Below are 72,089 nucleotides of genomic sequence, written 5' to 3'. Positions count from 1 at the left end.
AGCTTGGAGTGCTAAATACAAGCACCTTATTGGATTTAGCACTCCAGGCTACTATCAGCCAAAGGCTGCTGACAAAACAAAGCGCTGTAATTGCTAATCCCTTCAAAAACTGGTAGACAATGCACAGCCGCCAATAACACATAGAGTGAGATTAATGTGGACTGACAGCCATCATTCACACTTCCATAATCCCGGATCCCAAAGCGACTTTACTGGGGATAATGGAGGGCTGGGTGGACTTTCACACATAGAGGAGCATGGCTAGAATTGGATTCCCGATCGCAAAGTACAACATTATTAAGCATTGGAGACAAGGGACCCCACGACCATACGCAAATGGTCCCGAAAAATGAACTACTGCTCTAGCGCGGAAAAGACGATTGATAACTGATAAGTGGAGAGACTGTGATCCCAAACATGCAAAGAGCCGAACCCCTGGATCTCAAGACCGCAAAAACAATAGCGACACGTACTGACCACACCTTAACAACTTGTTTTTCCATATTACCTCTCTGTAACTCGGACACGGTCTATGTTGGTTCATTAGAAATATCCAGTGTGTTGGGTGCCATGGTTTGTGATTGTATTGTAATTCCAAAAATCAGTCGCGGCCGGCATGACAGGCGGGTGGGGGGAGAGGGGTTGGAAATGGTGTTGTGCCAGGGGAATGGGGGAGGCGGGAGGGGTTTGCTTAATTAAAAAATATAATAAAACGTAACTTACCGTCCTCACCTCAGCTTCTGGGGTCCGACTCCCGCCATCTACCGTCCTGCTGCCTTTTCAAATTTCTGCAGGCAGCTCTCATCGCCGCGACGTCATCAGCCAGGAAAGCCAGTCTCCCTCCCTCCCCTCCGCCAATCACAAAGCGTGAGGCGAAGCGGAGCGCGCCCCACCAGGGCCATTTTCTCTATGTAGCCATTATAGAAATGGGGTTACCCTAATACGGTACAGGACCTGGGTATAATGCAATACAAAAAACAGTGGTCCTAGACCTACTTTAAAAAAGCATTAGTCAATACTCTTTGGGTTCCAAAAAATTAACAATTTTTCATGAGCGTTTATCTCGTGCAGCCGCACCCGCTCAAAGTAATGGATACATTATTCAGTTACTATATATAAACAGTAAAAATGCAATACCCAATGTTTTACTCAACCATGCATTTAATTCTTCATGCCAATGGTATACAGTACTAATGTAGTCGTTTTCAATAATCAAAGCAGTTCAATCATTAATCATTCATTGTAGAAGGTTGCTCCAGATGGAACGTGCGTGGAGAAAGGTGCTCAAGTGAAGAAGGGATGTGAAAAGACTTCAAAGTAGTGGCATTAGAGATAGAGGTTGATATTTTCTAAACAAAAAGAAACGGTTGTAATTCACCGTTCCATCAGGACTGGCCACATGTATGGTAAATACACAATTTTACATTTCAATTCACACAGAGATAATTTCTTGTGGTGCACGTTTTTAAACAGCGTGTGTGGTCTAGGCCAGGTACTAGGGGCGTCGACGTTTCGATCCGTCTTGTGGCCGCGAGCGATTCCCAAGTGAATTGGCTTCGAGCCAATTCACTTCGGAATCGCTCGCGGCCGGACATAAGATATGAACTTGGCCTTGAATGCCCGGGATACGGTTTGAATAGTGCGAGAGACTGTTTACCTTTGAAACTATTGCTAGGCCACTACACTGACGCACAATCATTGAGTGATTGCTGGGCCCAATAATTGACGGACCCTGACACACCAGGACCCGGGTTTCATTGACCCTGACGGATCAATATAAGAGTTGGTTGCCCCATTTTCGTCCTGAGGAAGATCCGCACGGCCGAGGTTCTAAATTACCCTCGCGGCCACAAGACGGATCGAAACGTCGACGCCCCTAGTACCTGGCCTGGACCACACACGCTGTTTAAAAACGTGCACCACAAGAAATTATCTCTGTGTGAATTGAAATGTAAAATTGTGTATTTACCATACATGTGGCCAGTCCTGATGGAACGGTGAATTACAACCGTTTCTTTTTGTTTAGAAAATATCAACCTCTATCTCTAATGCCACTACTTTGAAGTCTTTTCACATCCCTTCTTCACTTGAGCACCTTTCTCCACGCACGTTCCATCTGGAGCAACCTTCTACAATGAATGATTAACGATTGAACTGCTTTGATTATTGAAAACGACTACATTAGTACTGTATACCATTGGCATGAAGAATTAAATGCATGGTTGAGTAAAACATTGGGTATTGCATTTTTACTGTTTATATATAGTAACTGAATAATGTATCCATTACTTTGAGCGGGTGCGGCTGCACGAGATAAACGCTCATGAAAAATTGTTAATTTTTTGGAACCCAAAGAGTATTGACTAATGCTTTTTTAAAGTAGGTCTAGGACCACTGTTTTTTGTATTTTCTCTATGTAGGCTGATGCGTGCAGCAGCATGCAGCAGCCTGCATAGAGAAAATGGGAGAGTGGGCGGCCCTGCTCGAGGGCAGGGGGGAGTGGCTTGCTCACTGTTGGGCATACTGACTGTTTGGTCGGCACCCAGGCCAACCAAACAGTCAGTATCCACAACAGTGGGCAAGCCACTCCCCCCCCTGCCCTCGAGCAGGACCGCCCACCCCCAACCAGGCACTTCTGCTTTCTCGCCGTGCGAGAAGGCAGAAACATAAAATGGTAGTTATTACCATTTATGTTTCTGCCTTCTCGCACCGCCCACTCCCCAATGGGGGAGCCGCCACTGTCCGTACAAGACTATCATATGCATTTAGACACCTATATAGACACTCACACACCGCCAATCATCCATTGAGGTACTGACACACCTAGTCAGTCATGCAAATAATTAAACACAGTCCAATTTACTCACGTATACAGTTAAACACACTCAAGTTCACTTACTCATAACAATACTAACAAATTCTGACGCTCTTATACAATTACTAATACAAGCACACACTCATCCATACAGCCACTCCCGCAATCACACACTCTCACATATAGATAGTTATATACTCTTAAACACATATACACTGCGTTTCACATATGTAGTTACTGACACATGTATAACTGAGATATACATTCAATCACTAACACACCCATACATACACTCACCCAACCATACAGCCCATCACAGTTGCATTCTTAAAACCATGCACCCATAGAATCACCCACTCACACATCTATGCACAGAGTCACACACACCCTACCCACAAAAACACTCAGGCACCCATACTAATACTCAGACAACCAATCAATAACCCATATAGACACTCATATAGCTATTCACAAAACCATGCAGCCACTTATACACCAACACACAGACACATACAGACATTCACACAGTTTAGTCACTAGTCTGCAGTAAGATACATTTAATGACTCACCTATAGAGTCAGTTGCGCACCTAGAAAATCATCCATTCACACACTTGTACACCCACTCATTCCTCACCAGGCCTTTCCCTATATATATTAAACATATTAAAACTGTACAGAAACACATACTCACTGGAGGATGTCATCAGTGATGTCATCTGTGATGTCATTTGAGATGTCATCAGTGATGTCATCACTGATGTCACTGACCATGTCATGAGTGATGTAATATGTGACGTCATCAGCAGTGCATTGCGGGGGCGCGAGTTATAGTTAGCTGAACTAACTATAACAGGGGAATTTCTAGGGTTTTGTAAGTGCGAAATGTCCAGCTAACTATAACGCCCCTGAAACCTATGGTTTTTTCAGTGAATTTCTAAGGTTTTTTAAATGCTAATTCCTAGCTATAACGCCCCTGAAACCTTTGGTTTTTTCAGTGAATATATATATATATATATTCACTGAAAAAACCATAGGTTTCAGGGGTGTTATAGTTAGCTGGACTTTTCACTTGTACAAAACCATTGAAATTCCCCCGTTATAGTTAGTTCAGCTAACTATAACTCGGGCGCCCGCAATGCACTGCTGATGACGTCACATATTACATCACTCATGACATGGTCAGTGACATCACTCATGACATCACTGATGACATCTCAAATGACATCACTGATGACATCACTGATGACATCATCCAGTGAATGTGTGTTTTTCTGAAAATTAAATATGTTTTATATATGTATATCTCAAGGTCGATGGAAGAATAAATGGGTATATAAGTGTCTAAATGGATGATTTGTTTTTGAAAAATTGATTGTGTAACTGACTGATTAAGTGTATCATAGTGAATACATGGCTTAGTGAGTAATGTTTAAATATGTAAATATCTGTATCAGTCTCTCACTTTGTGTATAAGTGGCTGCATGGGTTGGTGAGTAGCTACATGGGTGTCTATATAGGTTATTAGTTGGTTTTTTGAGTATCAGTCTGAGTGTCTGCATGGTTCGGTGGGGGGTATTACGTAGTGCATAGGTGCATGAATGAGTGACTCACTGTTTGTATGTGTTGAACACAGCATGTGTGCAGGACTGTATGGGTGGATGAGTGTGTGTATGGGTGTGTTAGTGAGTGAATGACTGTCTCAATAGTGTCTTTATGAGTAACTACATATGTTTTAAACTAGTATATGTGACTATTGGTGTATATATGTGAGTATATGTGAGAGTGAGAGATTGAAAGAGTTCCTGTATGAATAAGTATGTGTTTCTATAAGTGATTGTTTAAAAGACTAAGTATGTGTAAGTTTCCGTAGAAGTAAGTATGGTGGTGTGTGTATAACTGTATATGCAAGTAAATGTATGTTTGATTCTTTATTAGCATGAGTGACTATGTGTGTGAGTAACTCTATGGATGAGTGGCTTTGTGTAACAGGATGTATAGGTGTATGAGTACATATGATGAGTGAGTACATGTATGAGTGACTGTATAGGACTGTTGGTGAATGAGTGGATGTGTATGTGGATCTTAGAATTACTGAAGAGGTTGTTGTAACTGGTATTGGTATGTCCATTGTTTTGAAAATTTTAGTCTCTATTTTTGAATGTGTGTATCAAAGGTTATATTAGGGTGAGAGGAGGTCTGCCACTCTATCACAAGGATGATGTCATCAGTGATGTCCTTTGAGATGTCATCAGTGATGTCATGAGTGATGTCACTGACCATGTCATGAGTGATGTAATATGTGACGTCATCAGCAGTGCATTGCGGGCGCCCGAGTTATAGTTAGCTGAACTAACTATAACGGGGGAATTTCAATGGTTTTGTACAAGTGAAAAGTCCAGTTAACTATAACACCCCTGAAACCTATGGTTTTTTCAGTGAATTTCTGAGGTTTTTTAAATGCTAATTCCTAACTATAACGTGCCTGAAACCTATGGTTTTTTCTGTGAATTTCAAAGGTTTTTTAAATGCTAATTTCTAACTATGCCTACAGAGATAGGACATGTGAAGAAAGAAGAAAAAATGCACAGAAAGAAACAAAAGAAGTGCAGAAAGAAGCAACAGAAGTCCTCAAATACGAAGATAAGTGCAGGAAGAAGGATAACGTGCAGAAAGAACAAAAAGAAGAGCAGAAAGAAGCCTTGTTGCAAAATCATCCTGTACCCTCAACTTTTTCAGACGGATACTGGTGGTAACTGAGCCTGACTAACCAGTCCTAGAGCCAGTGCTATGTTAAAAGACACTTAGAATACAGTGAAAACACCTACATACACTAGGGAACATTATGCGTTGGGGTCCCCCTGTGATTAGCATGACCTCCTCTGTAAGCCCCTAGTATATAAGAGGGCATGGGGATTAAAACTACCTCTTAAAACAGGCCACAGGGCGTTTTTGCACACGTTAACTCAGGCCCCGTCCCCTCCCTTCACCACTGTGTAAACACGCCCTGTGTCCATTTTTAGTTGGGAGATTAAGTTCATTTGAATCCTGAGGGTCCCTGGGGTCCAACTAGCCCACTAGGTACCTCCAGTAAGTGCCACAGAGCTGCGTTGCAGAGAGGTGTAAAAAGTGGCACGGCCTGGACCACCTCTCTGCAATGCAGCTCAGTGGCGCTTACTGGAAGCACTTGGTGGGCTAGTTAGCCCCCAGGGGCCCTCAGTATTGAAGGGAAATTATATCCCCAATTTAAAACGTGCCATAGTGCGTGTTTGCACACGTCACCTCAGGCCCCGTCCCCTCCCTTCACCACTGTGTAAACGCGCCCTGTGGCTGTTCTAAGTTGAGAGATTAAGTCCCCTTGAATCCTAAGGGTTCCTAGGGTCAAACTAGACCACTAGGTACCTCCAGTAAGCGCCACAGAGCTGCGTTACAGAGAGGTGTAAAAAGGGGCTTGGCCTCAGAACACCTGGCTGCAGCGCAGCTCCCTGGCGCATACTGGAGATACCTGTTGGGGGCGCGTTTGCAGAGTGCTGCACGGAGGGGGCATGGCCTCCGGCACGATGCCAGTCTTTTATTTATTTTAGTTTTTTAAGAAGGGGGGCTGTTTGGTTCCCCTTCTTATTCTAATTTATTGGCCCTGATGACCCCATCCCCCAGGGCCAGTCTCCTAATTATATTTTTTTGACCCCAATCCCCAGGGCCGGCCACTGTTTTTTATTATTTTTAAAAAATATATATTTATAGACACACCTAGGACATGCTGGACAAACCGTACGTACCTATCACCATGACGATTTGCATGATATTCATTAAAAGGCGACTATGCATGCAATGAATCCACGTGGAATGTATTTACACCACTAGTGAAGCTCTGACATGTCTGATGCCCTACCGTGCCTAATCCCGGTAGACACCCTTGTCGTTTATTTATACAAACTTGGGTAGCTATTGACGGGCACATTTAATACACATGCACACCAAGCCATTCAAAGGGGATTCGACAAAAATTCGACCAAAACTATGCAAGAAACCCCCCTCACGGTTAATAAAACACACATCCACTGCCGGATGTGTAATACTTTTTATTTTACTCTCTAGAAAGGGGACGAACATCACTTGAGAGTCACAGCGCGCTCCTGACAGAGCCCAATGCTGTGTTACACCCACCATTGCCTGCCGTGTGCCTCACACCTCTGTGTTGTATTCCACTAGCTAGTGCATATGCTATGACACTCTCTAGCCCATGTGCACTGTAACACCACCCCGTGAATATGTCATGCCACACTTGTCTTCGCACGGGTTATATTGCCCCATCTAACGTGCCTTTCTCGATGCCTATGTTATAACGCACAGTGCTATGCCATACATATTACAATCTGGGATCCATATCTTTGTCACAGTGCATATGCAACCTTACACTCCCCAGCACATATTTTATATTACAACTTTAGAGACTAGTTAGGTTACACAACACTGCCCTGTGCATATTACACTCCAAGGCGCATATCGCATAGCACGCGCTAGTGCCTGTGCTATCTCGCGCTCTCCAATGAATCTGTCATTGCGCACAATGTATTGCATATTATATTTCACGCCCGGTTCATCTTATATCACACTTTTTGGTGCATAGTTTATACCATACACTATATCTAGTTTTCATTTTCAATCGTGCTCTCAGGACTATGTTCTATATAACACTGTGTTCACCTACCCTTTTCACGGGCATTAAATTTTGCGATAGGGGGTGGAGGGTCAGGGGGTGTTTCTGCCAAGTGAGCCCGGAGTCACAGTCACAAACGTCCTCTTCTTCCTGAATAAAAGTGAGATTATGCTGCATACTTATTCATATTTTAAGTAGTTCACACAGACACAATGTTTTAAAAACAATAAAGTTCCTAATACCCGCCTTCTCTGAACAGTTAGCTTGCTGCCCCATCCCCTTCCTCCCTATCCTCTGTTGTGTGAATCCATGGACTAGCCTCCTCCCTCCTGCCATGCATGGTCTGATGTGCTGCCACTGCCCTCAGTATGATGTACCAGTCCACTCCTCCTGCCCTCCATTGCCCAATTCTATGCCCCATCATTGACCTCCTGCTTAAACTCTGTGCTTAGCTTGCTGCCCCTATTCTCCTTCCCCCTGCCCTCCGATGTCTTTGTGCATGCCCCTGCTCCATCCTTTTTGCCCACCATGTCCCATGGACCTGCCACTCCTATCTACTCTGAGTGTTCTGTTGAGCTGCCACTCCCCTCCCACCTGCCTAGCATTGTCAGATGACTGTAACCTGTCCCTGTCACCTCCACCCTGCCTGTCCACATGCCATGCCCCTATCCTCTTCCTCCTGTCCTACATGGTCCATTGTACTGCCACACCCTTCTGCCCTCCCTGGTCTGTTGTGCTGCAGCTGCTCCTCCTGCCTGCCCCGTGTGGTCTGTTGTGAGGTCCCTTCCCCTGAACTTTCTTGTCTGTGCACAGGTCCTGACCCTCCCTTCTATCCTCCATCGTCCTTTGTGCATGCCCCTCCACCCTCCTTCTTGCCCATCATAGCCATTGTGCTGCCACTAACCCTCCCACTTGCCATGCATGGTCTTCTGTGCTGCCATGGCCCCTCCCACCTTCCCTGTGTGGTCAGTTAGCTGCCCCTGACCCCCTCCCACCTTCCCTCCATGGTCTGTGTGTATGCCATCACAGTCTCACTGTTGCTCTTCATGGTGTGTCTTGCTTCTAGTGCCCATCCTGCCTGACCTCCATGGCTATCCTGCTGCTCCTGCCCTGCCCCCTAGCCCCCAGCCCTACTCCCTCCCTCCTGGCTTGTCTGTTCCATTGTAATGCCCCTGATCCGTCCCTCCTGCCCTTTATGGTCTGTTATGCTGCAGCTTTCTCTCCTGTCTGTCCATTATGGTCAGCTAGCTACCATTGCCTCTTGCCCCTCTGTTCTCTGTTGTCCATGTGCATGGTCCTGTCCCCTCCCTCTTGCTTTCTATGGATTGTTGTGCTGCACTCCCGTGTGGTGTATTGTGCTGCTGCAAACCCTGATGCCTGCCCTGCAGGGTCAGTTTGGTGCACCTCTCCATGTCCCTCCTGTCCTCTGTTATCCAAGTCCATGTCCCTATCCCATTTCCTTCCATGATCCAATGTACCATACTTGCGAACATTTTGAACTTGGTAAGAGGGAGATTTTGAAAAAAAACTGGGGTATTGATTTTCCCCTTTGAGTTACATTGAAAAAGAGGATATTGTAGACAGGACACAGATCAAATAAAGCCCATTTGAGCTTAAAAACATTGGACGTTTCCTGGCTGAATCGGGTCTGTTGGCATGTATGGTTGTACTACCATTGCCTCTTCCTTCTGCCCACAATGGTCTATTACATTGCCACAGGCTTGAAGGAGGGTAGATTTTGTATCACAGGGGGCCCCTGGCCCGTTCTGTCCACACCTGAAGTATGAGACCCTTGTCCTTGCCCTGCCAGCTGCATTTGTAGGCCGTATTAAATTGACCAGCGGGTCCTGTGTTGCTATATAATTATCCTGAGACATCCTTACCACTCAGCCAGTATAAAACCCCTGTGTAGGCCCTTCTGTTCAATATGTAGGCCTCTTTGTTAAATTGACCATAGCTCTGCAATTTTAGTGTATAGCAGTCTGAAGGCAGGTCTGCGAGGCCTTCTGCTCCAAACCAGTAGCCCCCACCCTACCCGAGTGCTCCGTGCTCGGTATCAAAGTTCAACATCCCCCTGAAGCTGTCGACATACAGTAGGCTGCATCCTGGACTGGTACTTGCTTCCTGGGCAGGTTTCCCGCTTTTAAGGAAGTGGCAACCGCAGAGCGTCAAGTTAGGAGAACTGAGGAGATTTTATACATGAATTTATTGAATTCCCGTACAATACCCATTATTTTCTGCTTGCTCTATGGAACTTACGATAAGCGATTGGCCTGAGAGACTGACCTTTTCACCCAGTCCATTGTCAGCATTAAGTGGGTAAATGACGAAATGTCTGGTAAAATCTGCAGACGAAGCTTTTGGGTAGCATACGTAGGTAGATGTAGCGTGCAAAGGAGCCCACAAAATGATATAAAAAGGGAGCACCCACAGATATCGACGGACTACCTCGCCGTCTGTATGTAGGTTAACAGGCAGTGCAGGTTTTCCCCAAGAGCTCGGAGCTCTTGTCTTCCTTTGCTTAAAATGTCTTGCTCTGCTTTGCTTGAAGTATCTTATTCTATTTTACCTATATGAAATGTCATGTTATGTTTAACCATTGTTCTCTTTACTTTTGCATTTAAAAGATTTTGTATTGTAATTGCAGGAATGCTTGCTCTAAGAGTAAACGTGAGTGTTCCTAGGTAACATTTTCCTTGGTGTAACTTGTTTCTCATGATGCATTTATAGATGTGTTTTCTCTCTCTCTCTGTCAGTACATTAATTGAGATACAGAGAATATCATGACAGCTGTATGATTATCTGGATTCTGTATTTTGTACTTTATGTCTCTATTCTGCGGTTTCTTTGAAGTTGCATCTTCTCATTAAACTGCCATTGTATTCTGCCTCCAATTCCATGTCTCATATGTCTGTTTTCTTCATTTTTGGAGCAAGCGTTCCTAGGCACCCCGGCTCAAATTAAGGTGCCCCTTTTGTCCCTGACTCACTCTCCTGCTCAGTTCTGTGGTGGCTCCCGGGGATCTGGGGACCGCCCCTAGCTTCCTTGACCCGTAATAGATCTTGCCTCCAACAGCCTCTCTTGCAAGTCCTGTATTGTTGGTTTGTTGCCCCTGCCCCCCTTTCCACTGCCCTCCATAGTCTGTTGTGCTTCCACGGCCCTTCCTGCCTGCTCAGTGTGGTTAAATTGTTGCCTTTGCACCCTCCTACCTGCCTTCAATTTTCAGAGTCCGTGCCCCTGGCCTCTGCCTCTCAACAGTATCCTAATGAACAACTAGATTGCTAACATTCTATATTTATTACAAAAGTGTGGAGCGCCTGAAATCATCTTGATGTAATCAAAACTGTAATACCTAGAGCATTTCCTTTAGAAATTACATATATGAGAGGGTCTTATTGGCATCAAAATTATGGTTAGTGCTCTAAAAGGCTAAAATAAGGACATATTTTCTGAGTTTTCAAATAGCGACAAAGCACTTTTAAATTATTTGTTATCTTTATGTTTTTTTATCCAGTTGACCACTTGATTAAATGTTGCACTTAGGGGAGATGATGTGGTGTTACTTCCAGAACTGCAGACTTTGCAACTGGGGAACCAGGTTGAAGTTTCTGCTTCAGCTCGACATTCTGTGATTCTGGTCAAATCACTTAGTCTCCCCATGTCTACAACCAAAATGAATGTGTTCTTGTGTGATGTAACCAATGCTCATGTAAAGCACTCCAATACCTGACAAGTCTGCACTATATAACACTGCAAAAACACAAAATAATAAGTGTTTTGCACACTTCTGTCATTGGGCTATATTTGGGCTACATCTGGGTGATTTTGGGCTACATTTGGGCTCTTTTGTCTCCGGTGGCCATCTTGGGAGATTTATTTGTTATGAAGTTTCCTAATTTCCTCATGTACTGCAGTCTCCTCAGTAGGAAATGCTTTCAGTTTTTTACTTTGATTCCATCATGAAGGTATTCAGATATGTCACACATTTGCCATAAATTCTGAATGTTAGCACTCTAGTTGCTCATTAGATCATTGTAGTAAAACTACTGCACCATGGAAGTCTGCTCCTGGTATTAAAAGTGCATGTTTCAGTCTGCATGTCAGAATTTTTTTAATGAAATAGAAGAGGATTTGAGAAGTCACTCAAAATGTGCCCTCATTTTCTTTCTTCAGCATTAATCATAATTTCTATGGCAAAATGAACCTCCTCATTGTGTTCCTTTTTAAATTAAATGTTTTAAGTGTTACCAGTTTATTCCAATCAAGATGGCTTCAGGTGTGCCATACTTTTGTCATAATGAAGACAGTAAGCGCTCTAGTTGTTTTTAAGAACATTCTGGGACATTCTGTCATTGGGCTATACTTGGGCTACATCTGGGTGATATTTGGGCTACATTTGGGCTCTTTTGTCTCTGGTGGCCATCTTGGGAGACTTATTTGTTATGAAGTTTCCTAATTTCCTCATTTACTGCAGTCTCCTCAGTAGGAAATACTTTCAGTTTTTTACTTTGATTCCATCAAGAAGGCATTCAGATGTGTCACACATTTGCCATAAATTCAGAATGTTAGCACTCTTTTTGCTCATTAGATCACTGTAGTAAAGCTACTGCTCACCAGGGAAAACTGCTGCTGGTATTGAAAGTGCATGTTTCAGTCTGCATGTCAGAATTTTTTAATGAAATAGAAGAGGATTTGAGAAGTCACTCAAAATGTGCCCTAATTTTTCTTTCTGCAGCACTAATCATACTTTTTATTGAAAAATGAACCCCCTCATTTTGTTCATTTTTAAATTAAATGTTTTAAGAGTTACCACTTTAATCCAAGCAAGATGGCTTCAGGTGTGCCATACGTTTATCATAAGTAGGACTGTTAGCGCTCTAGTAGTTCTTTGGAACACTCTGGGAAGCTGCAGTAGAACACAAAGGAATCAACTGACAGTCTCTGCCCTTGTTGGATGTACATGTTTTACTGAGAATGTCAGACTTCATTCTCACATGACTGAGAAAGATAATGTGAATTTACAGAAAATAAGCTCTCAGTTTAGCCTATAGATCACCTTCCAAACCTCTGTGGAAAAAGCATGAGAAAATATTTTTCTCTCAATCATGATATCCCAGCAGAAGGCTTTTTCACATGGTGAAATCACCTTAGAACATACCACAATTCCAAAAATGAGTATGGTACCATCAACAAATGATTTATAATGTAACTAAAGTCTTAAAACCTTCTATTAACTGCAATGCTTTTTAATGAGGTGCTATCATGTATATTGGTCCCAAGATGGCTGCCAACACTTCTTGGATGAAGTGCTGACAGCCAATCAGATCTCAGGATGAGATGTGTGGTTAGGCTCCGCCCACATATATATATGCTTTTAAATGCTGTTTTCTCAGGATCTACTGAACAGATTTACACCAAACCTACAAAAGGCACTTCCTTGACCTGAGGACTACCTCTCTGCCAAATTTCAAGTAATTCTGTTCAGCCGTTCGGGCTGTAGCTGTGTCTAAAGGTCCTATGGAAAAATGCATGGGAAAAACGCGTTTTGGGACCCCCCTTTTATCTCAGCCCCCGCTTGACGAATCCCCCTGAGACTTTCAGGGTAGGAGCGGAGCGTAGCGCCCCACCTATTTTGAAAAATTCGCGAGGATTCGTCAACCGGCGCCAAAGTTATTCAAAATAGAATGTTGCGGATTTCCTATGGAAACGTGGTCCTAACTATAACTACCTACTGGCGACCGCCAGTAGGTAATATATATATATATTCACTTAAAAAACCATAGGTTTCACACATGTTATAGTTAGCTGGGCATTTCCCTTGTAAAAAACCAATGAAATTCCCCCGTTATAGTTAGTGCAGGCAACTATAACTCACGCGACCGCAATCCTCTGCTGATGACGTCAGATATTACATCACTGTATTTAGACACTTATTTACCCATGTCTTCTTCCATTCATCTTTAGCTATACATATATTACATTTTTTTTTTCAGAAAGACACATATGTCATCAGTGATGTAATATCTGACGTCATCAGCAGAGGATTGCGGTCGCGTGAGTTATAGTTGCCTGCACTAACTAGAACGGGGGAATTTCATTGGTTTTTTACGAGGAAAATGCCCAGCTAACTATAACATGTGTGAAACCTATGTTTTTTTAGGTGAATTTGCAAGGTTTTTTAAATGCTAATTCCTAACTATAACGTGTGTGAAACCTATGGTTTTTTCAGTGAATTTGTACGGTTTTTTAAATGCTAAGTTATGTATTTATTAATATATTTTTTTAAACAAAACTTTTTCACGGCGCACGCACGGTGCGCTTACCGCACCGTGCGCGCGCGGTGGGCACGCGGTGCGCTTTGCGCACCGCGCGCCCACTTTACGCAGTTCGTGCAGTGCACACACGGAGCGCTTCGCGCACCGTGCGCCCACTTTACGCAGTTCGTGCCGTGCGCGCACGGAGCGCTTCGTCCCCAAGGGCCAAATACATTTTTTTTTTTCGATAAATCGCGGAGTGCGCGCACGCTGCGCGAACTTCGCAGATTTGTTTCCGTTTGGGTGGTACGCGCAGGGTGCGCGCAGGGTGCGCGCACTCGGCGATTTTTAAAAAAAAAAGAAAAAAACATTTTTGGCCCTTGGGGGTCCTTCTGGGACCCCCTGACCACGGCTAGGGGGTCAGGAACTGTCCACCCTGCCCCCTTTTCACGTTCTCCACATTTGTTTTTCACCCCCTCAGAGTGCGAGAGACAAAATGGCGGCCGACACTTCCTGGTTTCGACCGATTCGATTGTTTACTAAGATCTAACAACCAATCAGAATTGCGCTCGCGCACGGCAAGGTGCGCGCACCCAGCGCGCACGCTGCGCGCGTACAGATATATATATTGATTTAAATGCTATTTTCTCTGGAAATACCAAACAGATTTACACCAAACCTGCAAAAGGCACTTTATGGACCTTATGGCTACCTCTCTGCCAAATTTCACGTAATTCTGTTCAGCCGTTCGGGCTGTAGCTGCGACTAAAGTCCCTATGGAAAAATCCATGGGGAAAACGCGTTTTGGGACCCCCCCTTTTTCTCGGCCCCCGCTTGACGAATCACCCCGAGACTTTCAGGGTAGGAGCTGAGCGGAGCGCCCCATTAGTTTTGAAATTTTCGCAAGGATTCGTCAATCGCCGCCAAAGTTATTCAAAATAGAATTTTGAGATTTCCTATGGAAACTCGGTCCTAACTATAACTATCTACTGGCGACCGCCAGTAGATAATATATATATATATATATATTACGATTGTTCCTCCGCTGACTCTCCCCAGACGGCTCTCCCGAAGGATGGACACAGACCCGAAATTCATGCAAAGTATTCCTTTATTCCATTGTCGCCATAACGCGTTTCGGCTCACCAGAGCCTTGATCACATGACAGTGGCCTAATGGAGGTAACTCTCTTTTAAAGTGCAAATGCAGGTGAACACATGACCACGTGACAGGCATGACGTTTAGATTTTGAATGGACATAGACAAAAGCTTGACCTTGTATGCATTGTGTCTAACTTATATAATATCAAAGTAATATTTAAACATTTAAACATTTGATGCAATTTTACTGTCAAAGGTGCATTTTAATGCCCTTTTGTTTGCTTTCGTTTTCACTAGGTCATATTAATCCAGTTAAGTACATCTAGGTAAAATCCCGTCATTTTGTTCCTAATGTCCATTATTTGCCCATGCTTGTCTCAGTATAAAAACATGATATGGATATATCTGTTTTTTTGATAATACGCTAATACATAATTCGTGGTACATGAATTAAAAACAAAAACAATAAAAACATATGATAATTGTTTCTGTAAAAGTGCAATGTGTAAAGTGCAATATGTGTGCAAATGTAGCCTAATAAATAAATAAACCAGATTTCAGTAATTTATGGGTCCAAAATGGATTTCAGGAGTTCTTATAGATAATAGTTTATCATTTGGACTTCATTGTGCTATTTTAAGAACTGATTTGTCATCTTTACATGAGGCGGGATTCAGAGCATGCCTCAAGTTGTTACAATCTCGTTTATGATAAAGATATAAAAAATGTGTGCTTGTGAGATACCTAGACCTGTATTCTAGTAATAATTACATTTGTTGTTAACAATACAGTCGTTTTGAATTATGGTCATATCTTTTATGCAAATCCTCTGTCTTGTATTGCTGATGGATAGAAACCTTGATCAACTGCCAGGTATATCAATACTCATTCAAGGTGAACCGACCGAACCTGAAAAGTGCATACGTGTCAGTGCAATTTAGTGTGTGCAAAATATGCCAACAAATAGATAAAAAGGTGATTTAACCTTAAAATTATATCTATCGACCTATCTACATAATCTCTCACCTAGATAGGTGCCACTAAAAACAATTATGTTATAACCATAGTAAATACAATAAAACTTTAATTTACGAGATGTCAATAAAAATACCTAATAAAATAGTAAAATATCGTATTTTTTTAAAAGACATGAGAGGATTTGTTGATAAAAGGTAAAATGACCAATGATAAAAACTCTAAAAACGAAACCGAATTGTGGTAGGTATTCAAGAGATAGGGCTGCGTCTGATTGACTTCTGCTGTCTGCAAGTGTGTTGTTTTAGATCAGACATGTATATAAGTCCTCCGTGGCATTAAGACCTGCCGGATGCTTAGTGTCCAGTTGTAGGATGTACCGTGTTTCAAGTTTTATTAATTTATTTTCACGGTCACCCCCTCTCCTGCTTGGTGGAATTGAATCTATGACAAAATATTTGAGGAAATGGTTGTCAGATTTATGTTGTTCCCTGAAATGCCGTGCAACGGGGTACGTATTATCCTGATTTGTGATAGCTCTTAGATGCTGGAGGATACATTTAAAGACAGGTAATTTTGTGCTGCCTATGTACTGTAAATTGCATGGGCATGAGAGGACATAAACAGCGTACTCTGTCTTGCATGTTAAGAATTTAGAGATAGTGTAGTTGTGATCGCTGAAAGGGGTTTTGTATGTGCTGGTATTAACTCCCTGAATGCATGCCTTGCACGTTTTACATCTAAAGAATCCTTTGACCAATTGTATCCAGCTACTGTTGTTGATCACTTCCGGACTTGTGTGGACTAGTTTGTCCCTCATTGAGGGCGCTTTACTGTAAGTAATGGACACCCTCTGCGAGAGCAGGGGTCCTATTACTGGGTCACTGAGTGCCAATGGCCAATTTCGCTGAATAATTTTATTTAAACTTTTGTGTTGTTGACTATATTGGATAATCAGTCGGAAATCTTCTTTTGAATTTGTACTGTCTGTATTGTTTTGGGTCATATTGTCAGGGCTGGATATCCTAGATTTATCAGAAGATTTCTCATAAAAATTTTTATCAATTTTTTTATCCTTGATGGCTTCCTCCCTGCTCCAGGCCATAGATTTTTTAATCGCATTGTCAATAACACTGTTTTTGTACCCACGTTGCAAGAAGCGGTTCTTACTTTCATCCTGTGCCACCTTGAGGTCCTGATCATTACTACATATGCGCCTTATGCGTAGTATTTCCCCATAGGGGATGCTGTTGATAAGGTGCTTGGGATGCGCACTGGATGCATGAAGGGTGGAGTTACCCGCTGTCTTTTTCCTATATAGTCGGGTTTCAATTTTGTTTTTACTAATGTAGACTTGGGTATCTAGAAGTTCAATCTGAGATGGACTGACTGTGGCGGTGAAGTGCAAATTCATGTTGTTAACATTGACATTCTGAATAAACTCATTTGCTTGTTGTAATGTACCGTGCCAAACTATAAACAAATCATCAATGTATCTGAGCCAAATTTTAACATTGTTCATGACAATATCACTAAATTCCTTTTTGAGGACCAGCTCTTCCCATCTGCCCATGTGCAGACATGCGTAGCTTGGTGAAAAGCTGGCCCCCATAGCTACCCCTCTGGTTTGCTGGTATAGCTGGCTATTAAACATAAAAGTGATATTGCGCAGACAAAACTCGATCATTTCCACAAGCATTTTGCTGTGTTCTAGATGTTGTGTGGATTTCTGTGCAAGATTATGTTGTATTGCTGTTAACCCATCCGTATGTTCAATGCTGGTGTATAAAGAGGTTACATCCAAAGCCATCAGTAAGTAATCCTCTTGCCATTCAAAGTTCAAAATTTTTCTAAGGAAGTCGCTAGTGTCCTTTACATAGGAAGGTAGACTCTGTACATGCTCTTGTAAGTAATAGTCTATATATCTTGTTGTGTTTTCCATATATATATATATATATGTGTGATCAAGGCCTCCGTGTTGAGGCCAAAACGCGTCATGTTGGTATGTGTTGCACTTACCGATTAAAATTTCTTCACGCACTGAATTACTTGGGTCCTGATTCGTCCTTCCAGAAGATGTGGCAGCAGAGGCGAAGTACCTTTCATATATATGTGTGTGTGTACACATATTTATTCACTGGAAAAAAAACGGCTATATAACTTCATAGTTAGGATAATTTCCCAGTGACAACAGTAATGCTTTGAACAAAAAAAAACACAGAAATTCACCAGTTATAGTTAGCAGCACTAACTAAATTGTGTGCCCCTGCCATGCACTGCTTATGATATCGCACAAGACATCACTTATGACATGTTCTTTGGCATCATTTATGACATCACTGAAGTCACCTCAAATTACATTATTGATGACATCAATTTAAAGCACCATCAGCTGGAAATCTGCTGTATGGTAATTTAACAGCAAGTTTTAAAATAACAAGAGGAAGCAGACAGGGCTGCCCACTTTAATCAATATTATTTAACCTGTACATTGAGCACTTAGCCGGTAAGAGTAGAGAGGTGAGGGGAAAAAACCCTTTAAATGTGGCTTCTGAGAAAAGAAAATCTCTTTGTATGCTGATGATGTGATGATTTGTCCAGCGGATCTAGCCCCCACTTTAACCAGATATCTGACTTTGGGAAAGTTTATGCTTATGAGGCAAATCTGTTAAAGACAGAAATTATGTTGTGGAATATGGAAGAGGAAATTAGCCTGATAAAAAGAGAACTAAAGTATCTGGGCATCAGAATTAGTGGTTCTTTGCTAAAAGATGCAGAACTAAATTCCAATAGGGAAATTGTGGAAACGAATAGGCTATTATTGAGATGGTCAGATCTACCATTAACCTTACATGAGAGATATCTCTCCTCCCAAAATTCACTTTTCTTTTTAATGCCATTTCCTTGCATTTTAATAGTGCCTGGCTACAAAAATGACATGGAAGAATTATTTACTTTATATGGGCATCAATAATTGCATGGAAAACATTGTGCACTAAATATGATAAGGGTGATATCACACAGACAGATTTTCAACTCTATGCCTGGGCTTTCCAACTTAAAAACTTTACTCTATTATTGACTGACTTGAGTGGCTCTGGGGGTAACCAATTAAGTAAAGTAATGTTAAATGGGGCGAAGGGATGAGATAACAATTTTATATTAAAATTAGCTGACATGAGGTATTTCAAGAAGGTGAGGCTAAAAGTTCTTCAGACAGTTGCCCTACTGTGGGCACACATTAGGAAAGCAACACAGCTTTTGTACTATAGTTGGTATGCCCCTGTGTGGGACTCTCTGGGAATGCATGAGTGCTTGGCAGACAGGCTAGCAGTTGGAGTAAGAGAAGCTGGCATTGTAGACTGAGGCAAGCTCCCTTAGGCCGGGAAACTTTGTTCGTGTGAGGAGTTTAAAAAAAAACAAAGGGAGTCATTTCAAAATTTTAATTTTATCAGTTGCACAGCTAGGCTTGGGTTCTGGGAGAAGACAACAGTGGTACAAATGAGTTGGAGGAACATTTGATCTAGGGGCCTCAGAAAAAGAAGGAAGTGGCAGTGTGGTATGGGCTAATTTTGTGTTTCTTGGACAGAGATTTTGGCTTGCCTGTTACATTGTGAGTAGAACTATTGCCAAAGTCAGCTACAGCAAGTATATTTTCATACGCTGTATAGCACGGTAAAACCCACCTATCAAAGAAGAAACCATTTGTTCTCCTTCAATAGAACATTTTGGTAACCTAAAAGACTATCCAAGCTGTGAGGGTCAGAAGAGTCTTCTTGCAAGAAGTGTGGCCGGTGTGATGCTAATGACTTTCACATGTTTGTGGTCAGTCCTAGTATTGAGGAGTTCTGGGGAGAGTTTGGTAAGTTTTTGAGTGGCATCTTCCAAACCCACATGGAGGTAAGCCCCAAATGAATTATCTTTGGGTGGTCGCTTGAATTGGGAGTTTGCCAGACTAATTGCAGCAAACTGTTGTTGTGCCTACTTCTACTGGGGAGAAGAGAATTTTACAAACAGTGGACATCCTCCGTGTGTCCTACTAAATCTGAATGGTTGAATTCAATCATATGTGTTTGCAAGATAGACTGGAGTCACCCCCATGTAAAAAGAACATAAGTATGGGCCCAAGGGCAAACCTGAGTGGCCCAGGAGATTTTCTGGCTCTACATTTGCTCCAATGACTACAGCCAACTGGTTCTCTGGATGTTGTTTCCAGTATTTTTTAGCCTATACAAGTGAGAATCCTAGTACTGCTGAAGGGTGGATCACATTGGCAGATAGAGATCTAGGCAGTCAGCTGGAAGTGATTAAGACAAAAGAGGACAAATAAAATATTTGAGGCATAAGCGGCCATGAGAGGGCACAAGTTATAGTTAGTGCTTCTAGCTATAATTAGTGAATTTCTGTGATTTTGTTTTGTTCAAAACATTAACATTGTCACAGAGTAATTCACCTAACTAGATGATACTTTAACCTCTGCACAGCTGGCATCTGTAGAGGTTGAGAAGATGAAAAATCTAAAAATGACCCAGACTGAAAGTCTGTCACTGAAATCCCAAACATTGTTTACACTGCATTGTTGGCAGAACAAAAGGAAAGAAGAGATCAATGCATAGGAACTGGACAACCACCTAAGTCATTCTCAGAATTGGGACCGACCGGTTCGTGGTCGGCAGTTCCTCTCGACCGATTATGATGTGACTGATCACTTTTCAGTCAGATTCCCATTGACTCCTATGGGAACCCGTGTTCCGCCTGACAACAGAGGCTCCTATGGGGAAATGGGGGGGGGTGTGGAAAACTCTGCACCCTGTCAAAGGCACTCCATGGTGCCTGCCACACAGTGCAGGGTTTTACAGGGAGGTCATTAGGTACTCTTCAGCTCCAAACCGGAGGTTGCAGGATGAAGGGGGCCCTGCTAGGGGCCCCAAAATTCACTTTCCGACAGCCTTTTCCTGTCGGAAAGGTTGACTGGGAAAGGCAGTTAGAAACTGACATCGTAATCGCTCGGTCAGAAATGCAGTCCGTAGAGCTGTATGATGTGGGTCCGACAGATACAAATTCTCCGAGAGCCAGTTGGAACCGATTCGGAAAGACCGTTCTGTTTACAAACTGACCCGTACAATCATCATAATCGGTTGGTTGGATTGTAAACCGACCTATTTGGACAGAAGTTCCGATACAGGACCTAATTCCGATGCGGTTAGGAAGACCTACTAACGGCATTTGCTCCGTCCAAATCAGATCGAGAACGTGACTTTCCGATTGAGGGCCCGATTCCAATGCAGTTAGGGAAGCATTCCCACCAAATCGTTTTGGGAATGGTTTTTGACTGACCCGGATCAGGAGAGTCTGACTGACCGATTACAATGCATCTGGATGCTTACAGATACGATTGGGTCAGACTCCCATTGACTTAAATGGGAGCCTATGTTCTGACCGAATGCATAGGCTCCCATTGAAGAGAAGGGTGGCTGGGGAAATCGGGCACGCCCTGGTGCCTGCCACACTGTGCATGGCTGGTAAGGGGGGACCCATGGGTATCCCCACGGTCCCGATTGGGAAGGCTTCAGGTGCATGGGGGCCCACTACGGGCCCCCAAAGTCTGATTCTGACTGCCGATTCGAGTCAGACGGTACGATTCAGAAAGGCTGTCCAAATCCAGCATCGTGATCTGTCGCTCAGAAACGTGGCCCGTAGAGATGTATGAGCCTGCTCCGTATGGCTCGGGCATTCCAAATGCCATCAGGTTCAGATTAGGATATTCCTAATGCTTAATTCGCATCGTAATCGGTCAGTCAAAAATCTTTCTGATTCGGTCAGAAAGACACGTTTGCGATCTGATTCGGACAGGGCAAATGCCATTAGGAGGCCTTCCTAACCGCATAGTAATCAGGCCCTTAGATGGGATAAAATTGAAACTAGATCAGAGGTAGAGGTAGTTATGGTAGGATAGGATAGAGTTTTTTTAAGAGCTCAAATGCCGAGGCGTCTTGGCGCTGAGAGGGGAGATAGAGGGCCTGCAACAGCTATACCGGACCTTAGATCGTGGGGAACAGCCACATTTTTAGCAATTTCCTGAAGAGCTGCCTATTCGATAGTAGTCTCATGGTGATAGGCAGTTGGTTCCACAACATGATAGGTTCCTACCTCCCCAACTGACTCTGCGAATTTTACCGGTACAAATGAGACCCGTGTTTATGGATCTGAGGTTTCTCATGAGAGTATACCAAGAGAAAAATTTCCGGACATCAGCTGCCCCTCTGCCATATAATGCCTTGTGGATCAGGCATAGGGCTTTAAAATCCATCCGTTGCTGAATCGGAAGTTTTATAAAAATATAGATAATCATATTTCTAAATTTATTTGGAATAAAAAATCTGCTGTATAAGTTACAATAAACTAAAACTAGCTAAGAATAATGGGGTTTTGGTTTACCAGATTTCCTTAATTATCATAAAGCTTTGATTTTAAAACAAAATTCATCATGGTTCCATCATTCAGACTTTCCTAATCCACATTCAGGCTTCTTGTTGAACAAAGTCTGACTATCCATTTCCTTTACCTGCTTTAATTACTATGGCTAACACCACTGCATTGCTAAAAAGATCGGTAATACTGAAGTATACACAATTAATATTACAAGATTTGGATCTGAATTTCCCAACCTCTATTTCACTAACCTTCAATTTCTCATTATGGTATAACCTTGTGAAAAAACTTGCTTGACACCCTATAATTTGGCAATCTTGGTTTCAAGGCTGGTATTTTTCATTTGAAAGACATTTATCATAATAACACTTTTTTTGACCTTTGATGAATTACAGGAAAAATTTACATTGCAAACATCAGGCATTTTTAAATATGAACTCTTATGTATTTCAGTCCAGGATTCATTCCCAAATAATTTTCCTCTAAAGAATGTTTCAGATTTAGAACTATACATTCATACAATTGCTTTATCATCACATGCAGTATCATTCTTTTACAAAAAAAGGATTCATTCAAAAGGGGTCAGTTTTAAAATTCTCTCATCGTTTTGGAATATAGAATTATATTTATAAATATCTCAAGACACTTAGAAAAAGAATTTGGATGAATAGTATCTCTGGGTGGTTACCTGTCTCTTTATATCAAAATATTTCCATTATGGTATTTAACTATTTATTGACACCTTTAAGGTTATTTAATGCAAAATTTCAGATTATTCTGATTGTTGGAATTGTAGTCGGTATGGCGGTTCATTGTGTCATATGATTTATAAGTGTGCTATTGTTGTTACATTTTGAATGAGGTTTGGAGGGTCATTTAAATAATATTTCACATCACAGATACCCTGTCATATGTCATAGTCATTTGTAAATCATCTTTACCTAAAACAAGGCTGTCTGTTATATATTGCAAACTTTTTGATGTTTTAATTTCTACAGCTTTAAAAACAATAACTACCAATTGGACAAATATGTCTTCGCTATCTATACATACTCAGCGGTCCTGGATAACACTTACCAGAAGATGAGCTAAATTGACTTTCTTGGGTGTCAGTCACAATTCTCCAAATTATCTACTGTTTTGGAACCATATTGATAATTATATGGATATTCATGTCTGATTAATTCTTAGGATAATACATAATAGTTTGATGTTTAAATCGAATTATTTCTATTTAGTAGATCTTTTAATGTTGTTCACTCTATTCCTTTTCTATTCCTTTTTTACTTTTATTATCTTTATTGCATTTGAATATGTTTAGGTACTTTATTGGCTTTACTTTTATATTACCTTACCACTGGTTTTGTTATTGTTTTTTTTTTGTACAGTTGTACATACCTTTTTCTGTGTTCTTGTTTGTTTGGTCATTTGATTCAACCTTAAATTCAATAAAATATTTTGAACCGAGAAACTAGAGCTGTAAAGAAGAGGGGGCGTGGCTTCGGTGCCACTCAAGATGGCTGCCTAACAGAGGAGGTCTACCGTGCTTTGGACGGGTCACAGTCTTTTGGCATCGGCTGGCTCCATCCTGCGGACCAAAATTGCAACAGTTCAGGGGACAGCCATAAACATGAAGAGGAGCTGCTATTTGAAATGAAACATGGTGCACTTACCTACATTCTCTCGGCATCGCAGCACCTCAGCAAGTAAGACATTTTGTATGCCGCACACTAAGAAATAAAGAATTTTGAGACATACTTATGATGTTGGAAATTTGTTGAGGGCTCCTGCAGTATTTTATATTGTGGCTTAGTGATAGTTTCATTACTGGCTTCTTGGTGCTTTACTGTTGGAGATTGTGTATTTCTGGAGTTCTATGGTTTTCTGAGGGGGCACTTCCTTAGTGCAGAATAAGTCAGAAGAACACTTGTGACATCATTGACTTGTTGTATGATTCCTATTTATGGGTAAATTAAGAAAACCACAATTTGTCTTTACTCCTAAAAGGACATTATTTGCCAGGTCCTGTGTCTCACTGATCAACAGAAGTCCAGTCACTTGCTGCTAAGGAAATGGCTAATTGGGCCCCTACTCGTAGTTTCTCGCTCCAGTATATTGTTAATGAGACCACACCAACCTCTTCTGCATCCAAAAGGTTGAAACAAGATCCTCCCTCACCTAACAAGTGTCTTCCCTATTTCCTTAGAGTTGTTGCTGGAGGAAATTTGGGCTCTGTGTCCTTTCATGGAGGAAACTAATAACAGAATGCAGCATCTAGCTCATTAAATTAACTCTTTGGAAAAGGAGGTACGCAAGCTTCAGCAACATACAGAGGATGTGGGAAACTGCAATAGGAAACACAATTTACGCATTTATGGCCTTCCTGAAACTTCAGAAGGAGATAATTCCATCTCATGTTTTACCAAAACTTTTTTTCCTGCCAAAACTGCTGGACATGCCCTCTACAATGTCACTCAATATTCAGAGAGGCCATAGGCTTGGGCCTTGTCCTCCGCTCTCTACGTCTCCCATTAAACCTAGAGGTGTTATCATCCTCTTTTTGAAGTTTACTGACTAGTTGTTGGTTCTTTCTTCGGCTAAGGCTAAACGTCAATTTTCTTGGGTGGGTCAAACAGTGTTGATCTCTCAAGATGTTTCTAATGCCACTGCAGCCAGAAGAAAGGGATTTCTTAATCGTCCAGCTACCCTTTTTTCCGTTGGCGCTAGATTTGGTCTTTTCCACCCCTGCATTTTTAAAGTGACTTTCCAAATTAATACTGTGATGTTTGAAGATCCAGCAGAACCTACGTTTATACAATCCCATACTTTTAATAATATGGACTCTGCTGTCCCTTCTAATGGTTGATCTATTTGTCTTTTCTCATTATTGCTTTCATTGTTGGGTTCTTCAAGGGATTTGAATTGAAATTTTTGACTCCTTAATGTATGTCGAATTGTAATTCTTTGGATGTTTTATTGTATATGACATGTCTTCCATTGTTCTTTTTTATCTCCCTGCAGATTCGTCAGATGTAGTTCAATCTGTTCGGCCCGCCTTTCTAAGTGTTTTGTTTTGGTTCTGTTGTGGCTTGGCCTCCCCTTCCCTTGGGCGTGTCATCGTTTCATGTGTCGTCACCACCCATTTTCATCTTCATTCTTGCTTTTTCAGGTATGTTATCTGAGTCGTCTTTTATGGATATGTACTGTCTCTTCTTTTGGCTTTTTTGTCTTTCTTTTTACCTTCCCTTTTTGCCTTTCCCCCTTTTTTCCTCATTCTAGTTGTACTATTCCTCTTTTTTTTTCCTACTCTCTTGAAACTCTTGCCATTCCTGTTGTTTCTCTCTATTTCTTTCTCTTCTGGATCATAAATCTGAAGTAATTAATACATATTTTTCTTATTTATAATTCCATTTGGGCAAATCTAATCCTGGTCTGGTTCTTTTGCAAGAGACACACCGCAAATTATTGGAAGCACTAAAATGTAAGCATAATTTAGTGGGCAATGAATTTGTTTCCCCATCACTGAATAAAAAGAATGGTGTTGTTATTTTGTGTAGGGAATCACTTAACTTTACTTTCATTTCACAGGAGATGGATGATGCAGGTAGATGGATTATTGTTACCTGTCTTATTGATAATATACCTCTTACAGTGTTGAATGTTTATGCACCTATGCTTCCTGATTTACATTTTTGGCCTTCTGATGCTAGAATATGTGCACAATATCATGATTCTTATTTTATTTTGGGGGTGATTGTAACCAAGTTATGGGCCCTTTGTTAGATAGATGCGCTTTGTCCCAGTTTTTAGCCCACAAAATGCACAAACTGTTTCATTCAACCATTGCGCATGGTGCATTGGTAGATTCTTGGAGGCTCTTTAATCTTACTGAATGAGACCATTCCTTTTACTCACACTCTCAAGATACACATTCACGTTTAGACCACATTTTTCTCTCTAAGTCTCTTTCACAACATTTCATATAATCAGATATCTCCCCAATAGTACTCTCTGACCATGCTATGGTTATTACTGACTTGGATTTGACTCCTCCTTATCCTCCTTCGCATAGATGGAAATTAAATAATTCGCTTTTAAGAGATGTTCAGTTCACTCATAACTTTGTATCCTTTGCTTCTGAATTCTTTTTGTTTAATGATAACACCTCCATTTCTCCTTATTTCGTTATGGAATACGTTTAAAGCATCTGCACAAGATTTTACTTTAAGGTATGTTTCTGGAACTAAAAGAGATCATGCTAAAGAACATGCAATTTTACTTTCTTCAATTGAATCCTTGGAACAAAAGTTTTTTTCTTCTAAATTGCACTCTGCTCTTCATGAGTTAATTCAGGCAAAGCTAAAGTTTAATATCACTTCTATGAATGAAGCGGAATGTATTCTTCTCAGGCAGAATGCTCAGTATTATGGTGGGAGAAACAAGGCTGGTAGATTGTTGGCAAATATTTAAAAGTTAGAAAGGAATGACGTGTTATAAATTTAATTAGTAACTCTCATGGAGATGTTAATACAAAGCATGAGCTATCTTAGAGGAGTTTGTTATATTCTATAAATCCCTGTATACTCCAGAATGACCGGCTTGGTCTTCCACTATTGTGGATTATTTGGATCAAATTTTCCATGATATTTCCCCAGATTTGGACTTTCAATCTCTTGAAAAAGTTCTTACCTTGGAAGAATTCTCAGGTGTGTTACAGAAGTTGAATTTGGGGAAAGCACCAGGCCCTGACGGTTTCACAGTAGAATTTTATCTCCACTTCTATAATATTCTTCTTCTATATCTATTTTGCCTTTTAACTGGTTTTGTAGATTTCTCTTCCAAAGTCTAGAACCTTTCAGGAAGCTATTGTGTGTTTAATTCATAAGGATGGCAAAAGCCTCCAGTATTGTAAGAACTATAGACCCATTTCATTGTTAAATGTGGATTATAAGATCTTTGCTAAGCTGCTTGCTCTCTGTTTATAGATGGATGTAGCCACATAGGCACAAAATGCTCAAGAGACTGGATGTTTCACTCCATTAAAACTGTGGAACGTTTATGTTTGAAAGAATTGGAACTAATAAAAGACCTGGAAGAAGCTTTCTTAAACAACTCAGCAGTGCAAAACGCCCAAACACTTCTGGCTAAAGTTGAAAAAGAAAACGATATTTTTTTTAAAAACACAGAGGATATCAAGAGATTAAAACTTCACAAAGATATCAGCAATTTTTCTGAAAAGAAAACTTATCCATATCTTGACAAGGAATACTATAAACACACCCCCTAACCTAGGTATACTCTGCACTTACGGTGGTAGAAGTAGGAGACAGTTCACAACATTCTCTGATGCCCCTTCGTATTCAGACAACTCGAGTGATTCTGAACCTTCCACAAGTAGCAGTGGGAACCAAGACAGACAGTATTACCAACCGGGGCCTTTTTTAGAAAGGGGCCACAGACGACCTACAGGAAGAACAAGATCGACACAATGGTACAACCGCCCACCCCCTGCTCAACAATATCAAGGAGAAATCACAACACGGAGGAGGGTATATCGATGGTAGAAGAAGAGAATAATTTAATCTACAATTTGTCAAATTATATCTTATCAGAAGAAAAAGTAACAGTACTCCAGAAAGGTCTATCCTTTATACCGACAGTCAAACCAGATATTGGCCAGAAAAAATTGGAGATACTACAACTTTTCAGAAAAATTAGACTGAAAGTATTTTTTACTGACAAACAAGAGATCACAACAACGAATTATTCTGGCTTGAAGAATCCTTCAACATTTTTGCCTACAGCTGAGTCAATGCCAATTGAATTATTAACTTTTGAAAAGAACGTAATGAGAGATTTAAACATCTTGGACCAAAAGAAAATCTATAACAAATGGAATCTGACAAAAAAGGAGAAAACTGCTTTAGATAAACTAATGCTTAATGAAGAGATTATAATAAAGCCCGCATACAAGGGCAGTGCCATTGTCATTTTACAACGTGATAAATATGACTCCGAAGTTCTACGACAGTTGTCTCAGGAAAAACACTATAAACGCTCAGATGAAGACATCACGTATCTGATTAAAAACAAACTTATTAACCTGATTCATATTGGGGAAACTGAAGGATGGCTAGCCAAAAAAGAAGCGCGATATCTGATTAACGACAACCCTAGGACACCACTCATATATGTCCTACTAAAAGTCCACAAGTATATCCAGAATCCTCCTGGAAGACCAATTATTTCAGGAGTGAATTCCATCCTAGAAAGACCAGCCAAATATGTGGATACTTTTCTAAAACCTTTGGTAGTAGATACGACTAGTTATATTAAGGATACTATGCAGGAGATCAGTCTTCTGGAGGGCCAATTGTTTGATGAAAAAGAAGAATATCTAGTCACACTAGATATTGTCAGTTTGTATACCAACATCCCGCAAGAAGCAGGGCTGGAAGCTATCAAATTCTTCCTGGACAAACGTGTACGCCCCCATAACGTACCAACGATTTTTTTGAGACAGATGGCTGAAATATGCCTCAAATATAACTTTTTCAGATTCAATGGATCCCGATTTGTACAAACAAAAGGAGCCGCGATGGGCTGTCCATTCACACCAGAAATGGCGATTATGTTCATGGCAGTTTTTGAGGACAGATGGATTTATAGCAACAATCCATATGACGGCCACATGAAAATGTGGTATTGTTATATTGACGATGTCTTTATGCTATGGAGAGGCTCAAGACAATCACTTTTGGATTTTGTTGACTGGATCAACCAAAGAAATAATGATATCCAGTTCACGGTAAATTACAATAAAACCGAGATAAATTACCTGGATCTGATAATTAGACATGAGGATGGAGTTTTGTATACAACTCTGTATAAGAAAGATACAGATAGAAACACCATACTTCATTTCTCCTGTTTCCACCAACGAAATCTCCGGGAAAACCTGCCCTTTAGTCAGTTTTTAAGAACAAGACAAAATTGTACAAAAAAAAGGAGGACTATTTTGCGAATGCAAAAACACTTATTGAAAATCTTGTGGACCGCAACTATCCAAGAAAACTCCTTAAGAGGGCAATGAAGAGAGCTTGGTACACTCCAAGGGAAACACTTTTGGTACCTAAAGAAAGAAATGACTATGTACCTCTCGTATGCGTAACAACATTCTCGGGATGCACCAACGATGTGAAAAAAATAGTGCGGAAAAATTGGATTACTGTAAAAGCATTGGAACCCCTGAAAACCCTTCCTATTTTTGCTTTGAAGAAAAATAGAAGTATAAGGGACAAACTGGTTCCTGCTGATACCTCAAAGAGAACAAAGACCCCGTCAATTCGAACTCTATTAGCACTACCTCCCATCAAAGGACACAGAAGATGTGGTAATTGCGCTTCCTGTGAAAGCACACTGGAAGGCTCAATATTCACATATGGAAACAAGTTTGTAAAACATGAAGCCTTCACCAACTGTAATACGCATAATGTAATATATTGCGTGGTCTGTCCCTGACAGAAAGCATACATTGGGAAAACAACTCAAGCTATAAAAAAGAGAATTACACAACATCGCTCAAGAATTTGTTGCCAAATATCCAGTGCACCAATAGTGTCTCACTGTTTGGAATACCAACATGACCCCAATTATATCAAATGGACAATATTAAAACATGTGACTGGCAATAACATTGACAGTTTATTGTCCAGATTTGAAGCTAAAACCATCATGTATTTGAACACCCTTGATAATGGCCTCAACCAAATGAGTGAGATAAACCATTGGGTGTGAACCAATTTGTTCCTCTTTCCTCCTTTCCCCTAGAAATCACAGTGAGTCTTTTATTCTTAAATTATACCCTATAGTTCTTGAAGCTTTGCTGGGTATTTTTCCAGCTACTATAGGTTTGCGCATTAATGCCATGCAAAATGTCCAAGTTCTTCATGACTGCCCTTAGGTGAGTTTGTGCACTTTTCGAGTATGTGTTATATCCACTATTTTTTTTTTTTAAACCTGCACCTCGGATGAAGTTTCACACGAGTGTGCTTCCTCTTTAAGAGGCACCTGTCCTGACGTTGTGAACCGGAAACAAGATTTATGATCAGATACAATTGTTAATCCTGCAGAGGTTACGTCCCTCGCTTTGAGCTCCAGGAACGAGATATTTAATCTTGCCTACACGGATTTACTGACCGCGTTTGTGGAGCACCTTAACGGCTGACTCGGAGATAGGAACCGAGCACCAACAGTAGGCGCGGCGACAACAACCGAAGAGTGTGACTTCCCTAGGATTAATGAGCAAGGGTTCACTTAAACAAAATACAGGTATTCCATACCTCTCCGTAACCTTTAATACCACTGTTGTTTTTACCACCACGTTATTACGAGTGGATGCTTTGTGCACCATACAGATAAGAGTTGGGCACCTCTATCGGCATGTAACTAATCTCTCTTTAGGAGCACTGTACTCGATGTGCACACCTCACGCTCGGGCAGTCATTAAGCATGGTGGTAAATATAGAATATGGCCATACAAATTAAAACTCTAATGAATTGACAGCCTCTACGTGTTGTTCTATACACTTGAGTGGCAATGTATATATATTATTTTTTCTATTTGTTTTAGTTTTGTGAACACGCCACAAAGAAGCCTCACGCCCTCGTTGAAAGTACGCAAAAAGATTATTTGTTTTTACGAAAAGTACAAAAAGGAAAATAGGTATGTAATGCTCCAACCAATGATAAGACAATAAGTTCTAGATTTTATATATTAAATACAGCGGCTGACTAGTCCCTGGTTTTTAACTACACAGGTACCACAAGTCCTCTTGATAAAGTTTCCCCCTGATGAAGACCTATTTCATAAGAAGCGCCAAAGAGAAGGTCGAAATGCGTTGGTTATATCAGATGGGAGATTCGCTCTATTAACCTAGTTTCAACTGCGGTCTGAGATTTGGACACTTTAGAGCCTATTGAGTACGGCTCCATACTAGGATTTAGATAGTAGTGAGACCCCCCTCTTCTAGGCGCAAGCTATTGGTGTACTTTGAGGATCTAAATTATAACATTCCCTGTAACTTTTATTGTGAAAAGAGCAGGACTATTACATGTTTGGAGAAATGTATATCTTCTGCTACATGTGTGTATCAAAATGAGATATGTTTGTTAAATATTTTTTGATGTTTTTTTTCTGTAAATATGGTCTAAATGTACGAATGTTTTGTCATTTACATGTTTAACTCAGCTAAAACGTTTATATTCTGTTGGCTCTGCATAGGGGCAATATTTTTTTGGGGAAAACAAAATAATTAAAAAACACTTCATATATTTAAATACAACCCAGGGATAAATAAAAAATCTGACTGGAGTTTAAAAAAGAATATATATGAATTTATGGTGTCAGAGGTTTCTTTGTTTTTGAATATAGTTTATGATTCTCACCTCTGTACTCCTTAACAGAATCACTCCCCTGTTTTTTTACTTGCTCTCCGTTTAGAGTCCTTCCTTCCGTATCTTATTGGTGAGGAACAATCAGGATTTATTAAGAGTAGACTTATTTCTGATAATACTTGTTTATTATTTAATGTTCTTAGTAAAGCCTCCTTATTCAGATCCTCTTGTGCGGCTATAACAATTGATGTGGAGAAGGCCTTTGATAGGATTAGTTGGAAATGTATGCTAAAATCTCTATCTTGGCATTGATTTGGACATAAAAGTATTGCTTTAGTATCCCTTCTGTATCATTCCCCTAAAGCTTTTGTTCTAGTTAATTGTAGGGTTTATTCGTATTTCTCTCTTCACAGAGGAGTAAGACAGGCATGTCTGCTCTTCCCCCTATTATTTATGTTGCCACTGGAACCCTTTCTCTCCTGCCTTCATCTTAACTTGTCAATTAACAGTTTTTCCTATGGGGATCATCTTTTGAAGTTTGCAGCTTATGCAGATGACATTCTATTGTTTATATCCTCTCCAGAGACTTCTTTGCCCTCTCTTTTGATCGAGATATCTCATTTCTTCGAAGTATCTGGCTATAAAGTAAATACAGAGAAAACTGAAATTCTTCCTCTTAATAGATATACATTCAGTCACACTTATCATATAACTGGTGTTCAATGGTCGACTTCTGAAAAAATAAAGTATTTAGGGGTATGGATCGCAAACTCTCTTGTTGATACGATTAGAGTTAATTTCAAAGTTCTCAATTCAAAGATTGAAAACCTTCTTTCTTCCTGGAATCCCTTTTTTCTTTCTTGGTGAGGACGCCTAGATGCGATTAAGGTGATGGTCTCCCCTATCTTTTAATAGCTTCTCTCTATGTTATCATTCATTATCCCTAGATCCTATTTAAAAAAATGTAATTTGTTACTTATTTCCTTTTTGTGGCATCACATGAGAGTGCATGTGGCACTATCTACTTTACAAAAACCCAAAGCTGTGTGGGGGTGAATTTTCCAAATTTTTATGGATATCACAGAGCTTATACCTTACAGCAAGCTGCTCTTTGGACTTTAGGCATTCATTCACCACTCTCTCCTCTGTGATTAGAGCTTGAGTGGGCTTTTGTGATGCCCTTCTCTTTTAAGGAAATTTCAACCTTTTTCTCTACAACTTCAATCCTTCAATCTCCTGTTTTAAAACATTCAATTTCACTAATTCAGTCTACCTTTCTCCAGACCCATTTGACTTGTTCTATATTTCTTGAGTTGCCGCTATGGTATAATTCCTTAATTCAGATTCATAATAGACCTCTTTTTTGGTGCACATAGAAATCCATCAGCTTTTTTCTAATAATGTTCCTATTTCCTTTCTCCAATTCTGTGACACTTATCATTGTCCTAAGTCCTTTTATTCTCATTTTCTGTTATTGATGAATGCGGTTCTTGATAAATATTTTGCTCTTATGGATGCTTCTTCTGAAGTAGTTCCTCTTTCCTCAAGATTGACTGAGTTTATCAAAACTGCTCCTAAAGCAGCGGCAATCTACAAATGACTTTTGTTGCCAGATCCTTCTCAGGCCAAGTCCAGGGTCAAACTTTTATGGGAAACTGATTTAGGAGTAACCTGGCCAGTTGCATTTTGGAATAAGATTTGGGCCCATACATATAAAATGTCTAGATCAGCTAATGTTACTCAATCCTTCTTTTTTATTTGACACAGATCATGTTACAAACCTATACAATGTTCTAAGTTTTCCTCAGGTATGTCGGAGAAGTGTTGGTCCTGTAATTTCCCTTAGGCTGATCTAATGAATATGTTATTTAGATGTCCCAATACACTTTCCTTTTGGTATAGAATATGGTTACAATTTCAAAGGATATTTCATATATACCTCAGTTTTAAGATTATTTATTTATTTATTGGTACATTGTCCCAGTCTATCCATTCCTCATTTCCTAGTGATAAAATACTGAATATCCTATTAGCAATTGCATTCCAAAAGAGTCTCTATAATTGGAAATCCTCAGCTAAATTATAATTTAAAGTATAGTGGAACTCTGTCTGTTCCCATCATAAACTGTATACTGTGTATATGATACAATGTTCCTTCTCTCATGATGTTCAAAAGTTATGGTCACCTCTTGCTGCATTTCTTACGTAAAAATATGTTAATGTGTCTTGTAGAGATCCTACATTGTCTGAAAATGTTGATCTCTGTGTCTAGTCCATCGTGCACTTCATGACACAGAAGCGCCAGCCATTCAATTCCATTCTACCTTCCCCAGTACCCTCTCTGTACCGTCTGCCATGACATGGCCAGGGTTTAACATTTTACGTTTTCTACCTATGAAATGTTTTATCTGTTTGTGCAATGGGTGCTGTATGTGTGCACCAACCCCATGGACCTAATCTCCAGTGGGTGGGTACACAGCTGGGCATGAGGACTTGCTATATGCAGCTGTTGCTTAAAGTGGAGAAAGTCATGAGCTGGATGGCACAGGCACAACATGCATTTGCTCATCGGTTTCGTTGGCGATTAGCTGTGCAGCTTGACGGGGGTCATAATGTTGTGACCAGCGGACATTAGGTGACAGCAGTTGTGAAGATAGTAGATATTAGAACATGTGAATGGTGCATAATACATGTTGGAGATATTGGAGTGATGTGCACATGGAGCAAGGTCACGTGCCTTTCCTATGTACTCACGATAGGTATACTTTTTGGCAGTGCATGATGCATACAGACACGCTTAGTTTTGTGTTATGGTATTAACATGTTGACATATGCTGGTGCACTTTTATTTGGTTTGTGGTTCGGGCGGACATTAGTTTGGCATGTTTGGATGTGGAGAATGGGGAGCTGTGCCAGTCATAGTTGTGTGCCCCTGTCATACCATAGATGACTCCTACTTCTGGTCCTGGTGAAGGTGCGCACACGTGTTATTAGACAACAAAGGGGACAGCTGCGGACGTTACTTTTTTGTGCAGGAAATATCGATGAACAGTCAGCAGGGTTAAAACGTTACTTTGGCTCTGTTTTGCTGAAAGTTTTGAGGTAGGCCTGGTTGATCTGGGCATTCCCGCTGTATGTGCAAATTGTGACAGTTGCAAGGGTCAATAGATGATGCTTAGTGTGCGTCTTCCCTGGGTAGATGATGGTGGTCCCTGGAACTGGCGGATCAATTAGCTAGCAGTGATGAATGGAGCAGAGGGTATGTTGCTTGATGGAGTTGAATCCGAGTCGCGACTATAATATTATGACTTTTTTGTACATGACACTCGACATCTCATTTTTAGATGCCCTAAAGTGAGTTCCTTCATCACCGACGCATGGACTCAAACTACAGGTGAGTTTCTTCAGCATCATTGCCTTTTTAATTCCTCTGATGGTACATGAAGACTGACCTTATAGTTCACCATAGTGGCCAAATCAAAAGTTAACTCCCGCAGGTCTGCATTGTTTTCAGTGGAGCTCCTCTTATTCTTGAGCGGTGTGTCTTCATGTCGAGAGCTGCAGAGCCTCCAGAACTGTCTCCAAGATGACATGCACTACAAGAGGAAAAGGTCCAGGTCCAGGGTGAGGATATATTTCTTTAATTCAGACTTTAATTGTTGCTGCTGTATAAATGAATGAATGAATGGATGGATGCATGCATGCATGAATGAATGAATACTAACTTTTGACGCACACAATTTTAACCTAAGGGTTGTCTTGGCACTCGTGCATGAAGAAAAGGGGGGAAAAACTATTACTAGTGAAAAGACCTAAGACTGTGGTTGAGGAATGACCCAGATTTTCCGATACTTGTGAATCTAAATATGACTGGAGGTATCCGGTAAATGAGAGAGCAAGGAGTTCCAGTGCTTGTTTGAAGGGATAAGTTAGAACGTCTCCCATGTGTGTTCTTGTGACATCCAGACGTTTGGAGCTAACAGACTGCAGATTATTAGGAGGGCAATGTTACTTGCAGTAATAATGGTCGCATTTTCAGGCCTACATCTATCCCCCTTCTATTTGATTGTGTGTATGATGGATTTTTTGTGAACAGCACGCCTTTTGAAACATCAGTAAGTTCATATGCAAGTTTCTTTTTTCTCTTTAATGTTTACCGTGACGACCTTCTTGGCGCACATTCATTTAGAAACAGCCCCCTGACGATCACTGTCTGAAGACAAATAAAAATCCGAAATAGCTTTGCCTTTGTCTTGACACAAATGTGATAGAAAAAAAGTTCAATATATTTATTTCACTCAAATGAAACGTTTGCAATCACATCAGAAAATTGTCACTTTGATGTCTGACTCAATATGAAGCGAGGGAGGCAACCGCCCGCAGTGGCTGCTTCCAATTGGGGCGATGGCGTCACAAGATATCAGACGCCTCGAGGTTTGAAACGTTTGTTGTATGACACATCAATTGGTAACGATGACAGAGACGTGGATAATAGACGCGCCACTTCACACTGCGACAGCACGGGATTCTAACCAATTTATCGGTAAGAGATGACTTGGCTTCGAATGTGGTCAATCAAGAGAGAATGAGGAATCATAAAAGTGATCGACACGTAATTGCTGAAAGGCGTTATACATACTTGGAAACAGAATACAACCGCACTGTCGTCCTCCTGTGATAAAAGTCGGCCAGTAAAACGAACACCAGCTGCAGGCAAATGGCGCACTTGCTCCTCACTGTGTGATGCACGCGCGCTGTTTAAGGCAGAGCTTGTAAAGCTGTTTTGAACTGTCAATGACTGCAGAGTCGAAATGGCTAAGAGAGCTTCTTGTTCTGTGACATGACTGTTACAAAAAATGCAGCGGGTGCCCTTCATTTTCTACATTCATTTAATTGATACTTGATGGTGCGCGCGGGGGGGGGGGGGGGGGGGGGGGGAGGGCGCAGGTTTAGAATTACATGGCCCACTCCTGGACGTTGAAAGATCTAACGAATACAGCGAAATTTGGAAGGCGAGTATAAATATACCAGGGTCCTTTGGGCTTGCAATCATCAAGAAAAAGCAAGTTCAACTTTCCAGTTTATTATAATCCATGCAGGCTCAGCGAAGACCGTTACTTTCAATTAAGGTAAACGATAATATAACCAATGCATTACAGGTATATTTAAAATAGAAGCCAATTCTAAGAAAAAATGCCGGGCCCCGGGGGAAGCAGAGTCGCAGACTAGTCTTCCCCCGGGGTCATTCGCGCAGGGGTAGGACCAGGCAGGGTCAAGGGGTGGAGTTAGGGGGTGGGTATATGAGCGCAGGGGAGGAAGGCGACTTCCTCTTCCTGCGCTCGGCACCATCGGGAGGTTTTAGCGAAGGAATTGTGTGGGGCGTAGTGTAGGGCTAGGGCCTGGTCCGGTTTCGGCGTGTTCAGCCGTTTGAGTGTGTCGGGCAGGGGCGGCCGAGTATGGCGTACGACGGCAGCGACGGTGTGGCGGCCGCTGAGGAGGTGAGGCGGGCGTTGTTGGTTCTGGGGCGGGCCGGGCGGGAGGATCTCCTCCGGCCCGGTGTGCTGGGGGAGGCGTGGGTGGGCTTTGAGAGGGCCCCGCGGGCAGCTTCAGCGGGGGTGGCGGCGGCGGTACTGGCATGTCAGGAGGAGCCGCCGCCGCCACCACCGCTGCCTCACTCGGGTCTGCGCGGGAGGGGGCGGGGCACTCGTCATTCGTGTCGGGCGCGCGGAGGCCGGCGCAGGAGCCTGCCTTCTCGTCTTCGTTTCCCCCCGTTGGATTTCCATGCTCATGAGGCTGAAGGGGGCGTGTCTTCTGCTCTGGCTGCGGAGGAGCAGCTCTCGGGGGCACTGTTGGAGGCCGGCCGGGCCGGTGGGTTGACTGGTGCGGCGGGCCTGAGGGTTGTGGGGCCTGGGGATGGACTACTGGCGACGGGGGAGGGCGGGGGGGCTGAGGCTGGGGTCGTTTTGGGAGGGGGAGGTTCGGGGGCTACAGGGGGGGCAGAGTGCGCGGTGTTTGGCGCGGAGGGGGCGGGGGTGCCTGCGGCGGCGGCGGTGGATGTGCCCCTTGATTTGTCTCGGGGTCTCGGGCCTCTACCCCATGTGTTGCAGGGTTTGGCGCGGGGCGGCAGGGAGGGGGGGCTATCTCTGGTCCGTCCGGGGGGGTTTTGCAACCGGTGATGCCCACGCAGTTTGGCTTTGGGCCGCCGGAGGGGGGGTTTCTTGGCTCCCGCCCTCCCCTCCCCTCTGCTCCCGGGTTGGGGCGCTTGGACGTGGGAGGACAGGCTCCAGGAGCAGCGCATTTTGGCGCAAGTGGCCGACGCGAGGTGGGCGGATCCGGGCGTGCGCCGGGTGGGGGCGGTGTGGGAGGAAGAGGTCGAGGGGCCCCCGTTGCCCACGTCGGAGGAAGAGAGGTGGGCGGAGCAGGAGGAGTTGGTGAGGGCAGAGAAGGCAAGGTTGCGGGTGGGGGGGAATGTCAGGGGATCAAGGGGGCAGGCAGGGACGGCCGGGACGGCTTTGAGGCCCGATGGTGCCGGGGCCCACTCAGGTTCGAGCGGCCTGGGGAGTCGGGGGGGATCCAAGCCGGCGGCTGTCGGCAGAATCCGGGGGAGCACGGCGGGGTGCAAGACGGCCCCATGCCGCCGTCCAGAAGCAGTAGGGCGGTCCGCGGCGGCCATCCCCCCGGCGCGGGAGCGGGCAACGGCGGCAGGGGTGAAGGGGTCATGGGTGTCTGGCTCTGTGAGTGGCAAGGGTGTAAAGAGAGCGGTGAAAGAGGTGCTGTGGGTGCCTGAAAGTGTGGAGGCGGAGGTGGAGTTGGATTATGAGGCGGACAGTGATGAGCTTGAGGACGGGGAGGTGAGGGATGACTGTGACAGGACGGGTGCTGGCAAGGACAACGGAGAGGTTGGTGTGTTACAGGTGCCCCAGAGACCGGCGGACGAAGTGACGGCAGAGACACGACGGGCGGCCCCCTCCGGAGGACGGCCCAGCGAGCGCCATCCGACATTGACAGGTGAGCAGGCTTAGTGGTCTGTGTGGGATGGGGGCACCAAAGGTGGGAGGAAGAAGGCTTGTAGGTCGGTAGGGGTGGGAGAGGGTTCCGTGAGGGACGTTGGGGAGGCTCCGAAGGGCGGGCTCACGATCGGGGACAAATCGATCGGGGGCAAGGCGGTGACTTTGGCGGGGGTGCAGATGGAGAAGGACGAGGGCAAGGGGGACACGTCAGGGTGTAAGCTCCCGAAAAAGCTGCCCTACATGGGCCTGGCTATGCCTTTGGGGTCGCATCTGTCCGAAAAGATTAAGGGTAAGATCTGGAAACACGAGTACGTCGACGTGTTAAAATTACTGCATAGGGAGGTGCAGGCCAAGGAGGGCTAAAAGGAGGAGGAGTGGGAGCTGACTAGGCGGCCGAGGGTACCGGTGAACATGGAGAATTGGACCTCGGCCTTTCTCATTTATGCGAGCATATATTGCGAGAAGCATCCCGAAAGGGCAATCGCATTATTGAAGTATTATTGAAGTATATGGAGCGCCATCCGACATTGACAGGTGAGCAGGCTTAGTGGTCTGTGTGGGATGGGGGCCCCAAAGGTGGGAGGAAGAAGGCTTGTAGGTTGGTAGGGGTGGGAGAGGGTTCCGTGAGGGACGTTGGGGAGGCTCCGAAGGGCGGGCTCACGATCGGGGACAAATCGATCGGGGGCAAGGCGGTGACTTCGGCGGGGGTGCAGATGGAGAAGGACGAGGGCAAGGGGGACACGTCAGGGTGTAAGCTCCCGAAAAAGCTGCCCTACATGGGCCTGGCTATGCCTTTGGGGTCGCATCTGTCCGAAAAGATTAAGGGTAAGATCTGGAAACACGAGTACGTCGACGTGTTAAAATTACTGCATAGGGAGGTGCAGGCCAAGGAGGGCTAAAAGGAGGAGTGGGAGCTGACTAGGCGGCCGAGGGTACCGGTGAACATGGAGAATTGGACCTCGGCCTTTCTCATTTATGCGAGCATATATTGCGAGAAGCATCCCGAAAGGGCAATCGCATTATTGAAGTATATGGACATAATTAGGAAAGCTCAAATGCAGTTTGGGGGTTTCGCCTGGCTGAGTTATGATGAGGAATTCAGGGCGAGGGTCAGCGCAAACCCCGAGAAGCACTGGGGTGAGGTGGACCAAGAATTATGGATGCAATGGATGGATGGCGTCCACGCATTCATCCGCATCGACACACACGGCGAGTGGTTTACCGGTCACGTACCGGTCTTTTCAATCGCGTCCCGCCCATAGTGGGGCGGGGGGGACCACAGCAAGTAGAGGGGGTGCCGGACAGGCTAGCAAGCCCGGCACTTACACTACCGGGGCCTGTTGGAGCTACAATCGGGGATATTGTTCCAGGTACCCATGCAAGTTTAAGCATGAGTGTTCTAAGTGCGGGGGGAAGCACGCCCTTACGCAATGTTTTACACTCACCACTCCATCTGAACAATGGCGGAATGCCAAGGGTAGGGGGCAGGCTGGACAGAAGGACCCCTACACCAGTTAAGGTGGAGGCGATGGCCCCATGGCTCTCCCTTTACCCAGACAGGGAGGCAGCCTTGAAGATTCAGTGGGGCTTTACAGAAGGTTTTCAGGTCGGTTATCAAGGTCCCAGATCACGGAGATGGGCCGACAATCTCAAATCGGCGAAGGAATTGCCGGGGGTGGTGGCGGCCAAACTCTTGAAGGAGGTGGAGGAGGGGAGGATTGCGGGCCCCTTCTATGACTGGCCAATGGAGGATTTGATTATTTCTCCATTAGGGGTGGTGCCAAAAAAGGAGGAGGGTGAGTTTCGCATGATTCATCACCTTTCATGGCCCGAGGGACAGTCTGTGAACGATTTCATCGTGGAGGAGGATTCCCGGGTGCTTTATGCGTCGGTGGATGATGCGATCCGCCTTGTGCGGGTGTGTGGGCAGGGGGCAGAATTGGCGAAATGCGATGTGAAGTGGGCTTTCCGCTTGCTGCCTATACACCCTGCGGATTTTGTGCTCCTCGGGATGCAGTTCGGGGGGGCCATCTTCATGGACAAAGTCCTGCCCATGGGGTGTGCGATTTCATGCGCATTGTTCGAAATGTTTAGCACTTTCCTGCAGTGGGCATTTACGCAGCTGAATGGGCATCGGGATGTCACGCACTATCTGGACAATTTCCTGTTCCTCGGGAGGGCGAGTTCGGGGGACTGTGGCAGGGCTCTGTCGGGTTTCCAGGAGTTGGCGAGGCAATTTGGGGTCCCTTTGGCACCTGAAAAGACAAGCGGGCCGTGTTGCGTTTTGACATTCTTGGGCATTGAGCTGGATTCCATTCAATGGACAGCGAGGCTCCCGGCTGCAAAGGTAGTGGAAATTCAGGAGTGCCTCCAATGGGCGATTGGTGAGAAAAGGATCACGTTGCGGGCGGTGCAGCGGCTGTTGGGGTTCTTGAACTTTGCGTGCAGGGTGGTCGGGGCCGGACGGACGTTCTGCAGACGGCTCGGCATGGCCATGTCGGGGGCAGTGCTTCCACACCACAGGGTCAGGATCTCCATGGGAGTGAGGGCTGATCTGCGGACATGGTTGTTGTTCTTGATGGATTTCAATGGGGTCTCTTTGGACTTTGTGGAGGAAAACACGGTTTGGCAAATCCAAATTTACTCTGATGCGGCTGGGGCGGATGGTTTTGGCATTTTCTGGGATGGGAGGTGGTGCACAGAGGCCTGGCCGGATTACTGGAGGAGGCAGGGGAGGAGCATTGCATTTTTGGAATTCTTTCCTTTGTTGGTGGCTCTGGAAGTGTGGGGTCCTGAGTTTCAAAACAGAGCGGTGTTGTTCCATGTAGACAACATGGCGGTGGTCGAGTTGGTCAACCGGCAGAGGGCAAGGGACCTGAGGGTGTTGCGTTTGTTGAGAAGTTTCATGCTGAAGTGTTTGCGTGTGATTTTTCGATCCAAGCATGTTCCGGGGGCGAATAATGACATTGCGGATGCTTTGTCTCGTTCGCAGTGACAGCGATTCCGGCGATTGGCACCTGGAGCGGATCTGTGCAAGATGGGGCTGCCGGATGGCATTTGGGCCCTGGGGGAGTGAGGGTGGTAGGCCTAGTGGAGAATTCTGTTGCTGCTATCACCAGGCGGACCTACAGACTGGCGTGGGCGGAGTTTGGAGCTTTTATGGGCTGGAGCAGGGATTCTGCCTCTGGGGAACAGGCGACAGTGGAGCAAGGAGTGTTACAGTTTGTGCTGCACTGCGTGGACAAGGGGTTGTCGGCTGCAACCATTCCAGGAAAGTTGGCGGGGTGTCCTTTTATTGCTGTTTGTTTTTTGGTTTTGACCCTACCAAAAGTGTGATTGTTAGTAGGGTGTTGTGGGGTTGGGGCAGGGAGAGAGCGGGGGGGACTGTTCCGAGGGAGGCCATAACGTTTGAGGTGTTGGTCCGGTTGGTTGCGGCGTTGCCGCTCTGTTGTTATGATGAGTTTGAGGTTCGGATCTTTCGCTTGTGTATGATTTGGATGTTTTTTGGGGCATTTTGGGTTTCGAAATTGTTGGACACGCGTGCGGGGGAGGGGCGGAGGTATGAGGAGATCAGAGTGGATGCGGGGCGACTGGGCATTTGGCTGGGTCGGTCCAAGACAGATCAGTTGGGACGGGGCAAGTGGGTATGGTTGAACGAGAATGGTGGAGGGAGTGTATGCCCAGTGGCTGAGTGGCGGTTGTTTGTGCGTACTACACAGGTAGGGGAAGGGGAGATTTTCTGTCACAGGTCGGGGGCACGGGTGACAGCGGGGCAGTTGTTGGCGGTGTTACGCATGGCATTGGTGCGTTTGGGTTTGGAGCCAGCGGGTTTTGGCACTCACTCGTTTTGGATTGGGGCTGCGACGGCGGCAGCCCGGCTGGGGTGGTCATGGGATAGGATTCGGCAGATTGGGAGATGGAGGTCACGGTGCTGTGAGCGATATGTGCGGAAGTGATAGGGCTGGTTGCAGGGAGTTGGGGACTGTGGGGGATGGGAGTGGCTTTCTTTTTGTGTGTCTCTAACATCTGTTTCTCCCTTAGGTTGCGTGGGAGGACCTGGGGCCAAGACGGTCACATGGATTGTGGGGCATTCCTTTGTGCACTGGGCGTCAAAATACGCGGAGCAACAGGTGTACGGCCGTAACCTGGGACTCAAAGGACAACATCATGAGGTGCACTGGTGGGGAAAAGGGGGAATGCGATGGGGGGCACTACTGCCCTGGCTCGCGAAGATGGTCCCACAGAAGGGTTGCCCGGATCTGTTGATCATCCATTTGGGGGAGAATGATTTGGTTCGGCTGTCGGGTTTGGCGCTCTTACAGCTGATGCAAAGAGACTTGGAGGTAATGAAGCACAGGCTGGCAGGGACTTGCATTGCCTGGACTGAATTTGTTCCGAGGAGGATCTGGAGAGGCGTTGTTAAGCATGGGGCAATTGAAAAGGCGCGACGGAAACTTAACAGAGCTATGCGCGTTTTTTTGCGGGGAAAAAGACATTAAGGTGATCGGTCACCCGGGACTGCGACTGGAGGAACCACTGTTATTTAGGGATGACGGGGTGCATCTGTCCAGATTGGGGAACGCCTACTACATGATGGAAATGAGGGATGTGGTCAGCAAGCTCTGGAATGAGGCAATTTGGTGTCGCAGGGATGTGTGAGCGGGGGGGGTGTCTGAAGGGTCCCGGCCTAGGGGGTGGGGCAGGTATCCGCCCTAAAGGGGGCTACCTGGTTGGCGGTACTTTGGAGGGGTGGGTGGAGTCATTAGCGGGCACACCCATCCCCGGGGGGGAAGAGTGAACGAGGTGGGGGTAATGGAGGCGTGAGTGAAATGGCCGAGGAGAGCGGGGAGGATGCAAGGAGGTTTGTGGAATGGTGAGGAACGGAAGGGGCATGGAGTGGTACAAAAGGGGAGTGTGGAGTGGGAGAAAGGAGTGAAGGATGGTAGAGTGTTGGGGGAAAGTTGGTATTCAGGTAATGTTTGGTTATTGTTTAATGTTGTGCAGCCTGGTCCTAATAAATGGCCTTTTATGCTTAAGACACGGTGTGGTCTGTTTATTGCGCGATAAGTGCTTGATTCTGGGACATTTTTCGCAATGGGTCTGTCAGTGAGAAGGGGTCCTGGAATGTAAATGTTACACCAGTAAGTGCTTAATGCTGATGTTACAAGTGCTCGAGGGTATCCTATGGTTTTTCCCTCCTCTCTTTTAGTGATTTTATTGTTATTATTTGTCTGATTTATAGAGCGCAGGGCTACTCAACCAAGGGTAGTTGTAGTGTTAGCTATTGTCAGCATCCTCGTGCCAGCATCCTGGCTCGAGGAAGCCTAGCTCGTGTTATGTATGTTTTTAAACATGGTTCCATCAACTTGTGCTGATCGTTGTATGCCAGGATTCTGACAATGTTAATCAGTTGTCAGATCCTGGTATGCGACGGGAGCGTCTGGTTGTGGGTGCTTCTTAACTTTAAATAAAAGAACAACTTACTCACTTCAGAATTCTCCAGATATCCTTTACTTCATTTGGCGACAGGCGGACAAAGCTACGTGTCCAGCACCCACCAGCCAAATCTTCAAGTTTCTTGGATTCCTCTTCTTGTCTCCTTCTCATCGCTTCCCGCACCTGCCCAAGGTGGAGGACCTCATGGGGTTTCTGTTCCTGGCTTCCTGCTCGGTACAAACCGTACTTTTAGCAGTTTTGGGCAGATTTGCGGATTTGAGTTCGTGAAGTCACTCTCCTCGTCATCGTCCCTTCAACTCCCCATCGCCTAGCAACACAAGACGCCTCCTGACGTCAGCTCCTCACATATGCGTGCCGACGTCGGCGGCCATCTTTTGCTCAGCTTCATGGTTACCTTGGTAACCCAACGCAGATAACGCGACGCCGCGAAGACACAGCCGATGCTTTTACAAGAGCTGTCTCTCGCCAGTGATCTCTCTTCCTCTATTCGATCCCAGCCAGGTAGGATCCAGCCTGCACGCTTTCACAGTGACAGGCGCACCATTTCAATTTAACGGTACAATGTTAATTTCATCTGTTTGAGCCCTCAAATTCGGTGATAGCCTCACCTTGTAACATTACTATGGATTTTATTCTCAGTTTTAGCCTGGATATGTGTATATCGGTGACAGGCTCACCTTTTTAAAGCAATTTACTAAAAATTCACATTTCTTTCTCATTTTTGTATATTGGCAACTGCACTCAATATGTTGTGTATACTATCATTTTATTTACTGTACCATTTTCTTCACATTTTATTGGTAATTTAATCCCAAATGATGGCTACTTTGCAGCAATTTGCACAACCCCCTCCCTTTTTACAACAACCTGGCAAACCCAGTATTCCATGGCACCAATAGGTAAAAGCTTTTGAGAATCACTTTGTGGCCGTCTATGCTGTCAAATTTTTGCCGGAACGTAAAGTTGCAATCCTGTATGGTTGCTTAAGACTTGCTGCGCAACATGTTTTTGAGAACTTACCTAAATTTCCTGCTCCTGCTGGAGAAGCTGGTGATGCTGAACATTGGAATTCTTACAAAGAGGCTTTATCACACCTAGCGAAACACTATGACCAAGAGTCAAACATTATGCTTGAAAGACATAATTTCTTCAGGAGAAAACAATGTGAAGATGAATCTGTAGAAGAATACATTGCGCAGTTGCGACTTTTAGCATCAACTTGTGAGTTTGAGGCGGATACTGACATTTATATTCGTGACCAATTTGTCTTCTCTTGTTTTTCAAGAAAGATTCAAGAACGCCTCCTCAGCTGCAGAAAAACATCACTCCAAGAAACAATTGATATTGCCAAGAGCATTGAGAGATCTATCATCACCTCTAAGGCCCTACAACATGATTAATCCCTCAACTCCTTCAAAACTCCTACGCAAGACATTGTTAATTCTGTCAATGCTGTCTCTACAAACAAACCTGCTAGACAATTTGTTAAAAAAGGGAACACTTTTTGTTATAGATGTGGATCTAAATCACACCTGGGTAATTATCCTATCTGTCCTGCTCTTGGTAAAAGATGTGTTCTTTGCAAAAAAATAGGTAATTTTCAAGGTTCTTTCAGATTCTCAAAAGGACCTACCAGAATTAATAGCATTGAGTACTCTGAGAGCATTGATGATTGTACAGATCATTTTCAAGATATGATAGTTTCAATCGAATGTAACTCTGTTTTTACTCCTCATTTTGTCAAGGTTCCTAAAGGAACTGCATTTTTTGGAAATATAGACATTCCCATTATGGCAGATTTTGGTTCTCCCGTAACCATTTTATCAGATGTCATGTTTCTTGAGAAATGGTAAGGATCCATTACATTATGTCAAACAGATATCAACCCCAAAGCGTTTGGTGAGTTTGAGATAGATCTGTTGGGATATTTCAATTCAAGATTAGAATGTTTAGGAAGGTACATATTTACAAAGGTATATGTTGCTGTTAGGGAACGCAACATCATTGGTTGGCAAGACCTCGCAAAAATGGGTTTACATCTTATTCCAGGTTCTGATAACCCAATTACCCTTGGTGATCCCCCTCAGGGTTACAGTCCTGCTGGCTCTAGGAGTGATCCACACCCCAAAACAGATTGCCTATGTCTCACAGACCATACCTTTGATCTCAAAAAGGTTCTGGATAAATTCCCCGGTCTATTTTCCAATAAATTAAGAACTGTCAAAGGTTTCCAACACCAGATTAGACTTAAATCGTACGCTCAGCCCTTTGTTTATTAGGTACGTCCTTTGCCTCTTAGTGGGAAGGATGAACTTAAGTCAGTCCTCAAGTCATTGTGCGATGATGGTGTCATTGCTCCTTGTGAGTCCTCCGAATGGGTTTCTCCCATCGTTATCGTCCGAAAAAAATCTGGAGAGGTCAGATTATGTGCAGATTTGCGCACCTTGAACAAAAACATACTGATTGACTACCACCCCCTTCCAAAAATTCATGAATTTCTGGCCAATTTGGGGGGGCCAACATTTTTCTCAATCTGACCTGCGATCAGCTTACCACCAGATTCCCTTCACGGTAGATTCCCAGGAGTTCACCACTTTTGTCACACCATTCGGAGTATTCAAGTACCTTAGACTTCCTTTTGGCCTGGGATCTGCGGCCAGTGTGTTTCAGAAAATTATGGATAATCTTTTTAAAAACATGCCAGGAGTCCAGGCCTACCAGGACGATATCTTGGTCTATGCTAGTGACTGGGAAACACACTTGAGCAATTTATTTTCCGTTTTAACCAAATTAGATGAGGCAGGCATGACAATCAGAGCTGAAAAATGTAAATTTGCTACCCAGCAATTGGAGTATTTGGGTCATACTTTGTCTCCTGAAGGAATCAAGCCCAAAATGTCACTTATCAAAGGCATCAGCCATGCTACTTCTCCCAAAGACAAAGACTCACTTCGATCTTTCTTAGAATTACCAGAGTACTATGCCCATTTTTAAAAAAGGATATGCACAAACTGTTGAGCCATTGCGTGCTCTTCTATGAAAAGGCTCTAAATTTGATTGGTCTGAAGAAGTCTCAGCCTCATTTGATCAAGTTAAAAAACTAATTGTGGAAGCACCTGCCCTTCATCCTTTTTTATGACTCTTCAAAGAGTTTTATTATGGTGGACGCCAGTCTCATGGGGTTGGGGGGTGGTTCTTGGCCAATGGGTTTCAGGAAAAGAGCACACCATAGCCTTTTCTTCAAGGATGCTTAAACCATCTGATACTCGTTATATCACCATTGAATGTGAGGCTCTTGCGTGTTTTTGGGCTATCAAAAAGTTCAAGAATTCCAATTGGGGGCGTGAATTTGAATTGTTTACAGACCACAAGCCCCTTACGCAGTTACTGAATAGTAATGGGCTTGGCAAAGTGTCAGCCAGATTGGTTAGACTGCTTTCGAAATTACAAGAATTTCATTTCTCCATTAAACTCATTTCTGGAGGGAGAAACTTCAGGGCTGATTGTCTTTCTCGCATGGCTTTTCATGATCCTTCAGAAGTTGAGAACTTAGAAGATACAGAAAGTGTGGTTGCTTCTCTTGATGCTGTTAAATCATGTCTCAGTATTACTGAAGAATGCTGGTTGGAAGCACACAACAAGCATGAAAATCTCAAACGTGTCTCTGATTATATTGTTAAAGGTTGGCCAGAAAATAGGAAACTTGCCAATGAGTTGAACGCCTTTGCCATGGTAGCATCCGAGTTATCTCTAGTTAATAATATGGTCATGAGACATGATTTTTTGGTTCCCCCGTCCAATCTCAGGAATGACATTATCAAGTTTGCACACCAAGGTCATCTGGGAATTTCAAAGACCGCACAACTCATCAAGTTGTACTATTGGTGGCCATCCCTAGAATCTCAGGTCAAATTTTACATTGATTCATGTACTGAATGTCTCTTATCTGATAAAAAATGGAAAGTCATGAATACACCTCTACACCCCGTGCCCTTTCCCATCAATCCTTAGGATAAGGTTGATTTAGACTTCTCTGGACCTTATGATCTTCTGCCACATGACCTTAAATATCTTATTTTTTTGATTGATTATCACTCCAAATGGGTTTACCATATGGTCTGTGACTCACCCAATTCCACCAATGCCAATATTTTATGTGGAAGGCTCGCCCTCTGATTTAGTCACTGACAATGGCACCCATTTTATTTCCCAAAAATTCAGATAATTCTTAACTGAGTGTGATGTCAAACATTATAAAGTCGCTCTATACTCACCAACCTCCAACGGTTTGGTTTAAAGGACAAATAGACTAGTTAAGGATGACTTTCAAACAGCTCTTTCCTTCCATCAAGATGTTCAAGATTTCCTTGAAGCCAAGTTGTGGTCTTACAATTTTTCTCCTCATTGCACCACAGACGTTTCACCATTTTCCCTTTTAAGGGATAGAACAGCTCACACTAATTTGTGTCCAAACTGGTTACTTAATAAGCACAACAAGAACACTCATTGCAATGAAGATTTGGCATCTAAAGTTCTACAAAAGCAAAATCTCATAAAGTCAGTTCATGACGCTGGGAAACATTTTAATACTCTAGAATTGAGAGTTGGTGATTGGGTTCTCACTAAAAATCCCCAAAAAGTGTCAAAGGGATCATCAAGATTTTCTCCCCCGGTGCAGGTCACTGGTGTCAGCAGGGGCTCAGCCTTACTTGGACATAAAGGATGGTGGAATAAAAGATTGCTAGTTCACCTTTCAGATTCTCAGGCTGGTTCTTTACTCAAATTATCCAAACAGGAATTAGAGGATTCTGATTGGATTCATTTGTTACATGAGCCAGCGTCCGTTGTTGAAAATTCCTCTACCCCTTGGCCCCCCATTGTACATTCCAGTCCGGAATGTGTTTCCAATCCTGGTTCTGTTGTGACCGATGCTGACACCTGTTCCTCACCACCGGAATTGAGAGTTCACTGTAGGAGATTGCCTTCCAAATTAAATGACTATGGTTTGCCATGATGCTGTATTTCTTTTGATAAGTTTGTTTGTTTAATTTGCTCTTACAGCGATAGCATTGCCATTTATTAAGGTTTCTCATTTTTATTTTGTCCTTTATATTTTGTTCTTTGTGGGGAGGGAGAAGTTGTAGTGTTAGCTATTGTCAGCATCCTCATGCCAGCATCCTGGCTCGTGGATGCCTAGCTCATGTTATGTATGTTTTTAAACATGGTTGCATGATCTTGTGCTGAACGTTGTATGCCAGGATTCTGACAACGTTAATCAGTTGTCAGAGATCCTGGTATGCGACGGGAGCATCTGGTTGTGGGTGCTTCTTAACTTTAAATAAAAGAACAACGTACTCACTTCAGAATTCTCCGGATATCCTTTACTTCAGTTTCCCAGCGCTACCTCACGGTATAGGTAGCGAGGGACATCCTAAGGGTTGCTCCTGAAATCCATAATTAAAACAGCCACATTCTAAGCCTCTTGCAAAAGATTGACAGCGAGCTACATGCTCTCAGATCAGGGGGGTGAGAGAGAGAGATCCACAGCTTTGGGCCTATGACATAGAAGGCTTTGCTTTGATCGACTGACTCTGGGAACTACAGCTAGATCAAGGTTACTCAAATGGAAGGATCGGTTGGGTGTGTAGGGTGCTACCAATGATCTGAAGTATGAGGGTCGGGCCAGAATTTGAGACAAATATGTACATAGCATAATGCCTTGAATTGAACTCGATGCTCATTTGGAAGCCAGTGCAGCTTGCGGTGCCGGCTAATAGTGGGATGGAACTAGGGAAGGTGAAATAAGAGCCTGGCAGCGCATTCTGCACTCCCTGGAGTTGCCAAAGAAGGTCCTTTGAGACCCCTAGGTAGAGAATGTTTCCGTAATCAAGTCTAGCGATGATCAGGACCTGAATGACTGTTCGCTGTTCCGGAGATGGGAGACATCCTCAAATTTTTCTTTGCCATCTCAAAATGCCAAAGCAAGTGGCAGACACTTCAGTGATTTGATGTCTCGTGTATAGATTTTCGTCTAGCCAGACTCCAAGATTTTTGACTACTGGAGCTGGGTTTGGTAACATACCCATCACATCTGGCCATACGGCTATAGGACTAATTTACCAATGAGTCTGTCGGTAACAGTAGAGCTCTGATGTTAAAGATGCTCAGGGACGGACAATCCTTTAGAATTTTTCTCGTAGGTTTTTAAAGAGCTAAATGCAGTAATATATTCGCGAAGAGAGTTTATTTATACTCTTGTTTTTTTTATAGCGCTTAGTGCAGGAACATGATTTCACAGAGAGTCTGTCGGTACCTGGGTCCTTGAGTGTTGAAAATACAAAAATACTACAGATTCTGTTGGAGGGAGGACCACCGGGGAGTCGGGGGGACTACTCCGGGGCACCTTCCTACCGCAAAGTTATAGCCGAGCACCGCTGAGAAGCCTCCTAGGGGAGGTCCTTCTCCTATGATCGTACGAGGCCCAGTAATACCACCACACAGGACTCCGTCTTAGTTGCTTATCTTGGTTCTTTATATAAAAAGGAGCACGGTTCAATATTTACAATGGGATCGAGTGATCTGGTAAGAGTCTCAATGTTCTTGGAGGGTTAGGGTAGCGGGACAGTCTTAGTACCAGCCAGGTTCGGGAAGGCTCTGCGCCAGACCTTGGGTGCTGGTCTCAGAGCGGCTCGGACGTGGAGAGCCGCGACGGCGTCTGCAGGGCTCAGGTGGTAGTTCCGCTTGGGTCGAGCCGCGACACGGTCAGCAGGGCTCCGGTGGTAGGTCCGCTTGGGTCGAGCCGTGACGAGGTCAGCTGGGCTCTGATGGTACGTTTCAAAAAGGTCGGGCCGCGACAGCGTCAGCAGGGCCCCAAAGGTTCGTGAAGGTCTTGTAAGCACGATGGAGCCGCGACGTCGTCAGCAGGGCTCAGAGTGTCGGTTCAGGAAGAGTCTTTCTCCGTAGGGTCAGCCGCGATCCGATCAGCAGGGCTCTTGACTCCGGGATACAACTGTCGTCTTGTTGCCGGGTCGCCCCAGATATAGGTCTGGAGCCCTTTGATGTCCGGACCCTTGCGCCCAGGAGGGCGGAGAGGCCGGGTAGGGCGCGGCCAGATGCCCAGCAGGAGAGGCGCCAGGCCCCAGAGAGCTGTGGGGCGATCGCACCTAGGTGTGGAAGGACGGTTGGGGGTCCCATCGATACTGCCCTCCGCCGGGAGTGGGAAGGGCTCACGTGGTATCCCCCAGGCCAGGGGTTGGCGCCTCGATGTCGGGCCACGCTGGGACTGAGGCCAGGTAGAGCAGGGTCATGTAGGTGGTCACGTGGAATGACGTATAATCCAAAATGGAGGTGCCCCGAGGTGCATGGGACCTCGTGCGGCTTAGCGAGGGGGAACAGGACCACGCCACGAGGCCGGCTCCAACACGCGTCCCCCCCAGCTGAAGGCAGGGAGAGTCACCCATCTCCTTGGGGGTTCTCCTCACCGAGGCGGAAGAATCTGGACAGGCCGTCAGCATTGGCGTGGTCGTTGCCGGGCCGGTGTTCCACGGTGAAGTCCATCCCTTGCAGCGAGATGGACCATCGCAACAACTTGGGGTTCTCGCCCCGCATTTGCATGAGCCACCGCAAGGGCCGGTGGTCAGTCTGGACCCTGAAGTGGGTGCCGAAAAGGTAGGGCCGGAGCTTCTTGAGAGCCCATACCACAGCGAAAGCCTCCCGCTCGATGGTGCTCCACCTCTGTTCTCGAGGCAGCAGTCGGCAGCTGATAAAGGCCACAGGTCGGTCGTGGCCCTCGGCGTCCATCTGGGGGAGGACCGCCCCGACCCCGTACTCCGATGCGTCGGTCTGCACCACAAATTCCTTGCTGTAGTCAGGGGCCTGTAGCACCAGGGCAGCACACATGGCCGCATTGAGGGCTTCGAAAGCGGTCTGACAGCGGGGCGTCCAGTGCATCACTTTGGGCTGTTTCTTGGAAGTGAGCTCCGTAAGGGGGCCCACAATGCTGCCATAATCTTTAATAAAGCGCCGGTAGTAGCCTGTGAGGCCTAAGAAGGCCCGGACAGCGGTTTGTGTTGCGGGGGGCTCCCACGCCTGGATGGCATCGACCTTCAACTGGAGGGGCGCTACCTGGCCACTCCCCACCTGGTGGCCCAGATAGGTCACAGATCCTTGACCGATCTGGCACTTGCTGGCCTTAATTGTGAGCCCGGCCCTTTGGAGAGCGGCCAGGACTTCTTTGAGGTGCCCTAGGTGCGCGGCCCACTGGTCGCTGAAGACTGCAATGTCATCGAGGTAGGTCGCGCTGAAGGTTTCTAGCCCGGCCAGGACCTTGTTCACCAGCCTCTGAAAGGTCGCTGGGGCGTTCTTCATACCGAAGGGCATCACCCGAAAGTGGTAGTGCCCATCGGGGGTAGAAAAGGCGGATCGTTCCTGGGCGCCGGGCGTGAGCTTGATCTGCCAGTACCCAGCGGTGAGATCAAAGGTGCTTAGGTAGCGGGCGGCCCCTAAGCGGTCGATCAGCTCGTCTGCCCGTGGCAGGGGGTGGGCATCGGTCTTGGTGACTGCGTTCAGGCCCCGGTAGTCTACACAAAATCTGAGTTCCGGAGAGGTGCCGGGGGCGGCGGCCTTCGGCACCAAGACCACCGGGCTGGCCCACGGGCTGTCGGAGGGCTCGATGACTCCGAGGGCGAGCATCTTGGCGACCTCGATCTGTATGCAGGCTCGGAATCGGTCAGGTACTCTGTAGGCACGGTGTCGCACAGGGGGGCTGTCCCCGGTATCCACGTCGTGGACGCACCAGGGGGTCACCCCGGGCGTGAGAGAGAAGAGGGCAGCGAAGGGTTGCAGCAGCCTCCGGCAGTCATGGCGCTGTTCCGGGGTCAGCGTGGGGGAGAGGTGGACGCCCTCCAAGGAGCCGTCTTGGCCCGAGGACCCCAGGAGGTCTGGTAGGGGCTCAGAATCGCTTTCGCCCCCATCGTCAGTAGCCAGCAGCAGGCTTAGTTCAGTTCGGGCAAAGTGGGGCTTGAGCCGGTTGGCGTGCAGGACCCAGAGGGGGTTCCTCGGGGACTCCATGTCGACTAGGTAGGTGACGGGGCTCTTCTTCTCAACCACCTTGAAGGGCCCGGTCCACTTGTCCTGCAGGGCGCAGGGGTCCACGGGTGACATGACCCAGACTTGCTGGCCCGGCTCGAACTCGATGGTCGAGGCATTTGCGTCATACCAGCGCTTCATGTCCTCTTGGCTGGCTTCGAGGTTGGCTTCTGCCAGGGCCCGGAACTTCCGAGTCTGGTTCCGCAGGGTCAGGAGGTACCGGTAGACATCGAGGGGGGCATCTTGGACGTTCGCCTCCCAGCCCTCCTTGACCAGGCTGAGGGGCCCTCGGACGGGTTGCCCATACCTTAGTTCGAAGGGGCTGAAGCCCAGGGATTTCTGTGGTACCTCCCAATAGGCGAACAGGAGGCAGGGTAGCAGGACATCCCACCTCCTCCTCAGGGGCTCTTCCAGGCCCTGGATCATCCCTTTTAGGGTTCGGTTGAACCGCTCGACCAGTCCGTTCCCCTGGGGGTGGTAAGGGGTGGTGAATCTGTAGGTGACCCCACATTGTTGCCAGAGGGATTTCATGTACTTTGAAATAAAGTTTGTACCCCTGTCGCTCACCACTTCTCGCGGTAACCCCACCCTGGAGAAGATGCCCATCAGGGCCCGGCCCACCACTGGAGCTGTCACAGTGCGGAGGGGGATGGCCTCGGGGTATCGGGTGGCGTGGTCGACCAGTACCAGGATGAAGCGGTGTCCCAGGGCGGTTCGGGGGGTCGAGGGGCCCCATGATGTCGATCCCCACTCGTTCGAACGGGGTGTGGACGGCTGGAAATGGTTGGAGGGGGGCTTTAACTCGACCCCCAGTCTTTCCGCTAGCCTGGCAGGTCTGGCAGGACCGGCAGTGGTGGTCCACGTCTCTCCGCATTCGGGGCCAATAGAAATGGGTCACTAGGCGGCTGTAAGTCTTGTCCCGCCCGAGGTGTCCGGCGAGGGGCATGTCATGCGCCAGGTTCAGGAGGAACTCCCGGAACTGGAGGGGAACCACCAACACCCGGCCGGCTCCCAGTTCGGCGATTTTCTGTTCGCTCTATAGTAAGTCATTGTCCCAATAGACCCAGTGGGTTCCCGTGGGGTCCCCCGCGGCCTGGGCGGCCGCTTGCTGTCGGGTCACCTCGAGGGACGGGCAGGCCTTCTGTTCTTGCTGGAATTGTTCGCGGGTGGGGCCCCCATCGTGGTGCCACTGGGCCAGCTCGGGGATCTCGCTGAGGGAGGCGGCCTCGTCGGAAGAAAGTTCGGATGGCCCGGCCTCATTGTCGGGTTCCTCCGTGCCGGAGGATAGTGATAGTTCTGGGCCCGTGGGCTTGTCGGTGGCCGCGGCAGCGGCTGGTTGGGCGGTCATGGACCGGGTGGTGGCGCAGGCCCACTCGGGCAGCCCTAGCATCCCCAGATGCTTGCGGCGCTCCACCTGGGCCCAGGGGGAGCTCTCTAGGTCATTCCCCAGGGGGGAACAACCTTTACAACGCAACTTTTACAACGCACTACCATTACAACGCATTTTTTACAACGCATAATCCATTACAACGCCTGACATTACAACGCATGACACTACAACGCATTTTTAAAAACTACCTTTACAACGCATTCCATTACAACGCATACTACCATTACAACGCATACCATTACAACGCATAATATTACACTATACTATCCAACACTTACCCTACTGATGCACCCCCTGGAGTTAGAATAGTAATTTTTACCCCTATACTATCCAACACTTACCCTACTGATGCACCCCCTGGAGTTAGAATAGTAATTTTTACCCCTATACTATCCAACACTTACCCTACTGATGCACCCCCTGGAGTTAGAATAGTAATTTTTACCCCTATACTATCCAACACTTACCCTACTGTTGCACCCCCTGGAGTTAGAATAGTAATTTTTACCCCTATACTATCCAACACTTACCCTACTGATGCACCCCCTGGAGTTAGAATAGTAATTTTTACCCCTATACTATCCAACACTTACCCTACTGTTGCACCCCCTGGAGTTAGAATAGTAATTTTTACCCCTATACTATCCAACACTTACCCTACTGTTGCACCCCCTGGAGTTAGAATAGTAATTTTTACCCCTACACTATCCAACACTTACCCTACTGTTGCACCCCCTGGAGTTAGAATAGTAATTTTTACCCCTACACTATCCAACACTTACCCTACTGTTGCACCCCCTGGAGTTAGAATAGTAATTTTTACCCCTATACTATCCAACACTTACCCTACTGTTGCACCCCCTGGAGTTAGAATAGTAATTTTTACCCCTATACTATCTAATACTTACCTTAAATGTAATTTAATATTATGCGTTGTAATGGTATGCGTTGTAAAGGTAGTATGCGTTGTAATGGTAATGCGTTGTAAAGGTATTTTTTAAAAATGTGTTGTAGTGTCATGCGTTGTAATGTCATGCGTTGTAATGGATTATGCGTTGTAAAAAATGCGTTGTAAGTGCATGCGTTGTAAAAGTGTGCGTTGTAACGTCATACATCCTTCCCCAGGAGGCAGTCCACGGGGGCGTCGTCGCGGACAGTCACTTTTAGGGTGCCGGTCACTCCTCCCCACTCGAAGGGGATCCTGGCCATCCGGCACATGCTCTCGGTGTTGTCCGCGGTCCGGACAGGGCATAGGACATGTGGCAGGATTTGTTCGGGGGTCACCAGGTGGCAGCGGACAGCGGTCACGCTGGCCCCAGTGTCCCGGAGGGCTTCGACCCGTCGTCCATTGATGGTGACCCACTGCTGGTACTTCTGGGTGTTGCTGGGGATGGCCGCTCGGGGCACCATTTCTCGGGAGCCCAGGCATACGAGCGACATGGCAGCGGGTTCCCACTCGGGGGATCCGTCGTCGCGGTTTTCCTCCTCGTCCTCTCCTTCCCCCAGGGCTGCGGCTGCTATTTGTCGGGGAGGGGGCCCAGCGGTCCCGTTCCGCCGGTTCACGGGGCAGGCCGGGTCGCTGGCATAGTGGCCGGTCTGCTGGCAGCCGAAGCAGGTCACTGGTGGTCGGGGACCAGGCCGGGCGATGGGGGTCCCCCTTCGGCCCATGGTCGGGGACGTGTGGTTGGCGGCTTGGCCCCGTGGCGGGCTTCTGGGCGGTCCGGCCGGGAATTCTTGACCGCGGTGGGACCCCCCTCCTCTGCTCCGCTGGCGAGGAGGACCCGTGGTACTCCGTTGGTAGTCCCCACGGGGTTCCGGGGGACCCGGGTGTTGACCCATCGGTCTGCTTCGGCGGCGAGCTTCCGGGGCTCGGTCAGTTTAATGTCCAGGAGGTGTTGCCTTAGTTCCACAAAGCAGTTGTTGGCGAGGTGCTCCCAGACAATGAGGTCGAACAGTTCATTGTACGATGTGACCTTGCTCCCTTTTATCCACCCTTCAAAGGCCCGGCTGAAGAAGTCCACGTACTCGACCCATGTGGTACGGGGGAGCTTCTTGCAGTCTCGGAAGCGCTGCCGGTACATCTCGGCAGATAGTCCGTAGCGGGTGAGTAGGGCTTCTTTCATGTGGTCGTAGGAGGTCATCACTGCGTCGGGGAGTTGCAGCAGGGTATCACGGCCCTCGCTGAGGAACCTCCCCCATAGGCCGGCACCCCAATCCTTCCGGGGTACCCGATGGGAGGTCATGGTTACCTCGTAGGCTCGGAACCATTGCTGGATGTCGTCGTTCTTGTAGTATTCTTTGACGACATCCTTGGGGATATGAACCTTGGGCTCGGTCAGTGGCGGAGCGTCCCGGTTCCCGGGGGCGCTGGTCTCCCCCGTTTTGGCTTTCAGTTCGAGTTCTTTGAGGCTCCTCTCGTGCTCGAGGGTTAGCCGTCTCTCTTCGAGTTCCCGATGCCGTTTCTTTTCTTCAATTTCCTCTTGCAGCCGTAGTTGCTCCAGGGCTATTTTCTTCTCCGCCAGTTGGAGCTCGCCGTACAGCCGGAGTCGTGCGAGGTCCATTTCGTGTGCCCGGACCCTCTCTCGTTCTCGCATTTCTTCGTGGGATAGGCTTGCGTCGGGGATGCCTCGCCCCCCATCTGTCGGGGTTGTGGTCGGCAGGTTTCCGTCCCGGGCCGAGGTCCCTTCGGTGCGGGGTGGAGTGACCTCGGCTTCTGCCCAGGCTTTCAGGGCTTTCTGCATTTCCTCCTTGGTGCCCAATCCGGTGGTTGGGATCCCTTTGTCCTTGCAGAATTGTTTGAGCTCTTTGTGGGTGTATTCTTCCAGTTTTTCCAGCTGGAAGGTTGCGGCCACGGTTGCTTCTTGGCCGTCCATGGTTCCCTTTTTCTTTTTCCGTCTGGTTAGGTAGTGGTTGCGTTACTTGCCTGTACGATTGCGTCTGGCTCGGATCCCACCGCTGCCACCAAATGTTGGAGGGAGGACCACCGGGGAGTCGGGGGGACTACTCCGGGGCACCTTCCTACCGCAAAGTTATAGCCGAGCACCGCTGAGAAGCCTCCTAGGGGAGGTCCTTCTCCTATGATCGTACGAGGCCCAGTAATACCACCACACAGGACTCCGTATTAGTTGCTTATCTTGGTTCTTTATATAAAAAGGAGCACGGTTCAATATTTACAATGGGATCGAGTGATCCGGTAAGAGTCTCAATGTTCTTGGAGGGTTAGGGTAGCGGGACAGTCTTAGTACCAGCCAGGTACGGGAAGGCTCTGCGCCAGACCTTGGGTGCTGGTCTCAGAGCGGCTCGGACGTGGAGAGCTGCGACGGCATCTGCAGGGCTCAGGTGGTAGTTTCGCTTGGGTCGAGCCGCGACACGGTCAGCAGGGCTCCGGTGGTAGGTCCGCTTGGGTCGAGCCGCGACGAGGTCAGCTGGGCTCTGATGGTACGTTTCAACAAGGTCGGGCCGCGACAGCGTCAGCAGGGCCCCAAAGGTTCGTGAAGGTCTTGTAAGCACGATGGAGCCGCGACGTCGTCAGCAGGGCTCAGAGTGTCGGTTCAGGAAGAGTCTTTCTCCGTAGGGTCAGCCGCGATCCAATCAGCAGGGCTCTTGACTCCGGGATACAACTGTTGTCTTGTTGCCGGGTCGCCCCAGATATAGGTCTGGAGCCCTTTGATGTCCGGACCCTTGTGCCCAGGAGGGCGGAGAGGCCGGGTAGGGCGCGGCCAGACGCCCAGCAGGAGAAGCGCCAGGCCCCAGAGAGCTGTCGGGCGATCGCACCTAGGTGTGGAAGGACGGTTGGGGGTCCCATCGATACTGCCCTCCGCCAGGAGTGGGAAGGGCTCAAGTGGTATCCCCCAGGCCAGGGGTTGGCGCCTCGATGTCGGGCCTCGCTGGGACTGAGGCCGGGTAGAGCAGGGTCATGTAGGTGGTCACGTGGAGTGACGTATAATCCAAAATGGAGGTGCCCCGAGGTGCATGGGACCTCGTGCGGCTTAGCGAAGGGGAACAGGACCACGCCACGAGGCCGGCTCCAACAGATCCTAAAACATTTACTCTTTTTCGTTTTCTTTTTTTTTTAAAGAAAGGGGCATACACATGTTAAGAACTAACAGAGAAAACATAATGTAACATAATTATTAAAATGTGGAAATCAGTATCCCAGTTGCGAGCATTCTTTTATGGGTAGAGTGAGCTTGTTTTGCACTCTCGGTAATTGGACAACTTTGTTGTCTAAGATGAGCATGAATTTTATAAAGCTGGTGTTCAGCCTTATATTACTTGGGTTCATGCAATGACAGCATGTCTGCAAATCCGTACTGATTGAACAGATTCTTGAGCAGATAGGGTCATTTGCTTCGTAAGGCCAGAAAAATACAGAGGATATGTAGTAAGGATTGCTTATGCATCACATTGTTCAACGCTTTTTTAAAGCCTATGATTGATATCAGCTGTGACCACACTGGTAAGGCACTTATGGATTCCTCTGAATAGCGATGATGGGGAGACTCCTGTCAAGACGAGCTGATGTTGTGTCGCGTAAGATGATACAAGGTGTATAGTTGTGCCAATCGAATCATGTGGCATGTTTTTAAAATGGAGCATCTGCTCTTTAGATCTTGTTGAACCAGACTAAACGCGGGTCGTAATTAGGCCTTAGATGTATGCTTAAGGAGTCTAAACATGAACCTATGCATCTTGGCTACTTGGATGTCCAGTGATGCGTTGTGTTTGCCCATCATGGATTCACTTCGAACTGTGATTGAAGGAGCCAGTTTGACACTCATGACTTAAGGGAGTGGGCTAAATGTGAGGCCATACAATGATTTTAATATGCCCGGAATCCTGATATCAGTGCCAGTGCTTTAGATTTCATTAATTAGCTGTGCACACTAAGAGCCCCTGTTGTCAATAATAACTCCTGGATATTGTACCTCGTTACATTTTCCAATTTTCCACCCTTGATGTGCCATGAGCCTGGGATATTCATTTTCCTTCCTACTTTGGGAGTCTTGATTTTGCCAAGATTAATCACCAATTTGAATTTGAAGGTAAAGGAGTGAAATGTGTTGAGTAATCTCTGCAGAACTACCTGCGTCTCACTGAATAGTGGGAGATCATCAGCATAGCGTACATTTTCATTTTAGCCAACCACTGAACTTCGGGGCATGCACATTGACCTGGTTGGGTTCGATTGACAGGTCTGAGATCTAAAGATTGAACAGCATAGGACAAGTTTTCACCCCTACTTTAGATCAGAATCAATATAGCGTTTCGGTATTGTTTGGTACCATGATTGCTATCACCTAATTTTACATTTAGCCAGGTATTTGTATACAGAAGCTGGATGGCTCTGAGCAGTGTTGGGGGTATACCAAAGTCCCCTAACATCATTATTTGCATTCATTATTTGATTGCATTAAACCTGTGTGACTCAAAGGGACAATTTTTGATCTGGTTGCTCAGTGAGCCAGGTCCTGGAGGAGTATTATTTAGCATAATATTTAGCCTTGTTATCTAATAGGACTATAAGTCTGCAATTTGATGGTTTTTTGTTTGCACTGTCTTTAAAGATCAGGTGTATTATGGACCCTCTCCAGACTTCAGGAACGGCTACTGTAGGAAGCTGTGTTTCTGTTGCAGTAAAGCCCCCAACTTTTTGACAGACTACTGATGCACTTTGACTCTATGTGTCCTCCTGAGTCCCTGCCAATCAGGTTCCCAGGGCCTGTGTTCTGTCCCAAAACTGTACCTTGTACTCCCAATTGGCACCTCTCTGGACACATGTCAGTCCCTTGTAAAAGGTACTGTGGGTACCAAGGTCACTGTGGCCAGGGAAGGCCTCTAAGGGCTGCAGCACTTATGGTGCCTTCCTTAGAGGCCCGGTACCTTTACACACACACACTGCCATTGCAGGCTGTGTGTTTTGGTGCAGAACAAAGTGAAGAGTCGACATGACAAACATCCCTGTGTGCCATGCCTACAACCACTGCCCTGGCATAGGGCAGCCATTCCCTTGAGCTGGGTGCACTATACCAGTGGTGAGGGTACCGGTACATGAGCCCTGTACCCCTACAGTGTCTAGACCAATTCTTAGACATAGTAAGTGCATTAAGAGTATATGGTGCTGGAGGTTTGTCATTTCAAACTCTACAGCACCATAATGGCTTTACTGAAAACTGGGAAGTTTGGTATCAAACTTCTCAGCACATTAAACCCACACTCATGCCAGTCTGGGATTTAATGAAAAATGCACTCAAAGGGCATCTTAGAGATGCCCCTTAAAAAACAACCTGCCTCTGGTGGGTTCCCTGACTGGTACACACCAGCCTGCAACCACGAGACATGTTTCTGAACCCCTGGGGTGGGAGCCTTTGCTCCCTGAGCCCAGAAACAAAGCCTATCCTGGGCGGAGGTGTTCACACCTTCCTCAGGCCAGGAAGAGCCATCTGTGAAATGGGAGCTTCAAAGGCCTTGCCGCCTTTGTAATGCGACCCCCAGCCTCTCCTTCTATTAGGAGCAGGCCCCCTTTCTTTCTCCTTTCCTTTATGGTCGGAAGACAAGAAGGAAAAATTAGCCATCCCAGAAGGTGGGGGAGGTGAGGTTAAGTCCATGTAGTGAAAGAGCCACTCTTGTAGTTTGAAACCCTATTACGACCTTCGACTACCATCATTTTAACTGACTTTAGTGTGTTATTTTATCCTAGCCTGGATATATGAGACAGTCCTGCATATGCCTGCTTCTCTTCTTTCTTGTTTTCTTGCTGTCTTTCAGTGGGAGCTGTCATGGAGTAGAATCGTCTTGCCAAGAATAGAAGGTGTGGAACATACTCTTTGCTTTCAAAGTGCAGGGTTGTGGGCAGTGATGCACACATGTGCATTGTGTTGTACATTGGTGAGAATTATGAGCTCTTACTATTGGCTTTAACATGGCCTCATGTTATCTTGTTTTCTGACTTTTCCTTGCTTCTGCGTGCACAGCAGTGCTTGCAAGTTGTTTGGGTTATGTGAATTATTAGTGTTTACTATTGGCTTTGACATGGTCTCATGTCATCCTTTTTCTCTGGCTTTGCCTTGCTGCTCGCACGTAGCTGCAAAGTGGGAAGGGTATGTTTCTGCTTTTCACTTGTTTTTCGCTCTTCACTGACCAGAGTGAACTGGATATTATCTGTAGAATGTTTTCCAATGAGAAGGGGGCGAGGTTTTCTAGAAGCTTCTCCCCACGTTGAGTAATGGTATTAAAGCTGGGCACCTACAGGGGCCAGGTGGAAGCTCGCCACAGAATAGACGTATTGCTGTGGAGGTGAAGGATCTTGAGTCCTGACTGAACTCCTTCCTCGGCTGTTGAAGGGCTTTCCCAGCTTGAGTTGGCAAGGATGATACAAATTCAGTTGGTGAGGTGTTTCTAACGATTTTGTGTATATTTTCTACTCTTTGTTATTTGTGTTTATACTGCATTTTATTTTACTTGTCCATTTAAAAGTGTTTGATAGGTGAGAATCTGCACTTACTGTTATATTTGGCCTACCGTTTTAAACATTGCATTAATAAACTTGTGTTAAATGCACCTGAATTTGTTTTCTTGCCTTGCCTAAAGGGAGTGTTGTGTCCTTTCCTCGTCTTTAGGAAGTGCTGCTCAAAGTGTATTATTTAAAGGTGCAGTGGTATATTTGCTTTCAAAGTGGGAGTACAGGGTTTGGGTGTGTCCTTTTTGTGAAAATTACATTCATTACAGTCCACTCTTCAGTGCCCGCCATCTTGCAGATGGCAGGCACTCCCCAATCAGTATTAGGGATAATGCCCACTCCCTCACGTGGAATGAGCACACCAAGGGTGTAGTCACCCTATGGTCAATAGCCTATTGGCGACTGATCTTGAGACCCCTAAAACACCCCCTAAACACAGTATTTAGGGGGCAGCCCTGAACCAAGAAGGCAGATTCCTGCAAACTACAAAGATGAAGGACGAAAGAAGATGCCCAGCGGAGGAGACTGCAGAGAAGATCTGACTTGGCCCCAGTCCTACCGACACGTCTGTAGTTTCCATAGATCCTGCGGCAAAAGTCACCTTGTCCTGCAACCAGTGACCTCCAGAACCCTGGAAGGACTGACTACCTTCAGCAAAGACCAGATCTCCTGTGAACAGCAGCTCTGTTCAAAAGAAACTCCGAAGACAGACTCTGAGCCTGCTGAGGACAAAGAAACCCGACGCCTGGAACCAACACAGCACCTGACGCCTACGGCCCGAATCCGGGTAGCCCACCAGTCCCAGTGAGGCTCCCCAGTACTCCAGAGCCCGAATCCACCATGCGTTGACCCCTCCAGGACTCCCCGACGTCGCCTGCAGCCTCTGCATGGAGACCCCCCAACCGCAAGTGGCCCGGTAAGGTGAAACCTGACCTCAAAAGACACCCCTGCATCCAGTCACCCTGCGTGCTTGAGAAAGGAACCCGAGGTGCACCTATGTCCCGAGCCCTCCAACTTACCTGCCCAGCTGTTGGTTCCTCCCGGAAGTCTTCCTGGACCAAGCATGCAGCCACAATCCAAAACTGGCAACTCTCATTGAAAATAACAGGGCACCTGATGCCAAAACAGCACCCTGCCCCCAGCTGCCCCTGTGCTGCTGTGGGTGCACTTTGTGTGCTAAGCCGGACCCCCCTTTGCCCTGAGCCTAACACCAGGAGCTTTGCTCCCAAAACCTTGAGGCCTGCTCATGAGCAGCCACTAACCGGAGGCCCCATATTCCCCTTTGGATAACATTGGGCCTAGGGGATCTACACACGTCCACACTAGTGCCACTGAGGGTGTTTCAAGAGTGCATCCTTGACCCTGGGGGAACCCTGGCTCTAAACCCTGAATGCCACCTCCCACAACAAAGGACTTACCTGTTAACTGATAACTTAATTTCTCTCCAGAATACACTGACTGTTTTTCCTTGAAAAATGTTCTAAGCGTGGAGTTGGTTTTGTATTGAACTTTGAAAAACTGCAAAGAACTAAACATTGCATGCTTACCATTTCTCTAGGAAATGTCCCAGTGTGATATCTAGGTGTATCACACTGAGCAGAAAAAAGAATCCAGAAAGTAATCTGAAAAGTAATTCAAAGTAATCTAACAGTAATTTCCACTCTATTGAAAGCATTTACAAACCTGTAATGAAGTCATTTTCATTCAGCTTGTTTGTATTGTTCAACTTGCCTTGAAAATTATCAATACACACAATGCCAGGCTTGCTTGGTTCTAGGAAATAAATACAACCAAATCATATTTTTATACAAATCAAATTGGTCTGAGTTCAATCTTTGAGTGTGTGACATAATTTGCTGATTGTGTACAATAAATGCTTGATAAAGCTTTACTACTCGCCCATAATACCACAAATAGAGAGTAAGGTGCTATCTACTTGCATCTCTGCCTACTTTCGGGGTTCCCATGGACTCTGTGCACACTATACCTCATTTTGGTATAGTATATACGGAGCCAGCTTCCTACAGCTACTACATACAAAATTGTGTTGTATAAATTTGTCAATTCTTCAGCCTAGAACATGTATTTGGATTAGAAGAGTTCCTGTGGCAAGCCACTTTGACTGGGAGCTCCTCCGTTGCAGGCTTTCTTGATCAACTTCACTACTTGTTGTTCACAATGAGTCCCATGACACGCTTCTACAAGGTCATCTGAGACAATCAGGGCTCTACTGCTCCTTAATCCCAGGATCCCCCTTGAGGCATCGAGTAATTTTCCGGCAAGTAACTGTCCCAGGCAGCTACATTTATGTGGAATTAAATTCTTTGGCTTATCCTTTGTTAATGTCATTTATCAGAGTTCAAATGTCTTTTGAGTTGTTTTTTTTGCTGACATACAGAATTTTTCACCAATACTGATCTTGGAATGACCTCCTGGATGAACATGCCTCATTTGTAGTTTTGTTTCTCATGAGACGTACCTTTGACAGCTGTGCCAGATTTAAGGGATTTGTCTTCAATAGGAGCTATTCCTTATTTATTGGCTTCTTCATTTTCTTAAGATGTTTGTTTATCCATTTGGGTTTATGACCATCTTTCCTCAGCATATTAACTGAGTTGGGATATGTTGTCAGTTGTATTTTGACAAACTGTTGCCATACTGAAATCTGATTACCCTCTAACCGGCTGCATTCCTCTAGTAGTTTACCACACTCTACCATAACCTCTGGGGAGATGCGGACATTCCATGTTAGCCTTTTGAGATCATCTATGTGGGCATCTTCCATCATTAAGTAAACCGCTTTGAAGGTCTTTGTGACCTTTCAGACTTTTATTCTTTGGGGCAAATGGTAATTTTCTGTTTGATGTTAGATACTGTTGCTGGCAATGTATTTGATTAGGGAGAAACACACTATTGTGTTGTCTAAAATTGAGCTTGGGGAGTTGCCAAGATGGCGACCTGAGCAGACGCAGATCCCAACCTCTCCATCACTGCCCTGCCACCTGCAATGAATTTATGCCCCATCCACCAACTTGGCACCCCGGGGCAGCTCTGCTTTGAGGGCGTGCTCCGGAAGGCCCGCTGAAGGGGAACACGACTGAGGTGGAGTACGCGCCTCTCAAGTGCCAAAGCAGCCGCCACCCCACCTGGCCTGAACGCAGAAAAGGAGGTGGCCCCGGGAGCAGAGATTAGGCCCAGAGATTTCCAGATTGACCACGGTGGCTCACACTCAGCGGGGAAGGCCTCCTGCCTCCTCACTATTCAGAGCAGCCTGGAGTGGACAGATACTGGTGTACCTGAGAACCCCTGACCAGCCCTGAGGAGGGTCCCTCTGGGAAGTGTTGTGGTGCCCCTGGAGAGGGGCCAGTGGGCTTGTGTGCATCGGAACCTGACTGTGGCCCGCAGAGGCTGCCGCTTCCCACGTTGAGCCTCGGGGCAGCCATCTACCTAGCCCAGTGGCCCAGGGCCAACTACTGGCACACGCATGAGTGAAGGAAAGGGAAGCTGAGAGGAAGGCCAACCAGGTGACCTTCTAAGACCAGGTACAGGGGGAGCAGGGGCCTCTTCCCTCCCTCTCCCCTCTTTCATTGCCAGGCCCTTAGTGAAGAATCTGCTCAGTCCATAGGCCCCACCGGGTGGTGCCCCGTGGAAGACAGTGGCTGGGAATTGGCCCAGCCCAGGTCCCTGTCTGGTTCTGGTGACTGGGCGGCTGCCATTGGGGGAGAATCGTGGCCCCTGTCTCAGCCTACTATACTACTATACTAACGCAGATACGACCAGGTCCTACTTGTGCACTGGTCCCCTCCCTCAACCTGGGACCCCCCGCTGAGAGGACCTGGCTTGCCAGGCAGTCGCTGTGCCCACATGGCCTCAACTAAAGCCAAAAAAGATCGAATCGTCTGCATTATTCTCCTCTAATCCTTCGGGGAGGCACATATAGAGAAGATGGGCCTTGTTGACCCGAAGCCTTGAGTCAGTGGAGAGAACGCAGGGGACCCTGTGATGCAGGAATTCCTGCAGTGACTGTTTGCCTCCCTCTGCGAGGACCTGCAGACGGTGAAGAAAGACTTGGCCTTCGAGTTTAGAGAAGCCCGTTGGGACATCAATGAAGTCGGAGAAAGAGTAGCTTCCCTAGAGAAAGGCAACATCGTGTGAGATGGAGAACTCAAGAATCTACAGCAGGAAATTATTAGGCTCCAAGAGCAACAGATAAATCTCCAGGCGCACACTGAGGACCTCAAAAACAGGTCTAGAAAAATAACATCCGCATCAGAGGAGTCCTAAGCACGGCAGAAGGCTCGGACCATGAAGAATACGTACAGGTCCTGTTCCGTATGGTCTTAGACGCCGACATGGAGAATAACATCAAACTGGACAGATGTAATTGCGTGGGCCCACCTCGAGAAACGGCTCAGCCTCCTGCAGACATCCTGGCCTGCGTACATGAGCATAAAGAGGCTATCCTTCGAAAGGTGCAAAATGCCCAGCAGCTCTGATTTCGGGGTCATTCCCTACAGCAATTCCAGCACTCAGCGGCTATCACTCTACAGAAACTAAGGGAATTCCGCCCAGTTATGAACCACCTGAGGAAGATGGGCATCTCATATTCCTGGGGGCATCCCTTTCATCTTACCTTCTGCTTGGAGGACAAAACCCTCCAGATCTGAGCACTGACAGAAGCCTGCAAATTGCTAAATTTGGACCTCTCTGAGCACGACCCCAACCTAGATCCCACGCGAGTCCCATCTCGAGGAGGTAGCAGATGCAGGGCAGGACATACATTTGCTCCCGAGAGTCGCCGCCCAGACCCGGACACAATTGAAAAAGAAAGATCAGCTGTTATTCACTCCCTATATGGTGACGGAGCCAAAAAGGTGGGCCCCTCCACCTGAAGCTGCCCTAGGGCTTTCTATTGGTATGAATGGTTAGCTGTGGATGGGGTGGATGCGGAGGGCTTATACAAGACTGAAGTCGAACTGGGTTATGGCTGGCTCCCCTACTTTCATGTTCCATATCACTATAGACCTTCAACTATTGTTTACTTCTCTATGTTATCTTGTTTGTTTTCTCTTGTTGAGGTTTGGGTTTGTTTTTTTGGTTCTTCCTTCCTACACATCCTCGCTCAGACATGAGCTATGGCGGAGTGCCCGATTCTCACTTCACTCCACTCGCCGACACCTCAAGGCACTCTCTTTTCCAAAGAGCCCTACAGAGGATGACCTAAGCAGCCTTAACCTCTCAGTCAACATGGAGATTAAGGAGGTAAGCCTCAATGTCCGAGGCCTTAATAACCATACTAAGAAAGCAGCTGTCCCTTCCTTGCTGAAAAATACACAGGGTGATATATGCTTCATGCAAGAAACACACCTACTCTCCAAAGACGTGCATAGGATGCAAACCAAACATTTCCCACAGCAATTATGGTCATCGGGGCGAAGAAAAAGGGTGGGGTGGCCATCCTCTTCTCTAAACACTTCCCAGGCAATGTGCTGGACACAGTGGTAGAAATCAAAGGGTGTCTCATAGCTCTCCATTTATGAACTGGTTAGTTTCACTTTACACTTGCATCCACCTTGTTAGAATCCGGGTTCTCTGGTTGGCACAGGTAGGTACTTGTGACAAGCAGGGAACCTTTCCTCTAGTCAGGGTAAGGGGTTACACACCTAAAATAACCCCTGCTCACCCTCTAGGTAGCTTGGCGCGAGCAGACAAGGCTGATCTCAGAGCGGTATAGGTTAAGCATTTGTGAACACATACAGTAACCAAGTGACAACACTACAAATGGACACCACACAGGTATTTATATTAAAAATAAGGATTCTTTATATAGGATTATCACAAGACCATTAAACAATAAAAAATACAAAATACGGTTACTTTAGATGGTAGAAGTTTGCTTAGTTCTCTTAAGTTCTTAAATGCGACACTTTAAGTCAATGTACCTTCGATGCGACCCGCAGGGCAACGAAAGTGTTGCAACGATGCTGATGCGATGAAGTTTTTGGTGCAAAGAAATAAAGACGGGATCTTCCAGATGTGTTACTCTTCTCCGATGTTGCGAGAAGGCTCGACTCGATGCGTCAGCTACCGCGGCGTCACCTTTGGCGAGATGCGACGACAGCGGCCTTGGCAGCGGCACTCTTCTCCAACGTTGCGAGACGCTTCCTCTCGATGCGATGCTGCAGCGGCGACACCCCTTCTGCGAGATGCGACAAAAGCGGCTCCGACGGTGGCACACTTCTCCGTGGATGCGAGACGCTTTTCTGGATGCGGTACAATGCGACAACTACGATGGCTGCGATGGCGACACGCTTCCTCCTCGATGCGAAACTCTCCTCTCGATGTGGTGCAATGCGACAGCTATGATGGCTGCGATGGCGACACGCTTCTTCGGCGTTGCGAGACACTTCCGTAATGATGCGAGACGCTTCCACTCGATGCGATGCTGCAGCGGCGACAGTCTCTGCGAGATGCGACGGCAACAGCTCCGACGGCGGCACGCTTCTCTTCCTTGCGTCGCGCTCCCAGCTCCTTGCGACACGCAGTCCCTCAGAAGGCCCAACAACAGCAGCAGGCACTTCCAAAAGACTCTGGGGAGCTGGGGGAGAAGTCCACTGGTCCTGAGACTTCGTTCAGGGGGCAAGCTCAGTTCAAGCCCTTGGAGATCTTTTCAAAGCACAAGTTGAAGCAAAGTCTTTAGCAGTCTTTCTCCTCTCCTTCAGCAGCAAGGCAACCACTGCAGGCCAATCCCCCAGGTCAGGGACAGTACTCCTCCTACAGCTTTCCCAGTTCCTTCTCCTCAGGCAGAGGTTCTTCTTGTTTCAGCAGGATCTAATTTCTTGGGAGCAGGGTCCCAATACTTATACCCCTAATTCCTTTGTTCCTCTGGGGTAGAGGGGCCTTTGCCCAGTCCAAACCAGTTCTTGAGCACTCTGTGGACATGACTCTGCCTTTCTATTCAGGGTGCAGGGCAGGGACATCAGCCGCTCCGCAGGAGGTGGAGCCAGCATTGTGGTAGCAGAGCACAACCCTATTCAGAGCCCAGGTGTACTCCTCCCACCCATCTGACTGTCAATCTTCCTATTCACCACCAGGCTACCTAGCCCTGCCCCTCTGGGTTTCCCCAGCCGTGTCACTCACACAACCAGACAGGCAGATACACATCATAGCAGAAGCGGGCTGAAATGGTCAGGCAAGCAAATACCAACTTTCTAAAAGTGGTATTTGTAAACACAGAATATTAAAATAAACTTTACTAAAAGATATATTTTATTATTCTGAGTTCAGGCATACTAAACTCGAATTTCTACCATGTTCCCTGGGTCTGTTAGGATCATAGGATGTAACAATTCTAACAGCCCATTCTGGCCTATGGAGAACAGGTAGCCTTACAATAGTGAAAAACGAAAATGGCTGTAATTCACTATTAGGACATGCCACACACATCAGGGCTTGTCCTACCTTATGCTTACAATGCACCCTGCCCTTGGGCCTACCATAGGGGTGACTAATATGAAGATAAGGGAAGGTTTAGGGACTGGGAAGTGGGTGCACTTACCCAGTCAGCATGACAGTACCAGACTGCACGCAGGTTCGGCAATGGCAGACCTTAGATACATTTTACCAGGCCACTTCTGTGGGTGGCACAACCAGTGCTGCAAGCCCACCAGCAGCATTTGTATTTACAAGCCCTGGCACTCCTGGTGCACTTTACTGGGGTCTGACAGTAAACCAAATAAGCCAATCATGGAATCCAACCAACATATACATTTTAAATAGGGAGAGCATATGCACTTTAGCACTGAACAGCAGTGGTAAAGTGCCCAGAGTCATAAAACAGCCAACAACAGGTCAGAGAAAATACAGGAGGAAGGCAAATATTTCAGGGATGACCATGCAAAAAGGGCCAAGTCCAACACGACCCCCTTCCATCCAAAACGCAGGGCAGACCAATCACCACCGTGATGGTCTTCCCTGCTTGGGGCGATAGAACAAGGACCTGGCCCGCAACTGCAGGGGCAGACTCCAGTTCTACGCCAATCTGAACCTATTGGAAACCCTATGTCCATACTCTCAGGGCCCACCAAGCCAATCCCTGGGGAACCCTTCTCCTCACCTGTGGACACCATCTGTGCAGCACCTAACCTTAACTGGCTCACAGGTGTGTCCCAACAGACAGACAGCAAAATGCTACAGTGGCCACTGTCAGTAGTCAGGGATGAGACCCAGGCTGTATGCCTCTCAGGGCTCTCAAACCTCTGTGGCGCCAGGGAGCGGGGGGCAGTAGCCCCAGGTGCTTGGCAACCTTTGTCCATTCTCCCTCCTGTCAGGTCAGGTATGACATCCTGGCACTGACCCACCAGCCCCAGGCCCGTACCAGGTGGCTGGACCAAAGACTGGGGTGGCCTCTCCCACACCTGGTCCTCCTCCTTGGGGCTCTGTACCCTCCCACTTGGAGTGGTACCCCCTTCCAGAATTGCCAGGGCACCTGTGGCAGGTGTCCTGCGCAATTCACCCACCAGTTCAGGGGTTCTATCCTGCAACTGGGCGTCCAGGTCAGGGGGGACACCCTGAACCTGGCCCTACAACCTAGGATCTAAACCCTTCAGTTGAGCGGGGGTCAGAGGCGAGGACTCCCTCCCTCTGCACCCCCTTCCAGATGTCTGTACCCTCCCACCTGGAGCGGTACACCAAGAAGACAGACTGGTAGGGACACTGATTACAGATGTCCCTCCCTCCAGGTCAGACAACACCTAAACCTGGCTCTCCAACCTAGGGTCTAAACCCTCAGGCTGCAACGGGGTCAGAGGCAAGGACTTCCTCCCTCTGCACCCCCTTCCAGAGTACTGCACACTCCCAACTGGAGTAGTACCCCTAGAAGGAACATTGGTCAGGACACTGATTACAGTTGTCCCACCCTCCAGGTCAGACATCACCTGAACCCGGCTTCCCAACCCTGGGACCAATCCATGCGGTTGAAAGCTCGCCTGGCGCACCAGGACTTCCCGGGGAGCACGCATGCCCCCCCTGAGGGTGACACATGACTCCTGTGTCGTGTGACAGTCTGCCCGGCGCAGATCTCCCAACCCCTGTCCATCTGACAGTGCGCGAAGATCCCCCAGGACAGAAGGGGTGTCACCATGGTCATTCACTGGTTAGGCAGCCCTTTTGGCTGGTCCCTGACCCACTGGTTTTCCCACTGGGGACTCTTTCCCCCTCTCACCCCTCAATCTGGACTTCTGCACCCTCCTAACTGGAGTGGAACTGCCAGACACCAGAACTGAGGAAGGCCTGCTTACAGACACTCCCTGTTCACCAGACACTAGGGGATCCCGCACAACGGGCAGCCCCTCAGGACAGACTAGGCTCCCCACCTGGTGTTCCCTTAAAGAACCATCCAAGCTCTGAGACTGAGGTTGGGCACTACCGGGACATAACCCATTCTCTCTCCTTCCCCTTAAAGACAGGACGTGAGGCCCTACACCCCTCTCACTACTATAGGACCTAGTTGGGCTACTCTGAGCCACTTCCACCACACTGGGTTTGAAGATACCTGAACCACTCCTCTTGGGATCACTCCCCAATGCCTTAACAGACCCTCTGGACTCCACCAAAAGGTCTGCCTCCAATGTGAGCTCCCTGCGGTCAGAGAACTCACTCTCCAACAGGTGTTGGCATAGCTCTGGAATCCAGGGACTTACAATATGCTCTCCCACAATTGGATCACACAGCCCCCTAGCAGGGTTAACCAAATTATCCTTCACCTCACCATCCAGTGCCTCGCACACGTACTCCATACCAATCTCCTGAGACTGGCAAGACAGTATCTGACTGTCTCTGTCACACAACCCACACTCTTCTGGGCGGTCTTCACACTCACATACCAGGACTTCAATTTTGGGGGAAACCCTCTCCCTGCACCTCTCATCTATAGTCAGTAGTGTCCCTCCCACCACTAGGACCATGAACCCCTGCGCCAGTTACCCTATTCCCTTCAGGGATACTGCGCACTACTGGAGCTACCTCATGCCCTTGAACCTCCTGGTGTATGTTA

Source organism: Triturus cristatus, chromosome 11 (assembly GCF_964204655.1).
Source record: "Triturus cristatus chromosome 11, aTriCri1.1, whole genome shotgun sequence".
NCBI lineage: Eukaryota > Metazoa > Chordata > Amphibia > Caudata > Salamandridae > Triturus > Triturus cristatus.
This window is presented reverse-complemented; position numbering follows the sequence as displayed.